This window comes from Vitis vinifera, chromosome 4, assembly GCF_030704535.1.
Source record: "Vitis vinifera cultivar Pinot Noir 40024 chromosome 4, ASM3070453v1".
NCBI classification, from domain to species: domain Eukaryota; kingdom Viridiplantae; phylum Streptophyta; class Magnoliopsida; order Vitales; family Vitaceae; genus Vitis; species Vitis vinifera.
The window spans coordinates 11,224,032-11,278,946 of record NC_081808.1 but is presented as its reverse complement, the minus strand read 5'-3'; the positions used below and the strand labels follow the sequence as shown (position 1 = coordinate 11,278,946).

General features: G+C 31.6%; 1 protein-coding gene across 4 annotated transcripts; it reads right to left on the bottom strand.

Moving 5' to 3' along the window:
* Positions 1 to 12,210: 12,210 nt before the first annotated feature.
* LOC100266771 (uncharacterized) lies at positions 12,211 to 26,829 on the bottom strand. Of its 4 annotated transcripts, none has more exons than XM_002270367.5 (8): positions 26,643 to 26,829; positions 26,256 to 26,506; positions 25,132 to 25,208; positions 24,225 to 24,261; positions 14,387 to 14,460; positions 14,196 to 14,289; positions 13,937 to 14,019; positions 12,211 to 12,551 (listed from the first exon to the last, which is right to left on the bottom strand). In XM_002270367.5, exons 3-8 carry the CDS (start codon positions 25,201 to 25,203, stop codon positions 12,378 to 12,380), a joined length of 534 nt encoding a protein of 177 aa, XP_002270403.1. In that variant the 5' UTR covers positions 25,204 to 25,208; positions 26,256 to 26,506; positions 26,643 to 26,829; the 3' UTR covers positions 12,211 to 12,377. The 4 variants fall into 4 exon arrangements, with proteins under 4 accessions (XP_002270403.1, XP_010648899.1, XP_010648898.1 ...); XM_010650597.3 differs by having other exon boundaries at positions 13,937 to 14,013; positions 26,643 to 26,801; XM_019219165.2 differs by lacking the exon at positions 12,211 to 12,551 and adding an exon at positions 13,438 to 13,552 and having other exon boundaries at positions 26,643 to 26,801.
* Positions 26,830 to 54,915: the final 28,086 nt, after the last annotated feature.

The following is a 54,915-nucleotide window of genomic DNA, read 5'->3' as shown; positions in this document are numbered from 1 at the left end:
CTTCTCTTAGGGGGAGAGAGCTTGAAGGGTTTGATACTATCCTCCTTCTCTCAAGGTGGAAAGACTGCCATAGGTTTTGTTCTTCTTATCTCAGGGTGGGAGAGGTTAGAGAACCATCTAACCCAAATCAGAAAGAAAGTTCCAAGAGGAAATAACAATTCAAATAAGCAACACTCAATTCTTAATAAATAATATTTGGAAAGAACGTCTCATGAAAATTTAGTTTTAAGAATACCAAAATCTTGATTTTATAAAGCTTATTTTGGTAACCTTCTTACTATTAAGATTCTTTAATTAGAATCTTGTGCAAAAAGGAAAAATATTATTTTATAAAGATTTGGAAAATAAGAGCTCTTCCAAAAAGAAAAAAAAAATATTTTTAGAGATCTCAAATATTTGAGAGGATTTTAAATAGAATTAAAATATCTAAGGATTAATTTTGAAAAGGAAATGGAACTCTTAATCCCTTTCCAATTTATCTTTTTCTTAAAATAAAATTTTCTACCATGAACATTCCAATTTGCATAAGTTTTCTAATTTTGAAAAATGCATAAAAATTTGTTTCCAATTAAGAATACCAAAATATTTATTCTATAATATAACACATGCCAAAACAAATATACCATAAAAATATAATAAATGGAATAATTAAATAAAATATTCCCCATGGCCTTTAGGGATCCTATTACCTAATTGGTAATAAATTTGAACAAAATCCAAATTACTAAACTTACCAAAAATACCTACAACGAATAATAAGGTTAGATAATTGAAAAACCCTAAAAATCCAATTTATCACCAAAATTTGAGTCCAAAAAGAGGCCCAAAATTGAGCCCAAACAATAAAAAACAATTTGGCTAGAACTCAATCCCAAGACAACATGTCATTTGCGTAGCCTTGCTTCAATCAATCATATCTCATTCGTTTCAACTTTGATTTGCTAAACGCTTGGAGCGTTAGATTCTTGGCTTCTTAAGCTTTAAAACCATATATGGCTTAACCTAAGAAACTTATTGGGGAAAGCCTTGATTTTGAATCAAAGTCAAGATAATCATGCTACCATGAATCTTAAAAAAGAAACTTCTAAGACCCTTTCATTTCTTTTGGATCACCATAGGATCTCAAAAAATAAAATAAAATAAAATAAAATAAAATAAAATAAAACACTTCCAATAATCCTTATTTTCCCTTGAGTCACCATAGGACTCAAAAAAAAAAATCTTCTAAGAATTCTTCTTTTTCTTGAGTCACAATAAATGGACAAAAAAGAACAGAAAATTTTACAATAATAAAAGGAAAAATAAAATATTGTACTCTTATATAGAGCTTACAATCCATTTATTGAAAAAAAATTACAATTAAATAAAAATCATATACTATGGGACTTACAATCCATCTTGAGAAAGAAATAACTATTCATATTCAATCATTCATCTCTTTGAGCGATGGAATGAATAAACGCACCTTATAAAACAAAGTGAGCACACCTTATAAGGGATCTAACATGCTCAAATCTACAATATGACTTTGATACTAGTTGCTAGGAACCCTAGATTACTCTATTCCTTATCTTGGATTTCATGGGGTGCATGCAATTTATCCCTAGGGCTATTTATATCTAATTTAGTGGAAAACAATGTTTATAAAACCATATTAAAACATAGATCTAGAGATATAGTTACATACCTATGATCTAGATGTTCCCAAATTAAATCCAATTCAAAGACGATGTTGTAGAAGTCATAGAACTTGTCTACCTAAGAGTCTTTCACTTGATCTCTCTCTCCATGGGTCTAAGCATAAGAGAAAGGTGGGCTTCTTTCTCTCCCATGAGGGTTGATAGGGTTTCTCTCTGGAATCTCAAAAAACTGAATAGAAAGAAATGAAATCCTAACTCTTAAGGGGTTTATATAGGCTTTCCTATGGGCTTAAGTGACTTGAGCCCAAATTGAGCTTGGGTCACCTAATCCAACCCACTTGGGTCCTAATTAATTAATTATTTTTCATAATGAGCTCCAATTAATTAATTAGCTTATTTTAGAAAGTCAATTCATAAGATCTAGTGCAACCTTATGTTTTTACCAAAACAACCTTATGCACACTTATGAATTACATACCTAAAATACCCTCAAAACATACCATCATGAGCTTGGAGCTTGAGCGGGGACCATTAGAACCCATAAGAAATATTGGCTCCCTTAGAATCATATTCTAAAGTTGACTTAACACTCCACTAGAGAGAATCAATAGCACTCCAATATCCTATAAAATTATAATGAGTTAAAGTTTAGGTATGTGACCTACTATTCATTGCATGCAGACTCTCCATAAACTAGTGTTTGTAATCTAATAGAGTAGTGTTATCAAACCATTAAGATTACTTCTTCAATCCTTAAGTTACAAATCCTCATATTATTTGATTAATTGACATATTTTAGCTCATAAAGAGCATATGCAAATTCCACTTAAGAAATTACTACAATCACAACTTTTATTATCACATGTCCTTTAGATCACCCAATGTGACTCGTTGTCTTAGTCCCATGAGATATTATGGTGCCTCTATTACCAACCCCCGTCAATAGTGACTCAATCCGTAAGGATATATGACCACAATATTTGGGTCTCACTTATAGGTTAAAGTCTCCTATTGATTTCATCATAAGCTTAATGTCTCAAGGTTGAGAATCCATGCAACATAGTAGCATGGTGAATCATCACAACCCAATAGTCTTACGTTTATGATTCACTATTGGTCTTATCTAATGTGTAACCATACACAATAGTGCACTCACCATGGGAACCCTATCTGATTGGAGCCAAAATATGTGCTCTAATGGCACATATTCGATATGATTTGTGCACCAAAGGACATTCAAATCACCCAACTTGACCTAAATCAATGCTAAATCCCTAGCCATGAGTTTAATCCATACTTTGGAGATTTATCTCAGGTTCAAGGGAAGAAAATTATGCAAATTGAATGACTTTAGATTTTGAAAGATCAAGAAAGGGCTAACTGAGGAAATAAGTGAGTCAAGACTCATTGAACGTAAGGAAAGGTAAAACAAGGATATCATGAGGTTGGAGGATGATAAATGACCATTATGGAGTAAGAAAGAAGGCAAGAAAGCATGGGAAATGAAGCATGAAGCAAGAGTTAGCTGCATGGAAATTTAGAACTCAAAAATCTGATGGCATTATATACTCTGACTTTGAGGACAAATTTGGAGCATTTTCTGGAGTCCATTATATACATACTATATATCGTTTCGAAGCTCGGGAAGTCAGGAGTCCAACGCTTTAAATGGTTTGCAAATCGGAGCTGAAATGAAGAAGTTATGGCCATTTGAAGACAACTGCACCAAGCTGGAGGGTCATTTCGAAATGATTTCGAAATTCAACTTATGAATTCGAAATTCAACTTATGAATTCGAAATTCAACTTATGAATTCGAAATCCACTTCGAAATGACACCAATTTCGAATTCACCCACTGCCACTTTGATGTTCCGCCTCCTCTACCTCGGGAATTGCATCTAAAGCACTCCATCCGCCCTAGGTGGACCCCACACGACTAGAAATCACAATTTTATTATTTTTTAATCATTTTTAGGAAATTATTTTGTAATAAGTGGCCAATGAGAGTGTGCCACATGTTAGGTAATTGAGGATATTATATAAACTCTCTCAATTCTAGGTTTTAGGAATCTTGAATCTTGAATTTTTTCTGGAGAGTTTGACATTGAAGGTGGAAGAAGACGAGAACTTTGGTTTGTTTTCTTTTTCTTTTTTATTGAATATATTGTTTTTAGTTTCTTTTGATTCAAATTATGGATTTTTACCCTATTATGGATTGTGAATGTGACATCACCCCCATGAGAGGCTAAGAGCCAACTTGGGGCTTGAAGCATGAAAACCTAAGGGTTAGGAAACCTATAGGGACAATGGGTAAATTATTTTAACAATGAGATTAATTATTGGTTGGGTGACAATTTATCAATTTTTTTTATCCTATCCTTGTGAGTTCGTTTAGGGAATGATACGGTAGGTTATTACTTGATACTAGTGATTCTTGGTAATTCTTGATCATTAGTTATCCTCGCCTTACCTACCGTTATTTGCCCTTAAACAAAGCTATAAGGAGTAGGAATAGTTAAAAAGCCAAATCTTAAATTGATAATCAATCTCATTCATTTGATGGTTTTAGAAATCTTTTTTAAAAAGGAAAAATTAGGTTTCGGATGCAATTTTGAGTTATAGAACTCAACTTGATCGCGAGTGGCCAAGGATTCCAAAACCCTAAGATCATATTACTCAAAATACCCTTGTTTTCTATAATTTCTATACTCTAGGTTGGATTGTGGAAAACCCCAAACTTGAATCAATTAAATTTAAAATCAATATTCATTTTCTCTTATTAATTTAATTTCTTTTACTTAGTTTCACATTATTCACATATTGTTTTTCACTTAAGGATTTAAACAAAAACAATTCATTTATTCTAGTATTGACAATTTTCATAAGCCAGTCCTTGAGAACGATACCCGGAATACTACAAAAGCCGTAGTGACTCTTTCTCTAGTTTTTCTTGACCAGAGTTACTACGTAAAAAGGTTAAGTATTTTGGTACAATAGAGAAATTTCGGTCACTATCCCTACAGTTAAGACAAGTTATCCCTCAAATTAGGAGGTAATGCACTATAATCTTGACTAGATTTGCCTAAATCCATGAACCAATTGTGAATAACTTATGATTTTGCAAAAAAAAAAAAAAAACCATGACTTGTATATTTTATGCAACTCCTAATGCACCAAAGTCATGTACAATGTAAGTATATAGGTTGAATGCTCAAATTAATATGAGTGCATCGGTGGAAAGAAAAGTGGAAGCTCATATCTAATTTTGTTACATCATGTTTTGCTTTTAAGGGCCTCCATCCAAATAAAATTAACTTCAAAATTGGATTTTAAGGGAGGTAGTCCTTTCTTATGAATTCCAATGGTCCTCACTCGAGCTTAATTTGTATTGTTTCAGGTTCATAAGTGTGCATAAAGGCGTTTTGGTAAAATGCAAGATTGCATTAGATCTTATAAATTGACTTTCTAGCATGGGCTAATTAATTAATTGGAGCCTAATAGGGCTAATTAAGACTTAGGCAGGCAAGATTAGGTGACTCAAACCTAATTTATACTCAAGTCACTTAAGCCCACTAAGAGCCCTATATATACTCATTGGGGTTAAGGTTTCCTACACTTTTACCATCTTTTTCCAAAGAGCCTCTCGAAAGTGAAACCCTAGTCTCCCTCTAGAGAGAAAAACCCATCATTTTCTTGTGCCAAGAGCCTTATGAGGAGTGATCATGTGGAAGAGCATCGGGTAGATGAGTTCTAGAGAGATTTATATGGTTGTAGAATCTTCTACAACATCACCATTGATTTGGAATTAATTTGAGAAAATCCAAATCAAAGGTATTGTCTCTTCTTCTCTAGATCTATGTTATGCTATGGTTTTTGTTTTCACTGCAATTGATTTAGAGAAATCTAAATGATCTAAGGCTAGGAACGGGGTAATCTAGAGTTCCCAACAAATTCAAGTGATGTTGTAAACTTTCCTTCCTTGAATTTAGGGATATTTGTGTAATTTGAAATTTAAAAAGCCCAAGAAGATAAGTGAGATGTTTTTTGTCTCTATAACTGCTCATTATCTTCATCTTATTATGCAATAGAGGGAAAAAAAAACATTGTTCGAAAACATAGAAAAGTTTTTTTTTTTTTTTTTGGTATTTGTTTTGTTCTAAAATTCAAGTTAGGTTATTCACACATTATTTCTTTTTTTTGTAATTATTTTATTTTTACTAATTATGAGATTAGTAAAAGAAAAAGGTGTGATTAATATATTTTTGACTCTTTTGCCCTTTTTTTGCAAAAAGAGATTAGGATTTTCAAGATAGATTTAGTATTTCATTCTTATTTTAATGATTGCAAAATTAATTTTTGAATTATAAATAAAATATATATCATAGATTTGGTTCAAATATTAAATTGAATTAAATAAGTTTAAGGTAATCAAGTTTGTGGAGTGTTGAATTAATTACACAAATTGACTAAAGAAGATTAAAAACACATTTGGATTAGTGGTGAAAACTTGGCCTAGGGTTTGACCCTACTGTTGCTATATATATGTGTGTGTGTGTGTGTGTGTGTGTGAAGGCTCCAAGCTTAAGGGCAAGTGTGTGAAGGCTCCAAGCTTAAGGGCAACTCCAATTGAATTTTGGTGAGCAGTGAGGAAAATAAATTATTAAGGTTCATGCCAAGGAAATGAAAAATAGAAAACAAAATATAGAATAAAAAAGTAGAAAGTAATAATAGTAATAAGAAGAAGAAGTTTAATTAAATGGTCACATGAATAGATTCTTGAGAGTTTTAGTTTAAATAAATAATTGAAAAATGGTAGATTATGAACATATTTGTGAATAAGAGTTTTATATACATAAAAAATTGTCTCTTCATTAAAGTGGCATTGCTTATAAAAGATGAAGAATCAAAGCATTAACAAAAAATATTAGGGAGAACAATATTAACATAGAGTATTATTAAGAATTTCAAATCATAATTTTAAATAAATAGCCAATTGAAATAATCAATTTTTAATTATACTATGGTAGGTATGGAGTAAGTTCTTCGAGATCAAGTGCTTCAAAAATTGGAGTGACTTCTTTTAGGTAAGGGTTAATAGTGTAATAAGTCGTTTAATTTTTTTTTTTAATCTATTTTTCATTTGTTTTTTAAAGTATCAAAATGTTTAAATTTTCTAAAGTGGATTATGTAATATTTTTCTTAAATATGTTATGATTTGCTAATAATGTATTTTTTAAAACTCTAGTTATTAATGGTAATAGTCAATATCTTGGCAGGGTAGTGATGCAACGTAACCCTAGCCAATAAGGATGTTCTTGACCTTTGGTATGCCATCGATTGGAAATCATCTTGTCCACTAGTAAGAGGAATGAAGTGAGGTTAGCCAATTAATGCAAGTTACATAATTTGAGCACAAAATTAGTATCAATGGACCATAGTAAAATGTTTGTTTATAACATTTTTATATATGAATTGAGTATGCAAAGTATATTATTTGGTTCTATCTTTAAATTAAAAGTGTTTAATTTTCGCAAGAATGTGAATTTAATTAGAGATAATTATGCTTTAGGGGTGGATAAAATTGATAATGGGCCTAAGGTCTACAAAAGATGTAAAATTCAGCTCAAAGGTTTACTAACATTTATAATTAAGTTATAGAATATGATTTTCTTATAATGCCAAAGATACTCACAACATTTGAAATTGTATAAAACGAATTTATATTTTGTGTCTATATTGTATCATCTACAGTGCACCCTAATTGTTTTTTTTTTCTTAGGCTTTTAATTCTCTAGTGATAAAAATAAATAAATTAAACCCACATGCAAGGTAAAATCTTGATTTGAAAAGTTTATTTCAATATATAACTTTAAATGATTTTTCAAAATGAAAATATTAAAATTAATTTTTAAACAATTTCAACATGATTTTTTATTTCATATAATGACAATATATATAGCATGAAAATTTTAAAATATAAGCAAAAAAATATTTTTTTAAAAATAGTTATTAATCTATTTCAAATATACCAAAATTACATTTTAAAAATGTTATTATTAAAATTAAATTTTAATGGAATTTTTATTAATTGTTTTCAACAACATTACTAAAATGTTATATCATTAATAACAAAATAAAAAATAAAACTAAAAATAAATTAAAATTATAGAAAATATTTTTTTTTACTTAAAATTTAACTTATTCAATTATAAAACATGACAATTAAATTAAATTAGAAAATTTTAAAAATTTAAAAAGATATAATTAAAAGTTTATTAATATGTTGCTTCCCTTTTTTCAAATATTTTTAATACAAAGAGAAATGGAAAGATATTAAAATATTTTTAAAATAAAAATTAAAACGGTGAAATAAATGTGTCACTACAAGATAAAAAGGGGAGAGTAAAGGGGTATGAATAAAGAAAATGGAAAAGAATATAAAAAAGTCAAAGAATTAAAAGGTTGTGACCATACGTAATTCACTTTTTCTTATTTCTTACAAGGGTATTTTTTGTCTTTCATATTTCACATCCTTAGCATCAATTATGCAAAATATGTGAACCTTAGATCCATTTTTTACTTCAATTAGCTCTAAATCATAATTACTGAATTAAATAAACTTACAAACTAATTGATTTTTATAGAGATGCGATATCTCACCAAATTTAATTATATATTATACTCGATCCAATTTATTGTACTATCTTTTCTTTATTGAGTTGTCAGTTCACTTTCTCTATTATTCTCCTTTTCAAGTACTTGTCATATCAATTAGGAGGGATCGGGACAGGAAACGTGTTTCTATTAGAAACAACTTTGAAATTGATTCTTTGTTTGTTTGTTTGTTTTTTTTAAGATTGTTGACTTAAGAATGAATTTAGTTATAATTTCTAAAATTTTTATTTAACTATTTGGGAAAATCATTAAATTTATCATTGAAATATTTTAAATAGTTTTGGATTTAGAAATTCATAAACTTTTAATTTTGCTCTGCCAGTTTTGAATCAATTTAACAATTAGATTCGCTAGTCAAGATCATTCATGCATTAAGTTCTCAGTTTACATATATGAAATGACCAGGGTGCCCTTGACCTTTGGGTTCTGGTCAAGATCAATGGGTCAATGAGTTTTCCGGTTGAGCAATTATCTTTACTTTAAATTTGTTCATATTTATCACTTTATTTTTAAAATTTTTATGATATTTATCATTTTTATTTTTTATTTTAAATTTTTTTTACAAAGATAGAGTAATGGTGAAATTGCAAAGAGTTAAAATAATAATAATAATAATAATAAGCTTTCAATATAAGTTTTGAATAAAAATTAATTTGATAAAATAAATTATAAATACAACTTTTAATAATTTTAATAAATTAATAAAAAAAGATTGCCAATTTTTTTAAAGATACTTCATTTCCAAATAAAATGTTTTATATGAAATATTATTTCAAATTTTTAAATGATTTAATATTTTATTGAAAATTTCAAAATATTGTTTCAATAAAATTAATAATTATATTGATAGATTTTAATTTTTTTTAAATAAATATAATATATATATATATATATATATATAGCATAAAATCTTACTAAGAACAAAAAAAAAGAAAAACAATATATGATTTTGTCAAAAAAAAATTGTATATTTCTATTTCATACAATATACGAAAGAAAGAATAATTCGTACTGATTGATACCTTTATATACTATATACTCATTCAAATCTATATTATCGGTTGTGCCATAGAAATAAAATTGGTTGAAGTTGAAAAAATATAAAATAAAGAACCCAAAGTGCTTCCATTTATATTTCTGTCTATTTTTGTGATGCTGCATTTATAAATGGAATAAAATACATTGAAAAGTTTTTGAATAGATATATATATATATATATATATATATATATATATATATAATTTTATAATAAACAAGTTTGAAATATTAGTATTTTGTATACTTCCAAAATTTATGTTTTTTTTTATCAACCCACTAAATTTTATAATACATATATATTTTGACTATTAAATAAATAATTTCAATATTTATATTATTACTTATTCTATTTTTTCTTATAACATTTTTCCAATATTTCATGGGTTCAATCAATTTTTGTCCCAAAAAAAAAAAAAAAAAACAAAATACAAAATACAAAATTTTCCATAAAATCTAATAATTAATTTTTCACGAATTTTTTGTATTTTCATCCTTTGGCTTTGGGCATAAGAAATAAAAGGGAGGAACAAAAAAAGTTTGCTCGTTTATTTATTTATTTATATATATTTAGAGGAGAAGATGGTTTTTGAAGTGGCATAACTGTAAATAAAGAGGTAAACGGTGGCAAAGGTTGGAGGGAAGATTTTTCCAACCACGCTTTTCTTTTGGTGTCGCCATGTCAACCAAGCCCCACCTAACGCCTGAACCTACCCTTCTCAAAATGCCTCTTTTCAACCTTCCACTTCCCCACTCTACCTTTTCTATGATCCCCTAATTTCAAAAGATTTCTCCCACCAAACACCACTCCTGTCTTCCCCTCTATAATGAAGCTCACTTTTTACTCTGCCTGCTCTTAAAAAAGAAAAATGGAAGGAGCTTAGTTGATGGTTTATGAGTAGAAATTTGTAAAGTAACTTTGCAACTATGTTGGTATGTTGGTATGAGAGAGAGAATAAATAAAGTTACATGAACATTTTATTGGTTAGATTACATTTGTAATCACTGATACATCTTTCTAGTGAAAACCTATCAAATAATATTTTTGGAACCAAAAGAAATTATCATCTTGATATATCCATAAATGAATATTTATTAATTTAAAAGAGAGAGTTATACATAACTAATAAATTTAAAAATAATACATGTCTAAGACACTCTAAAAAGGGAAAAGATGATCCATAATTGTAAAAGATTGAAAGACTTCTAAAAGAAATAGATTTAGGTGATGTTTATTTTTTGACTGAACAGAAAAAGTCAAAATATTTGACTTTTTCTATTAAGCTAAAAGTAACTTGTTGACATAATCCAACATAGCTAAAATGAACTTGTTATCAATAGGTTCAGTTTAGTTATGTTGGATGATGTCAACATGTTATTTTTAACTGAATAGAAAAAGCCAAATATCTTGGCTTTTTCTATTCAGCTAAAAAACAAACATCACCTAGTATCAAAACTTAATGTCCTAGAAGATAAAAAAATTTCAAATATATAATGATTCGGGAAAGAGTTAAATTAAGAAAAGTAGAATTTGTATAAAGCTACTCAATCTCCTATATTATTAATTTTGTTAATTTATATTTCCTGGAGCCCTTACAAGGATTTTCAAAAAAGTTATTCTCTCATGCATTTAGCAAAGACATAGGCTCATATTGGTAACGAGATTATTAATTTATTGGAGTTTTAGTTTTATCAAAATATATTTGATGGTGGGTAGGCATGATGTTGAAAATTCTATCATAACTCTTCATTGCTTTTAGTGCGGTTTGAATATATTTGAACATGTTCAAGGTAGCCGGTAGAATGAGTAGCTACAATTTGTTTATTTCGCCCAATCCATGAGTCGGAGTTTTAGAGGTTAATGTGTGAAATGATGGTAATGCCCTTACTCTCTATCAACAACTTTGCCCTTAGTTTCAAAAAATAAATAAAAATAATTAAAAAATATTTTCTATAAACACCGTGCTTTCTATTCTCAAGAACAAAAAATAGGAAATAATCTTTTATCATATTATATAAAACATAGACCCTTTTCTTCTCCATTTTTTCTCTATCCCAACATACTCATTTCCTTTGCAACAATAAAACCTAGTAAGAAAAATATATGTTTTCTTATATTTGATTTATCATTAAAAACAAAAAATATTAAATTAATTTGAATTTTATATATTTTCAAATTCTTTAATCTAATATAAAAAGAAAAAAAAAGAAATATATATATATAATTTATTAACTTCAAAATTTTATTTAAACTTAATTTTTTTTTTAAAAAAATTCCTTTACTATTCCTTTTTTTTTTTCAGCTGGAATTTTCAGAAACCAATGACTATTTTATAAATTTTCCAACTAGATGATGCTAAAAACGAAATTCATCTCAGTGAAAATTAGACAAAAAAGAAATCATAAAAATGATGGAAAATAATAGTCGAGTAATCCAGATGCTTTCAAAACAAGAATCTGTCATTTAAACTAGAATTTAGAGTTCAAGGCAAGAGTTGATGCAGAAGAAAATGAAGGGGATGTGATTTCCTATAAAAATTACAAACAGAATACATGAATCATATCTAACCTTCTACCCTTTGTCCACTAAAATACTCATTTAGTCTCTGGAGACTTGAGTCCCCCATGTAAAGCACAAAGGTCTCGGAAATGGAAGATGTATTTCTATGCCATGGAGTGTGACAATTATAGGACTTCCCTTCCCCATTTCCAAACTAGCTTTATTTATTTATTTATTTATTTGTAAGTATTATTATTATAATTATTATTTGCTGCCATTTTATGCCACAAAACCCTCTCAATCTCCTTGTCAAAGAATGGAAATACTATTAGGTTTGGGTTTAGGCCAATATCCCAATCTATTGAACAAAGTTTATATTATAAACATAAATAATCAACAATTCCATGCTAGTAACATTTGGGATTGATTGTGATAATAGAGTCATAGTTATGATATAAAACATACCACAATGGATCTTCCATATGAGTATCATGTTGTGGAGAGGAAGGGCTGCTGCTTCCTGTCACTAGACTTGGGAGACATGCTTATCTAAAAAGGCCTTGGCCAGATTACTGAAGTTTACACTCACCGATCCAGCTGCAGCATACTTCTTGATGACATCCACCACTTCTGGCCTCACAATCTCTTCTTTGTTTGATTCATTACAGATATAGTACAATGCCCCAATACCATAATTCACCTACCAATACATACAATTTGTCATGGTTAATCCATCGAAAGATGTAATCACAACTCAGCTCAACACAATCATAATGACATCTTAGGCTTAGGTAAGAAAGCTCAGGGTTTTTTACATAAACATTATAAGACACTATTACTACCCCGCGACTTTTGATCTTTCTAATTTTTCAACATATCAAAATTTTCTGTCTTTGAACACTTTGGAGGGATACGGAGAAAAATGGAATGTAATGAAAATCATTTAAAAACTTATACATCTTTTAAATCTTCATTCTAAATAAAAGAGAAATAAAATTGGAGAAACAAGAAAAAGTTTGTTGAGTTAAATTTTATATTTTACTTCACTTTTTATTTTCTTCCCTCGTGCTTTCCTCAAACTTCCCATGATCCAAATTGAACCTTACAGAATTGGTTGCCTTCACCTACCTAGGTTACCAAAGCTTTCCTTAAGAAAGATTTCAAGCCAATAAAAGCTAGCTTAGCCTGCATGTTTTGCTGAGTCAGCTTAAGACATGAGTTGTAAAACATAAGCCATACTAGAATATTACCCCTAGTCAGCCAAGCACATCCACAGTTTGCCAATACACATTTGAAATTTAGGCTCACAAATGCATAATACTTTATTAATGACTATGACACTGAAACTTGGGATTACTACAAATGCTTAGCACATACTAGGTATTTTTTTCATAGAATGGGTTGAACCAGCAAGCATTGTCCCAATCACTCAGGATCAAGTTTATAATCTATGTTTGAGATTCTTTTATGACTGGCTCTCAACCTGGCATTGATAATGCCAAATTTCTAAGAGGCCAACTAGTTGTAAGGTAGGACCTGCCATGGTTCTTGGAAAATAATTGACAAGCACAGAAAGATTAGCCTACCAATTATGCATTTGGAGTAATCGTATATGTTCTGTTTGCAGCCTAGAAAATGCCAAAAATTTGAATCCTCTAATCACTAGGAGGCATGTCAAGCCAGCAAGACGGTCCCAACATTCTGAAAGCAATGCATTTGTTAATAGTTTGAACTTGGATGATTCAATGTTATTGCTCGCAGTGTCAGCAAAAAGAAATAGTAAACAAGAAATGTTCCAAGACTCAAAACAAAAAATTAAATCCCAGAGATCAACCGATCTAGCTTTACAATGCTCACAGGTAATGGGAATGAGTGCAGTAAGAAAGCATTCATGGTTAGTTTCCTTTTAAATTGAGCTGGAATGGTCATCAATTTTTGTTTCTTAATACTGCATTGGGCCTATATTACAATGTGCTTTCTGTAATCTGTCCACTGTTAATGGTCCTAAATTTGATTTGCAACAAACTACACCTTATATGAAGTATAAAAATCAAAAAACAAATAAACCATAAGTAATTCACTTACAGTGTTTCTAACTGGGCTTGATAAGCATTGAATGATAAGAGGGATTCCACCACAATTAGTGATAACTGCAGCATTTTCTGGATCTTCACAAGAGAGAAGTAATATATATATATATATATATATAACACCATGTTCATGCACAAAACATACGCCAATTCATTACTTCAAAACATGAGAAACACCTTGTCTATTTAAGCAAAATCCATGTATGTTCAGGGTTACCCAAGGATCAACCATACATTTGGATCACAGGGCTTACCAGCACAAGAGTTGCAGATCCCTCCAACCCCAAATTCAACAAGTTTTTCATTTGGTTCTGTTATGCAGTCTAGGAAAAGTTCCAAAACATTGAGCTGTTAAGATCAGAAAAAAAAAAAAAATTACATGCCAAATAGGGGCAGCAACAATATAGTTCATAATTGCCATCAATTATTTCCAAGAGACTCTAACCTGGCGCAAGAAGTTGTAATTGTAAGGATCATAGGCAAAGTTTGCCAAATTAGCAGCAATCCTCTCTTTTGTTTCTGCACCAAGAAGATCCATTGGTTAGTGATTTTACCAAAACATATGCTTTGGAAGGAATCAGGGGAAAATAAGTACACCTTGAGACAGAATGATTCCTGAGACTTTATGGCACTCATTTGAGAATTAATAATTATGGATCCTATATTGCTTGTCCTATTTAAAAATCAGAAATAACCCACAAAAGGTATCTTTTAATTAATTTGATTCTCTTAGTTTTGCAAAGATTTTTGGCTAATCCTCATCTGAATATAACTCATCCTGTTTAAAAACTCCTCTAAAAAATTCTAGGTTCCAAGTATTGCAGTCCATCCCTTTTTCAGAAACAATAAATAATCAGCTGTTAGGAGAGAGATACATACACAATTCCACCTGGTATAATCAAGTTCATATATATCATTAACTCAATTCTTGTTTTTCATTTTATTTTATTTATTTTTAAATAAGTTCTTGAAATTAACAGGGAAAATCAATTTATATTTCCTTTAAAATAACTTTCTTCTTTAAACTTTATTTCCTAAAAATAGGGGGAAAAGCAAACAAATTTCTCTAAGTGCTTTCTGTTTTCTTGTTTTTGAGAACAGAAAATTGCTCTCAGAAAACAAAACCAAACATGTTATTTTTCTATAATACATGAAAATTCTTCAAAGTAAAACTTGACAAAACCCCCTAGGATGTTTTGTGGCAAAGCAAGACCTCGCTAGTGTGGAGCAAGAATGCACAAGAGCAAGTGAACCATGATTAGATGGGACAATTTGTACTCATTCTAACTTCTAATTTGATTTGATGGACCATGATTGTCCAATGTTTTTTTTCCTCTCTTTGAAGACCTCGCTAGTGTGGAGCAAGAATGCACACGAGCAAGTGAACCACGATTAGATGGGACAATTTCTTCTTGTACTCATTCTAACTTCTAATTTGATTTGATGGACCATGATTGTCCAATGTTTTTTTTCCTCTCTTTGGCATTTTCCATGTAGTTCTTATGTCCTTTCTTTAATTTGTTATACCTAATTGATTTTGTAACTACTTGATTAGCTTCTATTAGGCAAAGGAACATGTGTAATTAAAATAGGCTTAACATAATAGGGAGGTAACTTGAATTATTTTGAGATTTAGCAACCTTAAGGTTTTTAATAGTAACCTATTCAATCCCTAACCCATCTCAACCAGTCCAAATTACCAAGGATTCTTACATATGTTGTCAAAGAAAGGTTCACCATATAAGGCTTAAAATTCAAGGGTGATTCTGCCACTATCACTGGTAGTATAGATCTACAAAGAGAAGGTGTTTTTATACCCCAACTTTCACTCTTCAATGGGGTATACCCAAGCATATCAGAAGCCCAAATGAGGTTGTTTCCAAAATCCAGACAAAAAGTGTGGATGATGATCTAAAATGGATCATAGACACCAATGGTTGGCTCCATAAATGGTTTTGAAAAACAAATAAAGTGATGCAGGGTCCAATGAACCAATGAGGACTACAACTTTGTGACCAACTTATCAAAAAAAAAAAAAAAAAACTTTGTGACCACAACTCCCAAGGGTTTTAATTAAAACTTCAATGCCCTTGCAATCTAGAAAAGAAACATTCTAAGTTGTCCAGTTCCCAATTGTTCAAATGCTTAGAGGAACAGGAATTCCAATGACCCTCTTCACTTGTCTAGTCTGATCAGTCCGCCACCCATGCCTCTTTCAATACTCAGGCATACAATGAGAGGAAGGATACACAAAACGAATAATCTCCACAAGATCTATCTTTCCAAAACTTCACCCTCCTCCCGTTACCCAAGGAAAAGGATACTTTAACAATAAAGAGATCTCAATCCTTTCCCATATCTCATCATAACCCAACCTCATACCCATCTCTCACTTCACAAGACTGCCACTCCCCTTCTTCCTCCCTGTATTTTCCACCTATGACCTTCCAAAGAGCTTTCCTTTTGGATATATATCGTAAACTCCACTTAAAAAGAAGGGACTTGTTAGGCGAAGGGAGGCATCTCGCACCCTAACCCCCTTCCTCTTGCCTATGCAAGTAATAGAGCCCTTCCACCTCATCCCCAGTCGCCACTTAAGTAAAAGGGCCACCTGAAAGAGACCCAAGTAGGTAGACGGAAGTTCTCCCACCTTACAACCTATTTCTAAGGCTAACTCCACATTATCAACCATTTCAATTGGAATCAAGTCACTCTTCTCTAAGTTTATTTTCAGCCTCGAGATGACTTCAAATTGCATGAGTAGCCAACTTAAATATAGAGAAAAAGGATCCCTTTGTCTCAAAGCCCTAGAGTTTTGAAAAAAGCCAAAAGGGGTGTAGAACTTTGCTACAAATATTCATCATTTAATCTATTCAATCTATTTTTGACTAAATTCGAATTTTTTCAGAATTGATAGCAAAAAAACCCTAATTAACATGATCATTTATATCCTTTCAATATGTCAAGCTTACACAACTCCATAGGCATCATTTTTCAATGTATAGCCTTATTTATAAGCACTGAATCCATAATTTGTCTTCCCTCTAAGAAAGCATTATGGGACTTGTGTACCTCTTGTCCCACCACCTTCTTTAGTCCAATAGCCAATACTTTAGCTAGAAGCTTATATAGAACACCCCATCAAACTTATAAACCTGGAAGCTTTTAGATCTTTTGTCCTTCTTTTCTTTAGGATTAACATAAAAAAAGATATGGCATTGAGGCTTTTTTAAAACCTACCATGTTCATGAAAATCTCTAAAAAACTCATCATCTTTTTCCTTCAAAAAATTCCAACTAAACAACTAGGATGCCATAGAGAACCCATCTTGCTTTAGAGCTTTGTCCTCATTTAAGTCTAAAAATACACTGAACACCTCTTTCTTTGGAAACAACTCCTCTAATTTTTTTTACCTTTTTGCATGTCTAAAATATCAAAATACATTTCATTGATGCCAAGTCCCTAGTCCAAGAGATCAGATAATAGGTTAAAGAAAGCCTCAGGCACCCCTTCCTTAATCTCATCCTCCTCTGTTAACCAAACCTCATTAACTTTAATCTTAGCTAGAAAGTTCCTTCTTGGGTGTGCCATTTTATGCATGGTTTAAAGTATTGACCAAGTGTGGTATGACTTAGCCAAGTCATATATACCTTGGCCCTTTCTGCACCAAGTTGGATACCTGATATCATCTCAAACATAGACTCAATCACGAATTAGTTAAACTCAGTTCAGATTCTAAGTTGACTCCATTGAATCATCCGAATTCCCAAAAGTAAATAAATAAAATCATTTTTTCCTTTCAAATCACAACAAAAGAACAACAAATAGGATCCAAACTTAAGAAAACTGTAAAACAATAGCAATTCTCCTCAAAAGGAAGAGCTTTTCAAGAATCGAGACCTATGACCCATGATGAAGAGGACGAAAGACATCAATCTAACCCATAATTGAGTTTTGGAGGTGAATAAGACAAGAAGGTTGAGGGCATTTCATCACTAAACTTAGGTGGTGTTTGTTTTTTGGCTGAATAGAAAAAGCCAAATATTTTGGTTTTTTCTATTCAGCTAAAAGTAACATATTGACATCATCCAACATAGCTAAAATGAACTTGTTATCAATAAGTTCAATTTAATTATATTGGATAATATTAACAGGTTACTTTTAGCTTAATAGAAAGAGTTAAATATTTTGACTTTTTCTATTCAGCCAAAAAACAAACACCACCTTACAATGATCACAGATATGGGGAACCTCCATGTTGGCGGTGCTGCTATGGTGATTGATGTGGTGAGAAACATCAAATCAGTTTCCTCCATTGACAGCGAACATGATCGCTACATGTTAGCTTCTCCTCTTTGTGCTTTTGGTCTCTCTGATGTCATTGGTGTGATATAAATTATATTAGTTTAGATAATGTATTATTTTATATGGTAATGGTAGCATATATGGTGTATTATTTTATACATTAATTTATTATTAACATATTAAAACCATTTAATTTATAATTATACTAACATATTAAAATCATTTAATTAACAATATATTATACTTTGATAAATATATTTTTATATTCATATTTAATTGTAAAATATTGTAATCATTTAATCCAGACTAAAAATGGAATTAATGATAGAATTATATGTCTTTTAGTAAAAATATCATTGTATTTGAAATAAATAATTTTTAATTCTTAATATTATCATAAATTACTCTCTACGGATGCTTTTATAATTATTTAAACAATGCTAAATGTGAGAATTTTGTTTTATTAGTTTTTTTAAGCTTATTTAATTATACTTATTTTCTAAAACTACCTATCAAAAAAAAAAAAAAAAAAACCTATTTTCTAAAACTTTTCATAATATTTTTATAATTCTTTTAACTTTTTAACTATCTTAATTTGCGTATTACTTAATACTGAGCTAAGACATCAAGATCGATGTACCTCAAGATCCTCTGAATCAATGTTGATACAACTTTGAACCACGATTTTATGGAAGAATGTAATGTTTCTATCACCCTACTTTAATCAAATCGCCCATAATTTCTACCTCTAGGAAGCTCCTTTTGTAAGGGCCCATTTTTTATGCTCCTCTTCTTGAGATATGACACCCTCCCTCACCTTGGAATCCCTAAATCTCTCCTAGTTAAAGACCATCTCATTTCGAATTACAACATTGCCAAACATCTCTTTATTCTAACTCTTTGAGTTTGATTTCAATGCTTTCCATTTCACAACCAAAATGAAACTATAATATCCTTTAATATTATACCCCAACCACCACCTCTTAAACAAATCTTTGAAGCCTTCCAACTTAAACCACATATTTTCAAACCTAAAAAAAGGGTAGAGCCTCTTCTCATCCCATCCCCAACTAGCAGAATAGGTAGACGATCCTAAAAAGTACCCATAAGAAGACTAATAAGGTCAATATCTCAAATTCCAAATGTTAACAACCAAGTTGAAACTATTAGAGTTGAAGACAGTGAGACCTTTAAGCATTTTCATGCGAAGCTAAGGGACCTAAACAACTCACACTACAATCTAGGAGAGAGGAAACATAAACCTACATTTTGAAATGAGTACTAATGAAGGATGGAAGATGGAAGTAGGGCAAACCATTATATAGGGTTTTAAGGGTGCATAGAGTGACAGAGGGTTATAAGAAGCCCATATGGAATGCAAAGACATATCATCCTACCCAAGAAGAATCCTCTTCTAAGTTTCTTTGCATAGAGAATTTGAGAATGAATTGTGCATCATTCATTAACGACAGTCAAGATATATATTTATATATATATATATATATATATATATATATATATAAACAACTCATAGTGGGTCATAAATTAAAAGTTTGGCAAGTAGCAAGATAAGAAATGAAGATAAAGATGTTTCAAAAAAAAAAAAATGTAAGTGGAAGCTATGAAAATTGAGGTAGCAACTATTACCCACCACCACCATGACCAACAACAACAATAATAATGCAACATAATAAAATCAATGAGCCACTTCTTATAAGTATCAAGAATTTCTTTTTAATGACAATGATGATGATAAACACATCACAAACCGTGTAGTAATTGTTTGCTTTAGGCTTACTAGCCCTCATGTGAATCTACACATATTAAATGAATCACTCCTTATAAGTGTCGAGAACTTCTACTTCTAAATGATGTGGGACATCATATTCACCTTTTTTTGCATACATCACATTTTCATCATAGCCCATAGTATTAATGGGTGGCCAAACTCCAAACATTTCAAACTAAATATTGGCTTTAATAAGGATTAAAAAAATCGGAAAATATTGTTGACATGTCAATGATATTTTGGGTGTCAATGGGCACAAAAGTGACATATGGGGGAGATATATCCATCAGCCGAAGTGTCGGTTATTTTATGGAAATTTCACCGATATGTCGATATATATTGATGTTTTTGTCGATTTTTTAGGAATTTCCCAAATTTTTTGGTTGGTCAAACTGACGCACAAGCCTTGGTCAAACCTAGTTAAACCTCAAAAATCAGCCCTAGAGGGTATTTGAACCCAAGACAAAAGGTTCAAAGTGAACCAAGGTAGCCACTGAGGCAAGCTTGCCTTCAATGTTACATAGGCCCAACATATATATATAATTCCATTCTAAAAACAAAATATTAAAAGAATATATTAATAAATAAATTAAGTCCAATTATTTTATTTTTAAATTGTATTTAATTGATTACAAAAAATATAAAAACTATCATAATAATTTTTTTTAATTAGTCTTTTTTATATCATTTATATATTTATTAAATATAAAAAATTTAAAATATTAAAAAAAATTATACATATTAAAATTTTTAATTAAATAGATCATAATTTTAATATATTATAATTAAATGTCACAATATTATTTGAAAATAATATTTGATGTAACTTAATAATGAATATATACTTATAAAATTCATATTTCTTATCAATGAACATGATATTATTGTCGAATATGACAAATTATATCATTCATATATCAATTTCTTCAACAAAACAATTTCAAAATGTCTATTATTACTTTTTATATCATTTATTAAAGTTGTTTTTCAATGTTTTCATGAGTTTTGATCAATTTTCACCCACCAATATTTTGTGTCAAAATATCCACCAATATTGCTTGATATATCCATAAAATCGAGTTATTGATATATCCGTCAAAACCGATATTTTCATCCTTGGGCTTTAATGCACTTATCACTATCTAGATAGAGATTGTTACTTTTGGGCTCATTGACACTTATGACTTAAAAAGCATCTACACATACTAGATGAGTCGTCCATTATAAGTATCAAGAATTCTTTTCTCAAGCAATATATCATATCACATTTAAAATTAGGTGTATTTTGTCAAAGAATCGTGTGACAAGCAAAGATAATTAGGAATGATCTTCTATCATCTAATGAAATGAAGATTACCAAACTATTTATCATGCTTTAATCACATGGTCATGATTCATCCACCAGATTCAGGTTTGTACCTCCTTAGAGCTCAATGATACAAAGGCATAAGTAGTTCATGACACTTATAAGGGACGACTCATCTAGTATGTCTAGACACATTTAAAGTTTGAAGGGCTAGTGGACCCAAAACAAACAATATCTACACAGATTGTGACAAATGGTATTAAAGTTGTTTCTTAGCTGAATATGTACGAAGTTTGCCCACCCATGAACACTTTGGACCATGAAGGTGGCATCATGCCTACATAAGAAGATGAATGAGAAGAGAAGTTCCTAACACGTATAAGGGACAACTTATCTGATACATGCAGATGCATCTAACAGCCTTTGAGAACTAATTGCCTAAAACACACAATATCTACATAGGTCATGACAAAATGGTATCAAAGTGCTAGGATATAATTTGTAGCTTTTCAAAGCTGGTTTTGAGTTCAGGTATGAGTGGCACAGAATGCATTTAATAAATAACCTGAAGTTGAAACCTCGGCGTGCTTTTTGGCACTTTTCAATACAATTGCTTCTTATCTATCAAAAAAAAAAAAAAGCCGAAGTTGAAGATGAGAGAAGTGAAAACCAGCTGTTTTATGAAAAGTGGTAGACATTTTCAGTAACATCATTCTATTGATATGTGAATGCGATATGACATAAAAGCTGATTCAAGTACCTTTAGCAGCAAGAAGAGCACAAATCCATGGTAAAGTAACCTCAAAATGACAATCCTTGAGATTTTTTGAGTCTGTTTGGAATTATGGTGGTGAAATCTGTGTCTGAGCTGAAGGGAAGGTTGGGGTATTAATACAAACTCTGCACTAGTTCATGATGCAATCATCCCTGAATGTTAAACCGAAGGGATAGCCTGGGGTATTGGCTCTGGATAGACAAGGTGTGTGTAACCAGGTGTATACAAAACATATTAGAAGACTTTCAGCCAACTTAAGACATAAGGATTTGTCAAAGGCTCTAGGATGAGTGCCACCCTCAACATGGCAGCACTGCATCAGCAACAAAACCTGCCAATATAGCTGTAAGCTAGTTGTACAGTTCTACACTTCTGAGCTAGTGGACCCTAAACAAACCAAGCATCCAGGGATTAAAATTATATCCAAGCTGCTTGCATTCTTTTCAGATCCTTATGTAAGGCTAAAGGTAACTCATTTGGAGCGGAATTAACCTCAAATCCAGACTATTGATTCTCTCAGTTTGGAAATCCTACTGAGAGAAATCCATGCTTGGGATACACTGCATCACTCCACCTAAAGACCTTCCTCTCAAGCTGCTTTGCTCTGGCCTCAACCAGGAAGCCTCATTATCCATTTAGTTGACTTCCTCTTAACCAAGATACAACAATACCAGAGAATATGGTTTGTATTCATCAGTAAAGACAAGGCCCAAGTATAGATAGAATGAGAATATAGTGGATACTATAGTAGACTTACAATTAGCATGCTGTGTAATATCTTCATAATATCCAACAGGCTAACAACACCTACTTGGCCAAGTGGACTGTTGGAATATTCTCCTATACAATTCATATTATTTTTGTCAATAGCGCTAAACTTACTACTTTTTGTTCCACCATTATCTGAATCCATAACCTAACATATGCAGAACTAATATAAAAAAAATAAAAAATTGAAATCATATATCTGGTGCCTGTTATGAGCAGAAATCATTAGTCTTCCGTAATGATGAAGCTGCAAATCATCAATACCCATAAGACTTCCTAAGTCTCCAATAATTTATTGTGCAACTATCCTACCTTGCTACAGTGAGTGGCTTTATCCAGCTTTGTAACACTATCATGTACCTCTTTTTTATATGGACATACAGTCTTGTTTTATTGAGGTTAAAAAAAATGAAACACAAGATGAAACAATGATTAGGCTCCTCTTTGATTGGACTCTTCTCACAATCAGTATCAAACAATATGTCAAACCTTTACTTTTACCACGTGTATTTGTCAATGATTCCAATTCTAGGGTGGATGAATGAGAGGAAAAAAATTTTCTATTTTGTCATTAAAAGGCTCTAATGGTCCACTTTGTATTAGTGGCTTTCAGTTCAGTGCAGAGACGTATTTAGTGCTTTTAACATTTGTATATGTGAGACACCAAATAGCCAGTTAGAGACCATTAATGTCATAGATGCAGCATAAGCTTCTTCTAGACATAAATAGAACACTCAAGCACAATGATTTAGGTTCAAACAAGTAAACTGTTGTCCATGTGCTTATAGGATTTTTATAACCAATAATCATATATAGCCACTATTGGACAACTAATTTCCCTAAAACTCAATAAATTAGGGGAAATAAACATGCACTGAAATTTCAACTCATGACCATCACAACTCAACTCTGCTCTAATCCTATGTTGGAAAACCAATTTTTCTAGAGGCTTGAGTTAGTAGGATTTGGAGCCAGTGATGTACATCATGTTCTCTAACAACAACAATATATATAAAAAAAATCACAAACCTTTTCTCAAATTCACAAATATGTTATTACTAGAAAATGAAGCTTTTTCTTTTCTTTTCTTCCCCTCTCTCTCTCCCTCTCTCTTCTTCTTCTTCTTCTTCTTCTTTTTTGGTTTGTTTGTTAGTTCCCATACTCTGGGAGAGAGAAAAGATGAATCACAAATGTAACACTGCCTATAGCTACTATATTGCAAGCAAACTTATCCAACCTTCTTTATTTATAAAGATTTTGTGCAAAATTTATTCAGCACTAAAACTGAATGATCAAAGATGATACACAAATGATTGGAGCATAATCTAAATGCAGTATACCTTCGTTAGTTGCATTCTGAAATTGACTCACCAATTCCTGGAACAAGAGTGGTAAACTGAATGTTGGTGTAATACATTAGAAGCCAATCATAAAGTATTAATATTCACTTACTTAGCCTGATATATCCTGTCTATCTTTCTGATCAAAAGTTAATGATCTTAGGTATATCTTGTCTATCTTTCTCATCAAAAGTTAATGATCTTAGGTATATCTTGTCTATCTTTCCCATCAAAAGTTAATGGTCTTAGAAGACCCTAAGAATAGGGTTAAATCCAAGAGAAGGCATGTCATTAACAAAGAAATTAAAGGTCAGGTTTAGTCCTGGAAAGTTAAGAGTGGAAAAATAGAAGGAATATAGATATAAAAGAAAAATAAAAATTATTGAGTAATGCATTTTCCTATACTTTTCACTTTTTTAAGGAAAGTAGGGAGGAAAATCTTTTCTTTAGTATTTTTCCTTATCTTCTTCCATATTACCCAAACATACGAAAATTAGTTTCCTCAATATGGGTGCACACTCATGGAACCATAATTAAGTCAGCATTTTTGTATAAGCCATAATTAATAGCATATGATCAATGTATCCAGAAAAAGTTTAATGAATAAGAATGCCAGAGGTTGATTTATTTGACGTAGAAATCAAAATTGTTGTCATACTCTGACGTCCAAACTGAAAACTATGAACAAAGGTACATGCTGTTAAAGCTTTGTACCCTTCATCATCTAGTAGTGATCAATCCAGATAGAGTGATACAGGGAGATACCAAATGCTAAAGAGCTTCTGTATCACTTGATATAAATTGCATTTTGGATAATCCGCAGTAATGTCTCTAACAGGGATATTATAAAATCAATAAAAATCTTATGTTTCAATTGAGAAAGAAAAACCATGTTCAAGAAAGGTACCTGAAGGTACTGCACCCTTGGAGTTCCATATCTTCCAGTACGTTCTTCCTGCCTTCTCTTATTGGTAAACATGTAAGCTATGGCAATTAAAAAATGTAAGTCATAAAGTTGAACTGGCTGATTTGTAGAGATTTAGAAGCATTGAGTCCTGTGTAAAGATGTAAATTTGTTGAAATTCAAGAATAATTGTAAAGTTGAACTGGCAGTTTTGAAAATCCAACCCATCTCATACATGCTTTGAATTCGCACAAGTCAAAACAGAACCCATCATATATTATCAAGATTTAAACATAGAAGGCTCAAAACAAAGAGAACAAAACAACTAACAAAAATTTTCATATATTCAGCTGGTTTCAACAAAGCCCAGTGAACATGTAAATGTCCAAATTGAATTGGTTCAGATATGAAAAGTTAAAAAATAATTTGCACAAGAAAACATTAATACATATGTACAGAAATATATAATTTTCAGAAACATAAAAGAATTTTCAAAAATTATTTTTGAACAGAAAACTGTTCATTTCTGAACCAAGCAAACAAGACAATTCCTGATGATATGTATAATTTGCACAGCCAAGGCAAATGCAATTTCTGTACCACAAGTTATGATCTTTAGACCACAAAGGAAGTATGTATATGCCAATTATGGTGAACTGTAAAAAACTAAAATAAAATAAAATAAAGTAAAAATGTATAGATGTTCTATTTTGCAATATCTAAAATGCATGCGAACCTCAAAATGAAATTGAAATTCCTTCCTCGCGGAACAAACCTAACAATTTAACCAAAACCCATGAAAACCCCCTCAAATTTCAATAAAGAAAATGCCACATTCAAGCAGAGTAAAAAACAGATTCGAATAATTTGGCACAAAAAACCCAAATTTCTTTCAAAAAAAAAAACAGAAAACCAAGGGTATGAATTTTCCATTTCCTCAGGCCTCAATATCATCTCTCATAAATTGCCCCAAATTAATGTAGAGAACCCAACTCGTCAATAACTAAACAAATTATCACCACAGATGATCAAAGAGTAGGATCCAAAACAAATTACATTACATGAAAAATAAAGAACAAATGCAAGTATGAAGATGGAACCATAAAGATTTTAGATTAAAATCATACCCACAATCAAAGTATGGAAGGTGTTTTTTTTTTTTTTTTTGCAGATGAGAAATTAAAATCTTTTGCAGAGGGGAGCTAGGCAGAGTTATGTAAAGAGGGAGACGATGAAAGCTTTTGAAAGTGGTAGCAGCTTTGAACGACAGTGGCGGAGTTGAACGGCGATGGTGTTGAACGGCCGCTGCAGCACGGAACGACGGGGACAGCACCGAACGGTGGAAGAATCTTGAACTAGGGCTTGGGATTTTTGCTCTCTGTCCAAGAATAGCATGGAAAGAGCCAAATGGCAAAGATGACATTTTTTTTAAGTTATGTATATATTAGTAAAAAAAAATCGAAAATCGTGAATGAAGATTTGGATGAATATCAAACAGAGAGTGAGAGAGTCACCGGCTGTTCGTTGTCGGCGGTGGTTGTCTCCGGTTAAGGCATTCCTTCGAATGGGAAGGGAGGTGATGTCGAGGTTTGAACCGGGACGAGTCCAATTCTACACTACACAGCCGCGCCATGCTCCGGTCGAAGGGACCGTGGGTGTTTTTCTTCCCAAAACATCCCTAATAATATCACCTATTTTCCCTCGCATTTATATCTTTATTTTATATTTTATCACGTAAACGGTTATTTAATAAAATTAATACTAAATTAATTTAATAAAAACTATAAAAAATAATTTGTATAATAGAAATAAGTTTTTTTAAAAAAAATATAAAAATATATGAAGCAATATGATTTATAATTAAATAGCAAGATTATTAATTTGGACCTACTTTATATTGGGTGTTTTAGTTTCAAAGTTGTGTGTGGATTCAAACCAATAAAAGATAGGGTTATTTGGATAGGTGGCTCAAAATAAAGGCAAAATTGTAAAAGTAACCTCACTAGTTAATTGTTTTGAGAGATGAACTAATTTGGACATTTTTACCCTCATTTATTTCCCTTTAAAAACACATAAGATCCGCACCAAATACATGATATCCCTCCAAAAGCAGAAAACTTTAGTTTTACCTATCTTATCGATACTACATTTCTCACCAACACTGTGAGTACATCCCTATACACCATCTCTGTAACCCACCAATAAAACTGAGTGAAGAGAAGCAGAAAAGAGTAGAGAAACAAAGAAGAGTAAGATTCCCCACCAAAGACATGATATCTCTCCAAAAGCAAAACATTTTAGTTTTACCTCTCTCATCGGTACTACATCTATCTGCATATCTCTCACTAACATTGTGAGTACATCCTTATACACCATTATTACAACCCACCATCACAATTGAGGTAATAGAAGCATAGCAGATTTAAAGAAAAACATATGACGAGGTCGAATGAAGGTATGTAAACCCATTTGTGAAAAAAAAATTACCTTAGCTTTGCTATTCTCAACATTATTTGGTTGTAAGGAAAAAAAATGAAATTTTTAGAGTTAACGTGAGTGAAATTTTTTGTTAAAAAGATTTGTATGAAAAGAGTAAAGTTCGTATTTAACATGTAAAAACTGGATGTAACTAGTGTTAAGTTCTTTATATATAAAACTTGAAGATAGTTGAGAACAGTTTAACATGTTAATCTACAACTTTGCGAGATTGAATTACTTATTTAAATAACTACTATTTTAATATTGTCTTTTTGTATCAATAATTCAATTTATTTATTTATATATTTGTTTTTTGTTACAGTGATTGATGAAGTGGGAATAATGCTTTTGTATGAAGGAGATTGGGTGCAAAATGGAAACGTATACTACTTTGAAGGTTGCCAAGGTAAAGGTATTGAACTTAAGAAGACTACAACATATGAAGAATTATTGAAGATTGTTTGTCACATTTTGAAAGTAGATCCAATTGAGCACAATCTTTCGATGAAGTATGTATTCAATGGCAATATAGCATCCACTCCTATACAACTAAGAGATGATGGAGATGTGAAATTTTTCATTCATTTAAATTGTACTGATGGTAAGTTGTCAGTTCCATTATGTATCACAATAGAGAAAAGAAGGGGCAATCATGGGTATGAATCAATGATCAACATTGATTTTGGCTCTCATACTTTATCCGGGGTTGAGAAAGAAATCAATATGGACCCAATATTCATAAATAATAGTGAATCTTTGAGTGGTTTTGATGATGAAAATAGAACAAGGTTGAGCTATGATCCACTTAATTGTTTTGATTCTCATAACTTGAATATGAACAAGGATGATGAAGATGGTGGAATGAATGTCAACCCGAACAAAGATAGCCAAGTAATGTAGATTGATGTAATGGAAAAAGCAGTGATGAAATATGGAAGTCATGCAGAAGAAAGCATAAAGGAACCATTTATAGTTGGTTATAGTAAAATTGGTGATGACTACATGGAAGAGCACCAAATATACTCCAACAAGAAAGAATTGCAGAAGAAGTTGTGCATGATTGCTTTGAAAAGAAAGTTTCAGTTCAAAACATTAAAATCTTCGACCAAGTTATTATCTATTGGATGTGTCAATAAAGAATGCAAGTGGCGACTTCGTGCAATCAAGTTGGGAAATTCTAATCTATTTCAAATAAGGAAATATCATTCAACACACACTTGTAGCTTGGATATGATATCCCGTGATCATCATCATGCAAGTAGTTGGTTGATTAGTGAAAGCATAAGAGAAATATATCAAAGGGTTGGTTGCCAATATCAACCAAAAGACATTGTAGTTGATATTCGAAACAAGTTCGGTGTGGGGATAAGCTATGATAAGGCATGGAGAGCTATAGAATTTGATCTAAGTTCTATTAGAGGATCACTAGAGGAGTCCTATAGTGCTTTACCATCTTATTGTTATGTGTTGGAGCAAAAAAATCCTGACACCATTACTGATATAGTTATTGACCACGACAATCAATTTAAGTATTTTTTTATGGCTCTTGGTGCATGTATTTCTGGGTTTCATACATCAATAAGACCCGTCATTACAATCAATGGAACATTTTTGAAGGCAAAGTACTTAGGAACTTTGTTTGTTGTTGCATGTAAGGATGGAAACAATCAGATATACCCTTTATGTTTCGGAATTGGTGATTCTGAAAATGATGCTTCTTAGGAATGGTTCCTAAAAAAATTGCATGGAGCAATTGACCATGTTGATGATCTCGTGGTAGTTTTAGATCGTCACAACAACATTGAAAAAGCTGTGCGAAAAGTTTTTCCTCATGCAAGCCATGGTGTGTGCACTTATCACATGAAGCAAAACCTTAAAACAAAGTTTAAAAATTTCGAAGTTCATAAGTTGTTTCATGATGCTGCTTATACATACCGTTTGTCAGAATTCAATGTTATATTTGGGCAACTACAAATGATTTCTCCGAGAGCAGCAACATATATAATAGATGCAGGTGTTGAGCAATGGGCACGTTCACATTCTACCAAAAAAAGATATAACATTATGACCACAAGGATTGCGGAAGTTTGAATGTTGTGTTAAAAGATGCAAGAGATCTTCCTATTTTGCAGTTAATTGAAGAGTTAAGAAATTTACTTCAAAAATGGTTTGCAAACCGTAAACAACAAGCATTGTCAATTACAACTGAGCTAATAACATGGGTTGATGGAGAGCTTCGTGTAAGGTACAATACATCATCAACATATGAAGTTGAAGCAATCAACTCGATGGAGTATAATGTTAAATATAATGGTGTCAATGATCATGTGAATTTACATAATCATTCATGCACATGTCAACGTTTTGATTTTGATCACATACCATGTTCACATGTTATTGCTGCTTGTAGATATGCACATATGTCATGCTATCCTTTATGCTCCAAATATTACACAATGAACTCATTATTATCTTCATATGTTGAGTCCATCTATCCTCCTGGAAATCAAAGGGATTGGATGATACCTGATGATATAAGCAGTAGAGTTGTATTACCACCAAAAACAAGGCGGCCAACAGGAAGGACAAGGAAGGAAAGAATCCCTTCGGGTGGAAAGGGTAAGCGTAGACGACTATGTGGTCAATGTGGTGATTATGGTCATAATCGAAAGTCATGCAAATGACCAATCCCCCTGTATTATCAGAATGATAATAGTGGACACACTGAAATAGGCATGCAAGATTGGTCCTTACAATTAGAGAATGAATGAAATTGTCACTAAGCTAATTTTATGGTGAATTTTTTGTTGTTTTTTTGTAGATGATGATTGGGCATATAAAATATTTGATATTGTAATTTTTTTATATTGTGAATAGGGGCACAAAACATGTAATCGTACTTTGATTTAGTCTCTTTTAATTGAATGATGAACTTAAAGCTTAAAAATGAAGTTTAAGTTCATCCCTCAATACCAACTCATTTGAAATGACAAGTGAACTCTTTATTTTCTTGGAATACTAGCTCGTTAGTGTTTGATCATACATATTTGGAGATGTTTTAATCTTTTGTTGATGTTAAGATCAGACACATTATGTATGTTGAGATCATTCATATATACAACTTTAATTGAGGATATTCACCTAAACTGCACTAGGGTTAAGTTTTTTTTACAAAGAACTTAACAATGGTTAAGTTTAAGTTATAACAACTTTCTTGAATGAAAGTGAAAAAAGTTTTTTTACTAAAGAACTTAGTAAGAGTTAAGTTTTAATTGAGGATATTCAACTGAACTGTACTAAGGTTAAGTTTCAGTTAAAAAAAAAATTACCTGAACGAAACTAAAGTTGAGTTTTTTTAATAAAGAACTTAATAGGAGTTAAGTTTTAATTGAGGATATACACTTGAACTGCACTAGGGTTAAGTCTAATTTACAAGTAACTTAACACTCGTTAAGTTTGAATTAAAACAAATGTCCTGAACTTAACTGTAGTTAAGTTTTTTTAATAAAGAACATAGTAGGAATTAAGTTTTAATTGAGGATATTCACCTGAACTGCACTAGGGTTAAGTGTAAGTTACAAGTAACTTAACACTCGTTAAGTTTGAATTAAAACAAATGTCCTGAACTAAACTAAAGTTAAGTTTTTTTTAATAAATAACTTAGTAGGAGTTAAGTTTTAATTGAGGATGTTCACTTGAACTGCACTAGGGTTAAGTTTCTTTTACAAGTAACTTAACACTTGTTAAGTTTGAGCAAAAAGAATATGAGCTCTACATTGAAATATAAGTTTCTATTATTATGCTTACTACAATAAATTCAAATCTGTTAACAATCATAACATAGTCACATTTATAAAAAAATAAAATAAAATTGCAACCATTCATTTCTCTGGATGTATGAAAAACATGTAATTATTTAAATATGTGCTATAACATAGGAATTTGCTAAACAAAAAACTTCAACAATGTCATTACATAGAAACATTTTCCACTATCCAATTACAATCCATTTACAATAGTTGGATCACATAGGAAGTTCTTTATGGAAAAATAACTTCACTGCCATCTTCTCACGAAACCAATCCATTTGCTCGCCTATTAGTGTATCTGTTGGATGGTTGTGCATCAAGTATTCTACAAATTTGATCAAAAACATACCACAATCACCACTGCATGAACACAAAAAATGTGATGTTAACAACGTTAAATAATATTGTATATATAATGAAATATGTGTGTTGGCATGGAAAATATTGTACTTACTCCTTTGTTTGTTGTGGAATGTTGTTCAATCTCTCAATGTCCCACGTGCGTTCACCATTGGGGTCACCATTCTCCCCATAGTATTTTGTAGCACTTAAGATACATGGTAACAACATTGCTATGGGTGTGACGAGTGTTTTTAATCTATTAGGTTTGTTAATTGACTTTAAGGAGTCATAAATGTAAATTTTCCTACTACGAAGGTGGACAACTCCCAGTACCCAATGTGTGTTCCTTAGATTGATAGGAACATATATGACATCAACCTCAGATCATTTCAAAGAAGGCCTAGGATAAAGACCCATGGCATAATCGATAAGGATGTCATCTTCCGGTAAAATGTATTTGTTCCATGTCTTTTGATTCATCCTCCAACAACCATCTACTTTTTGCTACATAAGGAAAAAATAATCAAAAGTGGTGAATATAACTTTAAAAACAAAGTGAAACAAAGTTAAAATGCTCTAATATGCATACCCAAAATAATGTGTTAGTGGTGGTGAATTTTTGTGTAAACACATTAGAGTTTAGTATCCTCATTTTACGAAAAAAGTATAAAACGACATCAATATGCTAAAAATTATAAGGAATAATAATTAGTAATCCAACAAATTTTGTATATTAATGAATAATGTAGGAAACAATTACAAATCGAGTCACCGAGCCATTCTCTAGGAAGCATTATTTTTTGAAACCATTTTTGGTCCACCTCCGTATACTCGATGTTCACTTCAAACCTTTATGTCATATAAGGAAATAAACCATTTGTCAACTTCATAAATTACATAAAAAAAAATGTATATATATTAATTGAGTTAATATTGTAGATAACTTACTCTTCCTCAATCTCATCATTAATATATTCTGTATAAACCACATTTGCCTCCATTGATGGTGGCCACAATGGATCTAAGATTGATGATGTTATGTCAGTCTTACTCATTAATAACTTCTTTCTCTTTGTGGGATCTGTAAATGGGTGTTGCAGTAGATGAGATTTCTTTACCTCCCTTATTCGCTTAAAGATATTCGGTGATAGTTGATGTGTGAAAACATGAATGACTGTTGCATCAGGTGGGTCATCCTTCAAAGCCTCCTTATCATTGTCTTTCCTTAATGTTTCAATTTTTTCTAACTTTGATTTGAACTTCAGTGTTGTTTCATTTCCCATTGTTGCAGTATATGGCTCATTACTTGGTTTTCCAACTTGAAATTGCATAGAAATATATAAATATATTTGAAAAGACATTGTTAGTAATTAAAAAAATATGAAGAATATAAGATCGTGGAAAAACATTAACTGGTGTTTTATTCTGTGCATCATCCATTGAAGCCTCCTTCTTATTGTCTTTTCCCGATGTTTCAAATTTTCCTAACTTTGATTTGAAGTCCATCGTCATATCATTCCCCATTGTAGCATTATATGGCTCACTTCTTGGGTTTTTAATATAAAATTGCATAGAAATATATTAATATATTTTAAAATGTGTTGTTGGTTTTATAAAAAAATAAAGAATCTAACACATGTTACTAACATCCAACAACAGCTCACTCAAACCATCAATCTTGCTTCCTATTTCTTTCAATTCTGTTTTGACTTCATTAAAATTTGCTTGTGTCTTTTCTTGAAAGTTGATGAACATCATAAGCAATTCCTTTACATAAGAAAAAACATTATAACATTAGTCAAACATTCTTAAACATGTATAGTGAAATAATATTAATAACTTTCACTTTAGTTACCTTGAATGAAGGTAATTTACAACTATCACCTTCTTTTCCACCTTTAATTGTTGTTGCTGCTACTGTAGTATAAGCCTCAGCTTCCTCATGATCTTCATCTTTCTCCCAATCATTCACATTGTCTTGTAAGACATCATCTAACTGAGCTTCAAATTCAAAACATTTCACATACTCTTGTTCACGCTCTTCCAATGTCGGAATGAGTATGGAATGCAAAGATAACGAATAATTCAAGATAGAAAGAAAGTGATTAATAATAAGAACATGGTTATGTAAATAAGAAAGCAAGTATAAGCAAATATTAAAATATCACTCACATTTGACGCTACAAATAATGATTGAATCTCAGTGTACTTTGGAGTTGCAATCCCTGTCCAATTTAAAATTTTGGGAAAACTTCTACCAATGCGACTTGCATATTTCATATGCCCAAATTTGAAAGGCATATGGAAATCCCACAAGTGCATATGCTTCATATGATGCATTCCCTTTTTCTTCTTTTTCTTCATATGCATTCCCTTTTCAACCCAAATAATGTTTTTTCATAGCAAATTTTCCCCTAAGGATATTTGTTGAACTCCTCTAAATTATCAACAAGTTGAACCCATTGTAAATCTATCAAATTCTTCCTTTCTTTTCCTAATAGAACATGCTCAACAAAGTATGACAATGCTAACTTCACAATGTCTTCATCAAGATTTGATTTCCCATTTAACTTTGCCTTATTTTTTGTCTTCTTTGTGCTTCTCTTTCCTTTCTTACATAATGCGATGAAAACCTCTTCCAATCGATCATTATGAATCTTATTCTCTTTATTGAAATACTGGTCTCTTATCCTTAAAGATGTTATGTCAAATTGTGAAATTTTCCCAAATTTCAACCCGGTTATCAATGCAAATTCCAACGCACTAAATCTCAAACCTTTAGAGTGAACAAGTATCCACATGTCATTTTTTTTTTTTAATGTCACATTGGCATAACAACATATTATGAACAATTTGAGTAGAAAATTTCAAATCAGCCATACCCAAGAAGTGCCCAAAGGAAGATGTTTTAAACATCTCTAGTTGGGTTTCATTCAAGTTCTTCTTTATATTGTCAATGGGAATAATGTGGGATAAGCAGGCCACCTTAGATGGGAAGTGATCTTGATTACGTATTTTCTATATGAAGATTGTTGAAGAAGTGGTAGCCTACAAAGTCACATACATTGTGCTTCACATTAAGAAAATATATTAAGAGTTACAAACATTCTACATGAACTAAAATAAATTACAAAAAATTTAACTACTTCTACTAAAATCAAAATACCGATTCAATTAATTATATTGTAAGCAAGTTTCAAATATTTTAACTGAGAACTTAACTACAGTTATGTTATTTTTCAATGAGACTTAACCTTGGTTAAACTCAGGTGAATTTTTATTTTTCAATAACTTAACCTCGGTTAAGTTCTTTGTATATAAAACTTAACTATAGTTTAGTTTAAATGAATATTTTGATTAACGTATAAAAAACTTAACTTGATTAGTTCATTATTTATGGAAAACTTAAGATATAATATCATCTATAGACTTATTATCTAGGCTTAACTTATTTGGTATATTTTTAGCATATGAAATGCAATAGATATATATTTTGCTATTAAAGGAGTAATCTCATATACAGGAATCATCAACACATTAACATCCCAAATAGTACCAAAAATACAAACCTTCTAATTAGATTCTTTAGTATTTGCCATTAAAGATGAGTAGTTCACTTTGATCACTTTCTAGGATGATCACTTTTGGAGTTATATTAGATTGCAAATCTAAGTTTTTTCTCCTTGTCCCTGAAAAATAAATATAAAAAATATTCAAATAACAATCATGAATTTGCTTATTAAAATCCATAAGTTTATACTATATATATATAGAAAGGGAGAGAAATAGAGACCATTGTATAACATTCTTTTACATCACCTTAGAAACAATTTTTAGAAATTTTCATTTTCATAAAGCTTACACTACATTTTTCATTGAATTCTTTTAAATCTTTTATTGATGAAAGAGATTGCATGATGCACATGATTTTCTAATGAGTTCAAACACTTTAGTTATTCATGCCTAAATTTTAAGAACTAATCATGAGTCCATGTCATATTACTTTTCCTTGCATCTATGTCTAGATATAAATGAAGTTCTAAAGGACCATCCTTACTTATAGAAAGCATATGGTAGAAGTATTTTGGCTATGCATATGCATCATTTAACTCAATATTTTAGTTGTGAGTAATATTTTAGTCCTTAGTTGGGATCATTCTTTGTCATGAATTTTGTTAGAGATTACTATTTCAATGTTGTGGTTTGCATTGTAGGACCAACTAGGTCCCAAATTTAGCAAATGTCACTTATGATCTAGTAAAAGCAAACTAGGTTTAGACCTTGATAGGGTGTTTCTTAATGTTGGTTCACATCTAAGGAAAAGTAGGGATTTTCTTCTTAATCTATACAAGAAAAATGGAAACTGTAGATAGGCAAGGGATGCAAATTGTTTGATGAAGATTGAGATTTTCAGTTAAACCAACTTCCTATCCCTTAGGAAAAGAACTACAAATAGGAAAAGATTTTTTTTCCCAAACTGCTAAAAAACTAGACACCTAATTGGCAAAGACTACAATGATCTCCAATTTTGTCATTAAAAGAAAAGAATGACTATTCATGTATATCATATTGGTTCCATAGGAGAATAATTGACATGAATGCTCATAGAAGAAGTATTTTTTTCACTTTATGATAGAAACCAAAACTACTCTACAAAAAGGTTTTGAATTTTGGAAAAGAAATCAAAACCATTCTTCCAACATTGCTCATGGAAAAAGACTTCAGCAACACCTTCAATATCTCCACCTAGGGTGTTTAAGGAAACAAATTCATTTTCCTATGGGACGAATGAAATGTTTCTTCCAATCACCAGGGAGGAGATAACAAAATGGGGGTAAATTCTATTTCTCTGATTATGATTCAACTCTTTACAAGACCAAATTGGTCAACACATTTGTCACTTTTCTACTAGATTTCTACACTATAGAAACAGAGCATTTGCCACAACATCATGCTTCAAAATCTTAACAACTAGAGCAAAACATCAAAATAAAATAGCCAATAAATCTAATTAAAGACATTTTTTTTTCAATTCAACTAGATATCTTCTTTGGTAGACTAATGTGTTTTTAGAGTTCAAAATCAAAGAGGAATATGCTAACAAATTTAAGAAAAACCCTTACATTTATGTTTAACAAAAAGTGAACATATAAACCCATTACTTTTTCCCACATTTTTTCTGAAACCATCCAGAAAGAAAACACACACCTCAAGTGAATGTATGAAATCAACAAAGAGAAAAATCTAAAAAAACAAACTATTTCAAAGTAATAAACATACTTTTCAAGATTTTTTTCGGTTCTCTTCCTTTCTCGCGTTTTTTCAGAATTTGGAGAAAAAAAATTCACACTTTAATCAAATGAATAACCTTTTACAATCTTTTTACACAGATAATCAACAACAATACGCAAATCTGCACAAATATATATATATATATATATATATATATATCAGAAGACCGTAGAGTGCGTTGTAGTCTACCATTCAAGAGAAAACCCTTGGTTTGTTCTTTTTCTCTTCCTTTATGCTCTTTTTAATTTCAAAGGTTTCTCTTTTTTTCAAGATCCTTTTCGGTTCTCTTCCACTTCGTTTCGTTCTCTTCTTTTCCCGTGTTTTTTCAGAAACTGGAGAAAAAAAATTCACACTTCAATCAAATGAATAACCTTTTAGAATCATTTTACACAGATAATCAACAACAATACACAAATCTGCAAAAAAAAAAAAAAAAAAAAAAAAAAATATCAGAAGACCATAGAGTGCGTTGCAGTCTACCATTCAAGAGAGAACCCTTGGTTCGTTCTCTTTTTCTTCCTTTCTCTTCTTTTGAATATCAAAGGTTTTTTTTTTTCAAGGGCAATTTAGTCCAAAAAGAGTCATTCTTCAGGTTTTAAAAAGGCAGAGGTCATTTTTCCAAATACAACCTTATTTTGGCACTTTTAACCAAATATCACTAAAAAATATCCATCTAGTTATAATTAAATATTTTATTAAATATTATATTCATATTACTAATTAAGTTTAGTAAATAATTTTAATATTCTACAGTAAAAATGAAATGTGAAATAAAAATAATTTTATTTAATTTTTTATTAAAAGTTATTAAATAAATTTACCAAATAATTTTAACATAAAATAATAAAAAGATGTAAATGTCGAATAAAAATATTTTTTGAATTCAACCACAAAATCCTCCACTTCACTAGCAATCAACAACAATATGAAAAACAAATTAAATCTTTATTTTTAAAAAATTCTACAATCCAAATCATTTATATAAAGAATGAGATGAAACAAATCTCATGTATGGAGAAATGCATGGGAGAAATGGGACATAGAAAAGAAGTGACCCGTTAGTAATGGTTGGAGTAGTTGATGTTGGTGCACGACCAATAATGCATGTATCCAACTAGTCTTCCCTTGACGTAGACGACAAATTCACCTACATTAAGGAGTGTCTAGATGGGTTTTTGGGGCACACCTCTACTATGAAGCTTAAGTTAAGCGAAAAAGAGTTAAGTAAGAGAACATTGGGAATTGGTCGCATACCTTCCTTATGGTGATCTATGGCTATTTATCCTTGCCTAAAAGTAACATTCTCTCTTTGCTTTTAATTGTGCCTTTGATTACGCTTTTACAATCTTTTATGTTAATGATTAGTCAGCTTGTAACGGCATTTGAGCCTTGAAGTCTAATGTTTATGTTGAGTAACAGTTGTAACATTCAATACGCTTAATGTCTTCTGTATTTAATGCTTAACAAGTAGAGATGAATAGTGTCTAAATAGTTTTTATCTGTCTACATCCTAAAATGGACGAACAATGATATTCGGTAGACAAATGATAATACACGACAAACACAAAACAAGACGTCACACTAGGCAGAAACGAGCATCCCACAATGCCCTCTAATTCTTGCAGCTTAGTTCGACTAAGTTCTAGACAACTAAATAGAAGAATTTTGTTGTCGCTACAATTTGAATTTTTAGCGCTAAGAGGACACATGTTCACTGTACGCATCGTGAGAGGTCACATTATTAGAGCGACTTGTCAGGCGACATGTCCCTTCGGATGCTTTGATGCATATGCATATTCCTAAAATAGTGCCTAAATAGTTTTTATTCCTAAAATGGACAAACAATGATATTCGGTGGACGAATGATAATACACGACAAGCACTAAACAGGCGTCACACTAGGTGGAAGCGAGCATCCCACAATGCCCTCTAATTCTTGCAGCCTAGTTCGGCTAAGTTCTAGACAACTAAATAGAAGAATTTTATTGTTGCTACAATTTGAATTTTTGGCACTAAGGAGACACATGTTCACTGTACGCATCGTGGGAGGTCACATTATTAGAGCGACTTATCAGGCAACATGTCCCTTCGAATGCTTTGATGCACGTGCATATTCCTTATATAGGGATGCTTTTTGGGTTGCTTATTTCATTCTTACTTCAAGGGTTGTTCATTTGTCATGCTTCCTTTGTGTTTCGTCGTTGCTGCTAGTGATATTATCATTGCCATTGTTCTTTAGCATCGTCTTCGACAGTTTCTTTCCAGGTTAGTCATTCTTTTTGTCTTATCATCTTTGTTGTAGTGTTGCATTTGGATTTCCTATTTGTGTTGCCATGTTTTGGGTTGCTTTACCTTAGGGGATTGTATTTGTTGTGTTTGATTCTTAATGTGCTTAGTTATTGTTGTGAGTTTGTTTAAATGTCTGGTGTCGAAATTATTCCCTAGGCTTTCAGTGGAGAGCATTTTCTTTGAGATGTTTGGACAGTTCTAGATAACTTGTCCAACAAGTTTCAAGGTTGGCTTTGGCTAGTTTGGGTTGATCTTATATTCTATTCTAGGTTGATCTTATATTCTATTCTGGAAAAGCGAAACCTCTTTATTAGTCTCTATTACTATCCAACTATTAGGTGAAGAGGCTTTGTTGATAAATGGGCTTTCTTAAGATTTGATTTATTTCACAAATGAACAATTTGTAACAGAACTCTATTTCTCAATCTCATATTTTCTCAAACTGTTTATGCACTTCTCCAAAATTCTACCCACTTACATCCACCTAAACATCATTTGGATCTTAATGGGATACAAGTCTTTGAACGTGTTGTATCAATTGGATCTTTCTATCTTGGAGATTCTCTTTGTTTATACCATCAAGATGAGCCCTATAGAGAGGTTTAGCTTATCGACTCATACTCTTTCCCCTCGGTTCATAATGAGCCTTCCTGACTAAAAAAAATGACATACTAAAGGGCACATTTTGGTATCCATCCCTTGGAGTGGTTCAATAGAGGGGTTGGATCAATTGTTCAAGTTGAATCACTCTCTTGATTTATCAAGTATAATTTCCTTCTATGTATTTTACTTGTTACTATTTCTTTGAATGGTTTCTTTGAACAAATAATTAATATATTTTCCATGTAGGTAAAGAGAAGCGTGGTCACTTGGTTGAGTGGGTGGAAAAATATGTGCGGATGCATCTTAACAAATCGTTTGAGATTGACCCAGTTGAACAAAAGTTTTTCATGTTGCTGACAGAAAATAACTTAAAGAGTTTATTGGAGCACCTTCGTCCATTTGTGACCTAGTGTTTCCCAGACTTGCTCCTCCTACCTTAATTCCAAGTGAGCATTTAGAAGGACTTATCGTTCAACGAGATTGCTCGCCTTATTGATATTGAGGCGAGATAGGCCCATTTAGATGCACTAGACCCCAACTTCTACTTCTCATTTGGTTTTGAGCCTCGCGCCTCATTTGACCAAAAGGAGACAACTTCTAACTCAAGTGGCTATTTCTGATGAGGCTACCGAGTCAGATGGTGTTGAGCATAATGGAGCTCCTGATCGTACCATTCCGCTTATTGTCACTGAAAAAGAAGAAAAAGAAAAAGAATAAGAATAAGAAGATATGACTGCTAACTAATAGACTGGTTTATGTGAAAGGCAACAAAAACTTGATGTTGTGATTCCTCTGACCAAGAAAGGGAAAACGAGTGTTGAGAAGGGTTTAACCTCGAAGTCTACTAATGTTCCTTCCGTAATTGTTGTTCCTCCGTATACGCCAACCATCAAACAGTTTGATGTTGAAACTATCATTTCTCACTTTATAGGGGAGCTTGTGGTAATCCTAGACGGATAGTCCCAAGAGCATAACCACCTCCTAGTATGACAGGAGATGTACTTAGCTAAGAAGAGTTAGACGAGTTACTGAAGCATTTTCATACTTTCACTAACAAGAAGCTTCCTGTGACCAATTTGAATGATCTATTCCTAGCTACAGAATGAATTCTACTTGAAGTTGATAGTGACCCTGAACAAAGTTTCACTACTCGGATTCCTTTTGGTACTTCGAGTAGTGCTATAGAGGCGGTCATGTCCATAAGGTATCCTGCTATGCAGATGACTGAAGTGGTAAAATGCATATTTCTTTTTTCTTTTATTCCTTAACTCATGTGTCTTTCCTAACATAAGTATATATGCTTAAATTGTAGATGGGGTTTGGAACTTGATGCGGCAACGTGGTCATCTTTTCCAAAGATTGGAAGCAGTAGAAAAGTTTAGGGCATATATGACTCATACCATGGACGAATAACAAAAGTTGCAAGCTGAATTGGAAGTTGCCAAGGTTGCTGCGGCTATGACTCGAAAGGATATTGAGAAGGGAGACGGTGTACTTCAAAAAATGAAATTGGAGAATGAGGCGTTTTAGATGGAGGTTCGAAGTTTGAAGCTAGACAATGCCTCTTTAGGCTATGCCAAGGCCAAAGTAGAGTAGGAGGGCCCTCAACTAAGGCTTGAGCTCGAATAGGTCCGGATCGACTTCATCAAGGAAAAGAAAGATCTTAAGGTGACTTACCAAAAGCAAGTGGATGACATGTTTTACTATGAGTATAGCTATTACATGAGGAAACACGAGATTACTGATGATATCTCTAACATTCCGTGTGATGATGAAGTCGAGCTAGGTGAAGATGTTCAAGTGGCATACGGGCAAAGTGCTAAAGGCAAAAGTGTTGAGTTTCAGTCAAGTAATGTGGGTGAGTAAATTAGTGAGAACTTGTCCTTAAAGTGACAACCAAGGTCTATACTGTATTCCATATTCACTTAACTTGATCGCCCATTTCATCATTCATCGAGATGGATCCGACTTATGCAAAGTGACTCATAATGGTAGATTTGTCAAAACCATTATTTGGTGAGCTCGAAAGTATGAACAGAGCTTTTTGGTGGCGATTTGTAATGCAAGGGTTGTTTGTTCCACTTGGGAATATTGTGTCTCTACGTTTACCAAAGCTTTGCTCACATACTAAATAGATTTTTACTCATTGTGTTGGTTGTGCTGAAAGAAAATGATGCTGATAGTGAAACTTACTACAACCAAGTACATGTACAACTTTTCTTTGACCTCGGGGCTGCTCAAAATTGGTGGTTCTAAGCGATACTATTTTATGGTTTTGAAAGCAAGTGCACATTTGCTTGTTCAATTGAACATTTTTGCTCCCTATAGAATGCTGAAGAATGTGCGAAGTTTATCAGTGAAGCGTGCTATGAACCGACCCAAGGTAGCTAAGTGAGCGATTAAGTACTACATTTCCTTTTTGCTAGTAAGAGCAAGGGATTGTAACACTGCTTTGATTTGTGTTGGATTTGCTTTTATGCCTCTCTATGTCACCATAAATTTGAGGAATTTCCCTACACTTACTTCGAATGTACATTTGAACGGATTAAGCTTCATGTCATACTTATGCATTAATTTGAACGCTTCTTCCAAGTGGATGAGGTGCTCGAAGTGGGTTTTACTTTTGATGACAATGTCGTCGATAGAAACTTCCATTTTGTGTCCGATTAAAGGCTTAAAAATTTGAGTAATCAACCTTTTATATGCAGTATTAACATTTTTCAATCCGAATGACTTGACTTTGTAACAATACAACCCTTGCAGAGTAATGAATGTCCTTTTATCAACATTAAGTGGAAACATTGGTATCTGATGGTACCCAGAGAATGCATCAAGAAAGCATAACGTCCTATGCTTGACTATAGCATTTACTATTTGGTCTATACGAGGCAATGTGAAGCTATTTTTTGGGAATATATCATTTAAATATGTATAGTCTACACAGACTCTCCATTTCCCACTTTTCTTTGATACCACCACCATGTTTGCTAACTAGTCAAGATAGGTAATTTCCTTAATAAATCTTGCTTATAGTGGCTTATCGATTTTTGTTTAGATAATTTTTTGACCATCTAGATGGAAACACCGAACTTTCTGCCATATGGGTCAAGCCACATGAAGGATGTTTAGTTTGTGGGAGGTTACTATCAGATCTATTCCGAGCTTGTTAGAATGGCTCCATGTAAACACATCTTTATTTCTATAGAGCATTTTTCCAAAATAGTCACACTCATTTTGTTGGAAAAGAGCTGACGTAAGTCATTTTTTCATCACCATTTGATAAAAACAACTGCTCCAATGGATTTGCTACTAATGGCTCTCTATCCTCTACCTTTTCTTGGACTTGATTTTGTAATTGCTATTGCACCCATTTCATGGATGATTCGGGTTCGTCTTCATTCTAGTCAGTGCACTTGGATTCCACTGCCACTAGGTAACATTGTCGGGCGGTTAGTTGACTTCCATGTAGATCTACTTGCCTAGCCTCAATTAAGTAACTGACCATCTGATGATACGTAGATAGAATGACCTTCATTTTGTATAACCACACTCGTCCCAATATGGCTTTGTATGGTGAGAAATCATCCAGTACTAAGGATCTCACATTGAGAGTGATTAAGTTGGCTTTTATGGGGAGTACAATGTCTCCCAAGGACACCATAGTGGCTCCATTAAATTTGGACATGATCCAACCCAGGTTTTCTAAAGCAAACGGGGGATATCCCATTTGCTTTTAAGTTGTCATCTGTAATAGGTTAGTGTAGTTACCTGGGTTGACTGGAATTCTACGCTCATCAAATTCATTGAGTCTCAAAGTTAACACCAAAGCATCCTCATGTAGTAGTATGACCTCGATTGGGGTTAATTAGATGAAATATAATAGAGTTATTCACTGGCCGGACACTCTTGGGAGTGAATATGCATTGAACAACATTCGCCCATTCCTTCACAGTGGCCACTCAAAGTATTCTCCTTCTTTGTTGTTTAAAGTGATATTTATCATATACAACTCTTTCATGGATGTAGTTGATTACTGCTCGGTGTGTTGTAGGTGAGGCGGGAGTTCTTTCTCATGCTTCTCGTGCCATTTCTTCGTGTCCACCAGTTGTTCGAACATATTGATTCAGATATCCGAGTTTTATCAATTTTTCCACCAAGTAGTGCAAATGGTTGCACTTTTTTGTGGTATGCCCATGTTTCTTATGATAAGGACATTTCCGTCTCCAATCTCGCCTGGCTAGGTCATTTTTGATGGGTTTTAACCACTTGAATTCGAGCAGTTCTTGGATAAATGGGAGAATCCTTTCATAGGGGATGGTTAATGAAGTGAACTAAGACGGTTGTCGTTGCTACTACCCTTCATCATATAGCTGATACTCCTTTTGAAGATTTGTAAGAGTGCATCCATGCTATATGATTCCACCTGTAGCATCGCTTTGTCCGAATTGCTTCATAAAATCCCATAATGATTCATCTTCCTATATTTTTGCATTTTGCAAAGTACTAATACTCTTTTTTTTGTCGAGCATAACACAAGTAATAGCCCACAAAAGCTTCTGATACGTGCTGAAAGGAGTTGATTGAGTTTTGAGGGAGCCGGTGAAACCAGGAAAGAGCCGGACCATGGAGGTTGGTTGGGAATACCTTGCACAATAATAAATCGTTGCCTATATCTAGTGTCATCATATGCCAAAAGTGCATCAAATGGTCAAATGAGTCACTTGATCTATCATACATGGTGAACTTGGGCACTAGAAACCCCCTAGGTGGCTTGTATTCCTTTTGTTTCTTCTCCATATTTTCTTGCCATATGAGAAATCGATTGTCCACGTTTGCCGAGTGGGCTCCAAGAGGCATGTTAGCCATTTCGTCTCTTAGGCTTTTGTGTTCTTTTCCCATAGAAAGTGCTAATTGTTGGTGCACGACCAACAATGTATGTATCCGACTAGTCTTCTGTTGATATAGACAACGAATTCACCTACAACAAGGAGTGTCCAGATGGGTTTTTTTTGAGCACACCTCTCCGAAACTTAAGTTAGGCAAAGAAGAGTTAAGCAAGATAACATTGGGAGTTGGTCGCACACCTTCATTATGGTGATTGATGGCTATTTATCCTTGCCTAAAAGTAACGTTCTTTATCTGCTTTAGTAGTGCCTTTGATTATGCTTTTATTATTTTTAACGCTAATGATTAGTCGACTTATAAAGACTTTTGAGCCTTGAAGTCTAGTGTTTATGCTTAGTAATGGTTGTGACATTTAATGTGCTTAATGCCTTATGTATTTAATGCTTGATAGGGGGGAATGAATAGTGCTCAAACAGTTTTTATCCATCTATGTCCTCAGATGGATGAATAATGATATTCGGTGGAAAAACGATAATAATGACAATTGAAAACATGTATTGTGCTAGGTGGAGGCGAGCATCCCATAGTTGAGATATTGCTCCAAATTGCTCTTCAAAAACATTTCAGTAAACTTAAACAAGAAGGTTGTATAGGTGATGGTGCAGTGGGAAGTAGGTTTGTACACGTGTTGTTGTGTGTGACCTTTGTGCAGTGAAGAATAGGTAAATGATGTTCATGTGTTATGTGGTTCATCTCTTATTCAAATAGTAGAAAAAATGGTTGCACTTGGTTCTCAATTTAATTACATACATGCCACCCTTTTTGGTTTGCTATAATGGGAGATCAATGATAATTTGATAAATATTTAAATAAAATAAGAATAAAAAAGGTAGACAAGTGATTCCAAAACTCCATTCTAACTTTTAGAATATAAAGATATATGGTTGGGTTTAGGTTAGTTTGGATTTCTAAAGTTATTGGACTAAGCCTAATTCGAATTTAAACCAAGTTAATAAAAATAACCCAAACCTAACCGAGTTACATAAAAAGGGTATCCAAAACCACTCAAACATCATATTAGGTTCAGGTTAGGTGAACTAACCCATAGAAGTTACAACCTTAATCATAATAAATTCATCTTTTTATTATTTATTGGTCATAAATTAATTTTATTATTACTTTTTTCAAATTTTCTTGAAATTTATTTTTTGTACAAAAACATTTCCAAATAGTAAAGATAGTCGATCAAATAAAATTCTCATGTGAGTTTTAGATAAAGTGTCGTTTTCTATATTTTCAAGCCCTTTACAATAAAAAAAATTTACGATACAAAATTTTCTTTCATTTTTTTCCCTTAAGCATCCAAACAATTATATCTAATCTAAAAGCATTTTCTTTGAATCCAAACTATGTTATATAATCTAGAACTCGATTGATTGAATTAGGAACAAAGATTGAAATAGTACCTTAAACTCTAAAGCTTGATCAAAACGTAGTGTTTAAAGAATATGTGATTGAATGCTTTTATCTTAACCAATCAAACCCTAAACCAATGTGCAATGGGAATTTAGCATCGGTTAGGTGATAATGGGTTGGGTTTGGTTTGACCAAAATTTTGAACTATTGCGTTGTACATGGGTTGATTTTTTGGGTTTCACTCTTCACAAATTTGATAAACGATCTAAATTTTTAATTTATATGGCTTATATTTTTTGATATATCAATATGACAATTAAGTAAACAATTATACATCAAAATGATATAAATTAATATTATTTCATTTTATTTACCAAACTAATACTTCCAGTTTAACTTCTTTATATTTTTCTTGTTCATAAATTTAAATTAATTTTTTAGATATTACATTTACAGTTCAAAAGATTTAATTCACCTTAATGTTTTTACCACTTAAATTCAAAATATTAATGTAATAATAAGTATATAATTTTTTTTTTAAAAAAATATTTCCCATATCATTCCTATTTAATTGCTATTTTTCTTTTTATTCAAATTAATTGATAAGAAGCTCTCCATAATTCTATCCATATTTATTATTTTTTTATTTAAAATAATTTTAGTTATTTTTATAAAACTAATTTTTTTTTGATAAAATAACTAAAATAATTGATAACACATGTGGGTACTTAGAATAGTGATTGATTATGTGAATTACATAATTTATAGAAACCTTTGGTTTGTCTTTCTGAATATTAAAAAATAAAATAGAATTTTTATGATTATGTGAATTAGAACAACAAAAATACAAGTTAGTTGTCTTAACTCAAGTGTTGAAGAAGTAATAGAATCTAAAAATTCATGTGGGGAAGAATCCATTTTTTTATTTTTATTTTATGTAGTTTTAATAATATATAGTCCACTTAAATGACAATTTTAAATCACATTAAACACATATGCCCTTCATGGATCATATAAACTATTCAAAATTTTTATATTTTATATAAAAATTACTATTATTTTCTTAGGGGAGTATGCTTTGTGTACTTTGTTAGCACTTTTTTTTGCTAGGTATCCAAAAATATATACTAATTATGTTAATTCAAAATCAAGGGGCTAAACATATTCCATTTACAGCATAAAAGAAAGGCCAACTTGTAAGGATTGCAAAGTTGTCAATATAAGTTGCAGGAGTTAATATAGCAAGTAACATGGCAAAGACTTTATTAGTGAGCCTGTTATGACAGCTTTATTTTATGGCTAGGCTATTATAGTTTGACAAATACTTCAACTCTCTAAATCAATCAATTGATTGGTTAAGGCTTAAGAAAATGGAAGAAAATCTAATGATTGTCACTGTCTAAAAAAGCATTTAACTCTTGGAAACTGAGAATGCCCAGTACTCTTAGTACATTTTTTCCTTGTGGACCATCCCTTAGATTCTTCATTGTTAGCCATATATGCCATTTTTATATGTTGGGAACTTTGTTTTTCATAAATCTTATAAATATTTTCCCATTTTTGTATCATTATAAAACTTTCCGACTTACTAGAAAAAGTCTTATCTTCTATAACTCTAGCATCTCAACCCCTTCTGAGAGACCAAAGGCGATAATAAAACAGGTATGGCCTTACAAGTTTCATAGACTTAAAACAAATCAATAACCAATACTAAAGTTTGAAATAAGGAAAATGAATGTATTGTATCCATATTTGAAATTTTGTTAGTTTTATTTTGTAGTAGCTTTAGTTGCCATTTTGTTTTTGCTACCTATAATATAAACCTTATTGATAAAGGAATTGGATATTTACTGTGTGTAACATACATTTATTGATAGGTAATATGGAATTGTGTGTTTCCCTTTGATTGTACTTTGAGTGACCTGGTTGGAACTGTATATGAAATTCAATTTTGATTCAAAAACCTCATATTATGGATGAGTTTATTGACCATATACAATCACAAGGCATTGCCTAAAAGACTAGAAAGCTAGAGAAAATCAAGCAAATGTAGGATGGAAACCAAAAAGATTCACTGTGTTGATTGATGATCTTTTTTGCAGACCCAATGATAAATTGGTGTGGTCTGTTCATCCAGGTTGTTAGAATAGGAATGACATAAATAAATTATTTAATCTTAGGACATGAAACATCCTCAAATGTAAAACAATCAATCATCATATTTATCCCTTTTGATTTCACCACCATATCTTTTTAGCTTTTGCAATCTTGTTCTAAAGGTAATCAAGTAGAAATAAGGATTGATTCGAGTATTAGAATTATAGGAAATCCTTAAAAAAGTGCCAAAATAGAATATAGTTTACAAAACTCTATTACTCATTTATGGAATAAAATTTAAGTATGAAAAACAGTTTTTTTGAAAGCATTATATGTTTATATATAATGTAAAAGTTTTACATTATACCAATAAATAAATGAAAACATGTAAAACTTGTTTTTTTTCAACAAAACATATGATAGTAAATTTGTTAAACAATTTTTTTTTGCATTATAAAATTATTTTTTGTTCTCAAGAACATATGAGACTCCTTTCAACTCCACACCTTTCCCCCACCACCTCACTTAGCTTACCTATTCTATTCTATTCTCTTTTCTTGGAATTGATTATATATTTTCTTGCTTTTTTTCCGCAATATATATTGTATTTTATACATACATGTGTATATATATATATATATATATATATATATATTTTTATAATATACTTTACTTTGTCATTTCTATTTTTTATCTGTGTCCTACTCCAATAGGGGGAAGGAGACATAATTAACAATTATAATAAGCAACATAGTAATGCCTAGGAACTCATGTTACCTAGATTTTGTATGTGCTTTACTCTCTCTCTTTTTCTTTCTTTCTTTCTCACTACATACAACATTAAAATCTCAAAAAAGGAAAGAAAGAAAAGGAAAACATCAACTTTTGTATAAGTTAGTTGTATTTTATTACTTAATTATTGGAAATAGGATTTGCAATAGTTACACTATTATTTATTCTAAATTAGTGTTATTTAAAATTTTCGAATGGCACTTGAGAAGGATATGGTATATGATAAATGATTTTTGGGGGTTTTAATTAATTAATTGTAATATTTATATGTGTTGTATTGTACTTATGGTTTGTTTATCTAGAGACTTTAATACCAACTTCATGACACTTAATTACGAGTGAGATAGATTTGAAGCACGTAGCTAAAAGTAGATTCTTATTTGTATGAAATTCGGATGTCTTGCATTTATTAAAATAATGATAATGATAAATCATGAAATTGTCTTGAGATCATTAACGGAGCCAGCATGTGCCCATAGAGGGTAGATGCTTCCCCTGAAAAACCAAATTTCCAGGAAAAAGAAAAGGCTTAACATTAGGCCAAATTTAGATCTTTATCACATTGCCCTACTTAAAACATATTTTTTCTACTTTACCCCTCTTGTCCAACATTTTTGGCTCTACTAGTGTTTTAGATAATTTTCTTTACTAAAGTTGTTGTTTTAATTTCACAATATTAGACTATATAGTCTTATATTATTTCATTATTGTTATATTTACTATGAAATGATTGATCAATTTTTTGAAGTTCTTGATATTTAACCTTAGAACTAGACTTTTCCTTTCTTTGATTGCTTTCTCTCGTAGTTCCTCCTAATTTGCCAACTTCAAAATATCCTTAGAATCCTCCTACAATTTTTGTTACCTTTATAATTTATAATAATGATCACTATGTTTTCATGATATAAACAACTTCTTAATTAACAAGGAATTTGTATCATTCCAACTCATCAACAAAAATGAAACTTAGAGAAGGTATAAATATTTACCTATGTCTTTCATATAGTTAGTAAAATCATATTATATTGAAAACTCACTAATGTATCACGTTTTATAAATTATTAAAAAAAAAACACAGATTAAATATAATAAAAAAATGTAGCTATCGAAGGAGTCAATATGCTAGATTATCTACTCAACAAAAAGAAGAATTTATACAACATTTTGTGGATAATTAGAAAAAGAGAAAGACAGGTATCATGTTGGTGGAACATACTTCTTTAGAACATAAAACCATAATGGTTGTAATTGGAACAACATCGGTTATCTTTAATGAAGCATATTCAAATCTAGACGACCCACAAGGTTTGCAAAAAAAACCAATTCATGAAATATTCCTATTTGCTTTAATGTTAATTTTTAGAACTAACATCACAACAATTTGATATAGGTGAGTGTTCTCCATTACATGAGTTAAGTAAAAGATAACTTTGTTGTTTTTGTGGTGCAAAGTGTTTTCAATATGAACCACCAAGCTTTTGTTGTTACAATGAACAAATACTTCTTTCTACCTCTCAAGTTCCAATAGACTTATACAATTTATACACTTCTCAAAGTGATGAGGCATTAGAATTCCAATGACATGTTTGAGCTTAGAATAACATATTTTTCTTTACATCATTTTGATTAAAGTTGGACAAAGAACTTGCAACTTCAAAAAAAAGACTTTATATATTTTTCGTACAAGGACAAATATATCATGACCTTCCATCTCTACTACGATCTAATGATTCTCCATGTTTTTTTCCAGTTATATTTCTATGATACTCATAATGAACTTCAAAATAGGCTACAAATACTAAAAGCTGTTACACTTAATGAGTTTACGTTCAAAGATTAATGAGGGTATTGTCAGAAAACAAAGTGATGTTAAGTTGGACAAAGAATTTATAATTCTCCATCAGTTGATCAATTGGTTGTTATATGAATTGAAAGAAATAATCCTAAAGTAGCTCATGAACGAGATATTATTGTTCATGCACACTCATGACACAAAAATATTGTTAAACACTATTATGGTTGTTATGATCTATTACAATACCCTCTATTATTTCCCCATGGAGATGTCGGGTGGCATCAAAATATTCTAAAAATGAATTCTGCCCAGGTTAACAATGATGTGATACACTCATATGGTGATTCATGTGTACATGATTATGAATCTATAGAAGATATTATGAATTGAGAACAATGAAATGTTGATGGTGGTGGAAACAAAAAGGTTTCATGTCACCAATATTATTGTTATAAATTACAAATTAAAGATGATAAATCACTTTTACTGCACTCTAGACAATTATTACAACAATATATAGTTGATATCTCTATCAAACTTGAGAGAACAAGGTTAGACTATTGTCAAGGGCAACAATCAAAGATCATAATGGAGTTGTACCAAGGCATCATAAATAGTGTGTTCGTTGGAGAAAGTAGGGCAAGTAAAGTTGGGAACAAAATTGTTTTGCCTGCATCATTCATAGGTGACCCTAAAGATATGCGACATCAATATTTAGATGCTATATCTTTAGTTCAATAATTTGGAAAACTTGATCTTTTTATAACAATGACATGCAATTTGAGTGGAAAAAGATTCAAGATGAATTAAAGGAAAATCAAATTCCATAAGATAGGCCTGATTTAACTTCACTGCTTTTTCAAGCAAAGTTGCATGATTTAGAGGACCAATTATTTTAAAAACATATATTCAGAAAAGTTGTTGCACATGTGCATGTGATAGAGTTCCAAAAAAGATGATTGTCTCATGCACACATTTTGATAATCTTAAAGGCATAATATAAAATTATGAGACCTAATCAGTATAATAAATTTGTGAGTGCTAAAATCTCATATCCCACAAGATATCCAATTTTACATGAAAAGGTTGTTAAGCATGTAATGCATGATCCTCGTGGAGCATTGATGAAAAATAATCCATGCATATGAGATGGAAAATGAAAAAACCAATATCCTTATCATTTTTGTACTAAAATAATGTAAGGTAAGGACCCTTATCCAATTTACCATAGAAAAAATGACAATAATCAAGTATAGGTTCAAAATGCAACATTAGATAATCGTTAGGTTATGCCTTACAATTCATATCTATTAATGCAATATGATTGTCATATTAATGTGGAAATATGTTATACCATCAAGGCAATTAAATATCTTTACAAGTACATATATAAGTATCATAAAAGAGTTGTAGATTATGTAACTGATAATAAGGATGATGTTTTAATTGATAAGATTCAACAATTTCAAGATGCTCGATGGTTATCATCACAAGAAGTTGTATGAAAGATTTTTGAGTTTGAATTAAATGAAATATATGCAACTGTTATTAATTTACAATTGCATTTTCCAAATAAGCAAGTCATCTCTTTTGAGAAAATCAAAATTTAGAAAGCCTTCTTTATTATTATGTTGCATCTAAAACAATACTTACATAATTTTGCAATACATGCTCTTAAGATAATGAAGCAAAAACATATTTTTATAGAGAATTCTTTGAGTATTATATTTGGAATAAGTAGGGTAAGTGTTGGAACAAAAGAAAAAGTAGAGAAGTTATTGGTTAGGTAAATGAAACAAACTCATCGGAAAAAGAGCGATATTATTTGAGACTTTTATTGAATCATGTCAAAGAACTGACTTATTTTCAAGATTTATTAACTTATAATGATGTTCAATATTTATCATTTAAGGAGGCTACATAAAAACAGGGTTTACTAGAATCTGATGACTCCCTATTGGAATGTTTATATGAAGCTACATGTTTTCAAATGTAACTAGCAATGTGTCATTTTTTTGCAACTATATTGGTTTATTATTAGTCCGTTGAGGTTAAGAAATCATGGTATACTTATTTTGAATCGATATCAGAAGATTTTTGAACCAGCCACCAATTTACACATGAAACTCAAATTTTAAACACATTGAAAAGTATTGATTTTCTTTTGCAAAGTATGGGAAAAAAATAGTATTCACTGTGACTTACCACCCAAAGATTTAGGTGATCTAGATACAAATACCATTGAAAAGAGAGAATTTTTTAATGAGTTGGTTATAAACATTAGCATTGAGGATTTACATACTCTAACTACTTTAAATTCGAATAAACTAATTGCTTATTCAACTATCCTTGATTGAATAAATTATGGGACAAGTGGGGTTTTCTTTGTAGATACTTTAGGTGGGACTAAAAAAACATAGTTGTATCATGCATTACTTGCAACTACCAAATCAAGAGGAGTGATAGGCATTTCAATAGCAACATCAGGAGTAGTGTTAGGTGGTCAAACATCACACTCAAGGTTTAAAATACCCATTAATATTGATGAATCCAGTTTCTGCAACATAAGCAAGCAAAGTGATACTATATAATTATCTAGAAGAGCAAAATTGTTAATATAAGATGAAGCTCCCATGGTAAAGCGATGGACTATTAAGGCACTTGATAAGACTTTTAAAATACATTATGGATACCTAATTAGTGTTTGGTGGAAAGATTTATATTTGAAGGAGATTTTTGACAAGTGCTACCATTTGTACTTTGAGGCACAAAAGCTAAAACTATTAATGAAAGTTTAGTCATGTCTTACCTTTAGCCTAAAATGGAGAACTTAAAATTAACTACAAACATGAGGGCTCGTTCTGATACCATTCTTAATGACTTCCTTTTATGTGTTGAGAATGATTGATTACTACCAAAAAGTGCTATTTTGTAGACCTAATTATAATGGTTTTAAGCACCTTTGAGTAGTAATCATATTCATTTAACCCAATTAATTCATTAAGGTCCTTAGTAATTGGTTTTAACCATTTTGTGGCAAGTTTACATGTTTTTATCAGCTTATGAATCAATTCAAGCATGCCAAATGATGGAAGAGCTACTTGAACAAGTTATGGCAAAGCTTATGGAAGCTCAAATTCATGAAGAAACCAAGCTTTGGAGCCTCATAGTCCTTTGCCTTAGTCGTTCAAAGTATGCAAGGAAAGAACAACAGAGAGAGGAAAAACAAAGTGAAGAAAACAGAGGAAAGCTAGCTGCAGTCTTCTTTTGCACTTTTGGAGCACTTCCCGAAGTCCATTTTCTACATTATATATACCATTTCAAAGCTCAGGAAGTCAAGAATCCAATGCTTCAAATGGCGCACGATTCGGAGTTGAAACAAAGAAGTTACAGCCACTGCAAGTCAATCACTCTAAAGTGTTGCGGAATCAGCCTTTTGTTGCGAGAATTTCGCAGCCTTTTTGTACAGTGTTGTGGATTTCCTCTTGAAGCCACCCGATATATGCCGCAAGCTGGGAGCTGAGAACCTCAAGGTGGAAGCCAACTTCGCAGCCCTGCGAGAATACCCTTTTGCTGCGAAGTGATTTCGCAGCCCTTTGGTGTGTCTGCGAAATCTCGCAGACATCATTTTCTCCTGCAAAATGGTCCTTAGTGCTTCCCGATATTTGCCACCAACTCTTTGGGATATTTTTCTTCAGATATTTTTGTATAAATTTCCATTTTCTCCTTGTATTCAACCTCTCATGTAATTCCTTAGCTAGGAAGTATCCAAGGAAGGGTAAATTACCTTCCTATATAAACTCTCTTGCATCCACTGTAAAAGGGGCATGTGAGAGAGGTATGTGAGATAGATGTAATCCAATATATAGAATCAATGAACAGAGCACTTGCTCTGTTTTTCATATATATTCTTGTTTTCTCGTTAGTTTTCTTTCTAGCCAACAAAACTCTGAGGATTTTTCCTAAGAGGATGAGAGGCTAAGCTTTTTGTCTCTTGGAGTAAGGAAAGTCGGGTAAGTTTCCACATGT

Excerpts from the sequence above, each read along its gene's own strand:
- LOC100266771 (XM_002270367.5), bottom strand. The coding sequence starts at position 25,203 with ATGTTTACCAATAAGAGAAGGCAGGAAGAACGTACTGGAAGATATGGA. Across the intron at positions 14,461-24,224 it reads TCAGAATGCAACTAACGAAG|AAACAAAAGAGAGGATTGCT; the intron begins GTATACTGCATT and ends TTCTTGGTGCAG. Across the intron at positions 12,552-13,936 it reads CAAGCCCAGTTAGAAACACT|GTGAATTATGGTATTGGGGC; the intron begins GTAAGTGAATTA and ends ATGTATTGGTAG.